Genomic DNA, 71593 nt, shown 5'->3' with positions numbered 1-71593 from the left:
TACCCACTACTTTAGGCTGATAGAAATCTTAATGACTGAGTACACATACTAGGGAACGGTATCAAACTGATATAAGCTATATGAGGACATGATCCTTTAAAGAAAAATAAGAAATCAATGTTTTTCTGCACATGTAATTGATTTTTGTTTATGTGGGTGTTTGTTTGCCTTCTGATGATCACTGGCAGGAGGTCATAGTTTTACTCACCTTTTTATTTGCCACTACATCACTGTTACAGGTAAGGTTACAGAGTTCAACGGATCCTAGCAACTTAAGCTAACACAACCCAACATAACATTACCTGTCGTGTCTCTCTTTGACATTAGCTAGTGAGCAAGCTAACCAGATAAATTAGCTACTGTACTTAGCTTTTGATTCCACCCACCGTCGAGCTAGTTTTCACAGATGGGAAACCAACTGACAGCTGCAAGAAGAGCCACCAACAGCACCAAAGTTCTCATGTTAACAGCACGTCGTTGGCTAACTGCTAACGAGACAACTACAATTAGCGTGACAGGGTGGAGGCTAACAAGTGTTTAGCTAGCTACCTGGCTAGCAATCACACGTTAGCTGGCCGGCAACTTACTGTTGGTCATCTTCTAAGAGTCCGGGCGCTTGTTCGGGATTCTCAACTTGCACGTCGTCCGGCAGCGATTTGACATTTGTCCCGCTGTTCTTGTTTTTCAGGATGCCTTTTATCGGCCGGGGAGCTGCCATTCCACACGCTGTCAGACCGGCGGCTCCAACTGGGCAATTTAACTCTCTCACCTGTTTCTAAAGCAAGAACCGTGCGTCCTGCGTCTTCCTGCTACTCACTCAGCAAAGGTAGGTTAGGTTTCAAAGACGCCCGCCGTCATAACTCTATGCTGTTCTATAAACTCAAGCGAAACCTGGTATCCTACGTGCTCTGACAGCTCGGCATGTCCTCTTCTGCCTGCTACCGACTGGCGGTAAAGCAAGGCGGCGGCAGCAGCGGCAGAATGTACTGCGTTCAAAGCATCGCGAGATGTGAAACGCGTTTTCATATCGGCCTGAAAGCGTCGCCATGCTTGATGAGGCAAATGCTGCTTTCATGTGCTTTTCTGAGCTCGGAAGAACGTAAATACGACGTGTTGTCCATTCAAGTGTTTTTGGCGAGAAGTAATAAGGGTGTAGATCCTGTAACAGAAGTGTTTTTTTTTAGTGGATGTTGTTTTACTTTAGAATTTTTTAGAAAATCTTTAGACAATAGGCAGAATAAGAAGAAGAAGAGAGAACATGTGAGTCAGGTAGGGCTGAACGATTTTGAAAAAATATCTAATTGCGATTATTCTGACTGATATTGCAATTGCGATATGATTTTCCGATATTAGACGGAATTATAATTTTTACGTCATTATTCTCATTTTCATTGAAAAACGTATTAAAATGATTATGGTGTGATTTTTGCGGGGATCTGTACCAAACAAAGATGTTTTCTGAAGTCTGTAGAATATGATGTGTAGGCCAGGACATCTCTGCAGCACGACAATATTTAATTTAAAAAGGTATTTTGACACGCATTTCGTCTTTAACAAATATTGCGCCTCCTGCGATTTGAAAATTGCAGTAGGTCATATTGCGATTTCGATAAAATTTTGATTAATTGTTCAGCCCTAGAGTCAGGCATGTAATTAATGTTTTAATTCATTTATTTAAAACAGATAGGCCTATGTATGACAACAAACAGTTAAACAAAGAGTGGAAATAGAAACGCAAAAGAATACTATTTATTTAGGCCTATATAGCCTATAGCCTAATGCCAAACAATAACAAAATGATAAAAGTCATCACTTTTACCATCATCTTACATGCTCGCCATCTTCTAAAGTTTCTAAACGTCATATCTCCACACCTCGAGAATTATAGAAAATTCTCACTTTCCCAGTCAAATTTACCACTTTATCGGGTCCTTCATCTGCACTTTAGCTTGTATTTATATTTCCGACAGCACTTGAAGACAGCATGAAACTGAATGAGACACTTATCTTTGATGAGTCAGGTTAGGCTTAGTTGCACATGAACTCGTACCAACCTTTGGCCTGTGCCTTTAGGCTAGAAATACTTCCTGGAGATAAAGAGATAAAGGTGATGTCTCGTGATGAGCCTCGCCTTAAGGGCTTCTCTAATCTTTAGGCTACCACCACCCCGTTGCTTTGCTCAAGGGCACGTTAGTGGAAATTATTGCAGGAGAGGAGAGCATCGTTTAACCTTTTCAACACCCTCTGAAATCATTCATTCCTGCAGTATCTAATCAATCACTGAGAGTCTGCTCTACTGCTTTCTGGTTATTAATATTTGTATGCATATATTTACATTTTTAGCATTTAGCTGATGCTCTTACCCATAGTGACCTAAGGCGAGTGATGCAGTAGAAATCAGTAGAATCACCAACATTACAAGCAACCAAGACTGCAATTGTCAGAGCCACAGCGCTCTGACAATAGATGAAACAAAAACGCTCCTGTAACTGAAGACTGAACATGTGTGATGAGGAATTAAGAGCCGAGGAGAAAGATACACAGGATTTGTTTTTACTTCTAGACAAGCACACATTAGAGCAAGGAGAGGAGGAAGGTATAGGAGAGAGGGGGATGTGATTCAGGGAGTGGTGGTTGATGGTGGAAAAAATTGCACTTTTGCCTGAACATTTTTGATTTAGACAAAAATAACATGTCAGACAATTGTAGACAGGAGGCCTATATTTATTTATTTTTGCTCTTAATCATTGATATAATACAGTCAACTATTTCTCAAATTACCAACACAACTGTAATGAACAAAAGTCTGAGAAAGTTTTGACAACAAGTCATTCTTAAACATACAGTGTGTTACTGTTGTTAGCCCTGAATTAAAACCAAAGGCAAGTCATTTCAACTACAAGGCAGGTCCTTAAATTAACCACTGTCAAACTGCCTTCTTGAATCAGAAAAAATGTGTTTATGTCCTAATTTAAATCATTAAAACAATAAAAAATAAAAATAAATAAATAAAAATGTTGCCCATAACTGGGTAGATGCTAAACATGGTGTAAGCTTCTTAAGTCAACACCTGGTCAATATCGTCTATATACTGTATCTCTATAATGTCTATAAAGTCTATAATGTCTATGATGTCTCCAAGTCTAACCCTATCTCTCTCTATCTATAAAGAAAGATAAAGAGAGAGAGAGATGCCCACACATAACGAGGAGTGTCATGTTGAAGTAAGTCTAAGCCTGAGATACAACACTCAGTTGTCACTCTGAAGGATTCTTCTTCGTCCGCAGTGTTTCAGGCAGTAAATGGGTCAGGTTGGTGGAGCTGGATGTTATCGTCTGCAGCTCAGACTCTGGGGGTCTTCAGGTCACAGTCTGGATACTCTTCCTCAACAGGGTCCGTGCGATGTCCAGCTGCTTTAGCCAGGGTCTCTCTGTGAAGGTGCTATATCAAGGAGAAACATAGACACAATAAATTAAAGCTGCTATGTGTAGCATTTTTACACATCAATATGTCACTGTCAAATTACTGTAAACAAATGAGACCATGGCTGAGTCGATTGGTAGCCTCCATTTTACACCAGTGGTATTGTTACCTCTGCCAAGGAGGTTATGTTTTCGGTTTGTTTGTTTGTCTGTCAGCAGGATTACGGAAAAACTACTGGCCCAATTTTCATGAAACTTTGTGGAAGGGTGTAGCATGGGCCAAGGAAGAACCCATTAAATTTTGGAGCGGATCCGGATCCGACTCACGAACAAGCAATAATAACACGAACCTTGGCAGAGGTCTGCGCTCTCCGAGTGACCTTCTAGTTAGTGCTGGTATTTCTCCAAATTAAGACCACATTTCCCATAAACCCTGTTGCTTCCTATCACCAAGAGGATGTTGCTACTTGTTCCCCTCCTCGTTCTGGCCTTTCACTTTACTAAAGAGGATAAACATGTTGGAAGTGATTTTTCCATTGATCTTTCACTCCTTCTACCATATACCATTGCGATGAACTCTGTAAGCTTTATTTCCGTTTGCTCTGGAAGAACAGGGCCCTCTTCCTGTTTTGTGCCATAAAGCAATCCAGCAGATTTCCCTCCAAACCCAACCCGGTGGCTCACAATACAAAATGCAGAGTAGAGGATGCCAATCTTCTCAATAGGGACTCAGAGATGGTGTCTTTGTTTACAGCAGTTATCCAAATGTCTTGATGTTAAGATTCAACATGTAGCACATTTAACTTCATTTTTGTAAAATGTGCTTCACTTTCAGAAAAGTAAAAGTAAATACTTAGCAAAAGCAATGAATACGCCTATAAATAAAATGACTTGAAATAAAAGGCTAGCAAAAGGCTATAAAATAACAGTAATGGATAGAATAGCAGAGAAAAAAGCTGTTATGTGTGGAGTGAACAATGTGAGGACAAGTCAAATTAATTTTGCCTCCTTGATATGTTACTTAAACTTAAACTTCCCTTTGCTGTGAATACCTCACAACTACTAGGATTTCCATCAATATTCCTTGTTTGTTTTACTTGAGACAGAAATATTAAATGAGAAAGTGACTGTGTTTTTATGTTGCACTGAACAGGAACATAGAGTGTAGAGACCTGGCCATAGCCAAGCAGTATATGGCGTTTTCTCTGGGGGTGCGGCCACAGCGGCGAGAGAAGGACTCCAGAGAGGACGTCAGAATATGGGAGGAGTTTGGCGATGCGTTGACAAACAGCGGCCTGTGATTGGTTTCTCTGGGGATGGACGGGAGCGGAACTCTGCTCCTCCATTGGCTGCTGTCCTCATGCTTGGTGTCACCCAGTAAGCCATCCTCTCTGCTGTTTCCACCATGTTTTTGCTTTTTCCACGTCTCTTTGGAGTCACCAGAGCTTGCAGAACGCACGCTGGGCAGTTGCAGTGATGCCTGCTGGGATGGCGATTTGGAGGGTAGATGGGATGCCCAAGGTGAGCGGCTGATGGAGGGTAAAGGTCGCAAGGCTTTGGCTCTGATCCTTCTATTTGATTTGGTCTCATCTCTCCTGGATTTGGAAGTCATCTTTGGTTGGGTGAAGCCGTCCACCAGCACCGTATCGCCCACCCTGGATCTGAACGGAGCACTGCTGCATCGCCTGGAGCCCGCCCTCCTCTGCCCCAACCTCACCCAGCGCTTCACCTGGAGGTAGGTACGCATGGGCAGGGAAATATTTGTCAGGGATACGACTGAGCACAGCTTGGTGGCTAAGTAGCGCGCGCACTCCCTGTGACCGTGCTGAACGGCAATCCTCAAAGGGTCCCGACCTCCAGGGTCCCGACAGGCCAAGGCCAAAAGGTTCTTGGTGATGAAGAGTTTGAGGATGAGGAGTTGGCCGTTCTCAGCGGCTACGTGGATGGGACACTTGCCGGCGTCTGGGTGGGCGGTTTGGTGGCACCACAGACGGTACGGGTGAACCCCCACAGGCTCCTCAGCGTGCACTCCTCTCTCCAGCAGCCAGTCTGCCAGGTCCAGGTGGCCTAGGAAGGCTGCGAGGTAGAGCGCCACCCGCAGCTGAAACCTGGAACAGTAGGAAAAGAAAGTTTCACATGATGTATTCAGTAACTAAAGCACTACTTAAAGTGCTTTTGAGAAAGAATGAACACTGGGGGGTTCACTCAGCATGACAATATATTATGTTAACATGCTTAATGCTTAACATCTTTTGTGTATACTGTAAGATTGCACATGAACTAAATATGGAAAAGCTAACAAACCATTTCAGGCAAAAAAAAATAATTCTGACCTCATAAGTGGCTTCTCCTCTGATAGGTGGCTCTGGACTGTCAGTCTGTGACCCAGGAAGCAGCCATGCAGGAACTCCACCCACCCATCCCACGTGTCCAAACGGAGAGTAGTGCCTGGGTTCAGAAACAAAAACTGCTGCATTCATTTCAAGAGAAAAGCAGCTCTGACTTCTTCTTCTTCTTCTTCTTTTTCTTCTTCTTCTTCTAGTTTTACGGCGGTTGGCATCCAGTTTATTGGTGCATTACCGCCACCTTCTAGCAGTTCTGTCACTCTTTGCCATTCAAATTTTCTGTTAGCTAACTTGCACTCAGAAAAACTGTGGTTCCTTGGCTCCACCCAGGTTTAATTGAGATTATTGAGATTAATGAGATTATTTCTGTCTCCAGAGCTGCTCTGGCTCTGAGAAATGTTCTCACTTCTGAAACTATTGAAATTCCTGAAGCAGGAATTGAAAGAGTTTGTTACTCAACACTCACTATGAAGCTACACACACACCAACCACAGAGGAGCAGCACAGAAAGAGAGCAGGCCATACCCACTTCGATGGCGTAGTCGTGCACTTGGTTGCAGTCGTAGAGTGTCACTCCACTGGGCGTGCTCAGTCTGAAGCTGCTGACAGGGAGGCCACACTGCAGCGACACCATGGTCTTCAGTCTGGCCACGGACGCAGTCAGGAGAAACACACTTCCCATGATGGGTACGGTCTCTCTCGTCACAACATTGAACACATGCATCACCGGCTTCTGTACATTCTGGAAAAGTAGATTCAAGGGTGTTTATAGCAATGGGGAGCACATTTTTTTGTTAGTGTATGGCCAAAATAAAATTATTAAATTAAAAACAAAAACTTTTGTCTTTGTTTAATGTTAAATACTATTATAAAATTGTTGTAAATGTTGTATTAAAGCAGTGACATAAGAACGGGGGTGCTATATCGTGGTTATTGGCATCTGTGTGCTTTGGTCGTAGGAACTGCATCATTTGTTATAATTTATTATTTGCTGTATACATGCTATATACAGCATTATATGTTCTATTTTTAGATTCCATTCTTTAAATTAAATTGAATTCTTTAAATAGTTTACATCCCTAGATTCTGCATTCTACAGTTAAGTGCTGTATGGGGATTCCCCTCTTCCAAATCATTGGTATCACCTAATCAGCTTAGAGTTTGCTGCCACTCTGTGGTTAAGGTAATGTATGATCATTTAAAATGAAGGGCCTCCTAATATCATTTAGTTTGAATACTGCAAGACTAGACTCCAAATAGGTTCACTTCACTTTTTGGCTGAGAACAATCTAGACTCTGTCTGCGCTGGTCATCTGTATGTATGTGCTGTATTGGGATAATAAATCATCAAGATCACCTCCGCTTTCCATGAAGTAGACTGACTGCATGAATCCAAGTGAAAGCTATGATCCTGCATTGATTTCACCTATTGAATCTACTTCAATCATGAAGGGGGGAATGTAGATAATGGGGAAGAGATGGCTTGTACCAAAGTGGGGTTAACTGAACATTAGGAGGGCATGCACCCATGCACCCACCCCACCCTGACACATATACATTCAAACACACACATTTTACATGTATTTGCATTTATGCGCTTTGCTTAAACTCTTACCAAGAGCATGTTGCAATGAGGGCAACAGTAGAATAAGCTTCAACTCTAGGATCACTCACATTACAAGCAGCCAATAGTAAGAAGTGCAACAGTCAGAGTCATAAATAAGTCAAAAATAAGAGCCAAGCAGAGAGGTAGAAGGCAGGGATGTGGTCACAACAAGCTAGTCCAAGTCCAAGACCAAGTCCAGTCGAATCTGAGTCAAGACCAGGTGCAAAGGGGGATGAGACCAAGTCAAGAATGAGACCAGGGCAAATCAAGTCCTATTTATAGTATTCTGTTACATCACCACACAACCATCTTGGTAAATAACAAGTGACTGTAATAAATTAACAGGTGATTATAATCAAATGGCAGCCACAGCCAATAAGCTGTGTATATTGTAAAGCACCATATTAGTAGGAATTGCTGACATCATGGGGGAATACTACGAATTCAAGACCAAGAACAAAACAGGCAATAAACAGAGTGCATGTCTGTCCAAAAGGAGTTTCTTAAGGATCATCAGAGATGTAGATCTACCTGCAGGACCTCTTTACAACATCCAACAAATGATTTTGAGTAATAAATGCATAGAAGTTTGAGGACCATTACATACGCAGGTGTAATCTCTAAAATTGACTGAAGTGCTGTGGGAGAAAATAAATGAAGGTGGAACAGGTGGAGAAAAACATCTTTGAAACGGTTTAGATAGGAGGGAAAAAGTCGAGGCAACATCCAATATTGTCCAAGACCAAAACAAGTCTGGAGACCGGATTCAAGACCAAAACCGGACTCAAAGACTACAGCCCTAGAAGGCAATTGTTTTTTTATGAGAGGATGTTAGATGATGACTAGGACAGCACAGGAACACACACACACACAAACACACACATACACTCACACACACACCCAGGCACTATCAACTTTTATTCACGGTTGCCTGGTGATGGGCCTGGAATGTGTCCCGATGGTAAAAGCAGGGTCTTTTTTGTCTTGGATTGACAGTTACAGCGTGTGTCGTCAACAGGACAAACTAAAGATCCCGGAGAGTCATAAAGCCGTTCCCCACCAAGCTGCCTCTCACACGGGAACACGCTGTCCCGTCTCAGTGCACCACTCTCACATCCGAAGAGGCTAAGAACTCATCTCACTGCAACAAGGGAGTCTTTGATAACAAATTGCCCCCCAGGCTGTTTCATGTTCAAGTTGACTTTTAGGACACATAACTATCTCGTATGCAGTAAGATTCTAATTTTAGCAGCCGTAGAGTGAGAGGGATAGTGTGTTATTGAAGTGAATTTAATAGAGTAGAGAGACTGCAGGTCCTTTAACTGAAAGGCCCGGGTGCAAGCTCCTGTGACAGCAAGCATCCGCCCTGCTGAGGTGTCCTTGAGCAAGACGCTGAATCCCTATGAGCTTGTTCTGTAGCTGACCTTTGACCTCCCTGGAGGCGGGTACAAGCAAAAATGATATTTTCTCCTTGGGGTTAGGATGTCACAAAAAAACAAAAACAAGATGAGTCTGTAACAGATCTAAAGATAGCAGTCTATTATCTCTCCCTGTACAGTATAGACAGCTCTACAATTCAATACTAAGTCAACAATTAAACATTATTAGCTATTTTGAGCCCTTTACATTTTAGAGATTGTACTAATCTTTGTTTTTAAAATATTGAGCATCACATATTTCCCCCAAAATAGATAAAAAGCGTTTTTGAATGACAGTATGTATGATTTGCTATACTTATATTCTCATATGAAGGCCTGACCAATCAACCAGCTGCACTGGTTGTTCTGGTTTACATAGTGACATCACTCGCTAACTCCAAATATGGATGGTTAATACACACAGTCCAGGGAAGCATGGTAGCTTACACAGCTTCACAGTTAAACCTTTTGAAAAATAGAAATTAACCAAAATAAAATAGTCTTTTAAGTAGTTTTATACAGAATTAAACAAAGTCACCCTTTTGCTTGCAAAAGTTAGAAAGCCTTGCAATGGCTAGCTGACATAGCACTACTGAATAAAATGGGTAGCCATAGCAATAAGGATTTTACAATTTTTGCACATAAAAAAAGTTCCTTCACTTCCTTCTGTTTAAAACAGACTGTACTTAGTACTTAGTAGTGTTTTATCATTTTTGTGCAAATAAAGTAAACCTAAACCCAAACCATTGATTCCAAACAGCACTTTTATTTGCAAGCAATTTTAAAAATAGCTTCTGCAGCATAAAGCAAGGACTCATTTCGGTATCCACTCTCAACCTGCGTCATTGTAAGTAGATTGAATTTATTGCAAATCCAAATATAGCTTCAAATCTCTAAATCCTCACTTGATACCTTTATGAGGCACGGGATGGCACTGCCAGGGGCGATGCCCACATCGCACAGTGCCCAGCCGTCCTGCAGAGCTGCGCCGGCGTAGCTCAGCTCCAGACAGTGATGGACCTGCTTGTCGTCTGACAGTTGCACATGGAAGTAATCCTAAAGAAAGGACAGGATCGGAAATGAAGGGAGACATAATGGAGTTTATCACTGAGCAAGACACAAAACACCAATGCAATATCTCTTAGCTGCACTTAAGATGGAGAAAGACTGACTGAGAAAGAGATTTTGCTTTTCCTTGTCATATAAGGAAAAGTGTTGTGTCAAGGCTATTTCCAATGCATACACACACAAACACAGACCTGCACACACACAAATACACAATTTCCAGCATAGTCCTGCACTCAAAACAAGCAACATTTTCCCAAATACTTGATAAATCAATCTGACAATCCCCCTTTCTCTCTAGCAATCATTTCAAATTACCATGGAGAATTTCAAAAAACAGTCAAGGGAAGGAATCCTGTTTTGTCAAAACTAGTCATCAGTCCATAACAGTGAAGTGAAAGGCACTGGGGCCCCGGCTGCAGCTTTTATTACCTTCACCATCTGCTTCATGGCCCCCACGGTCTGATCTGGAGGGACGTCAAAAGGCTCCCAGGAGCCCTCGAAGCAGATGAAGACCCTCATGGTGGGGAAGCATCCGTCCGTCCGGCTGTCCGGCTCCTCTGCCCCTCTGCCCCTCTGTGACACTCTGACAGGACAGAGGAGTGTGTGTGGGGTGTTTGTCAGAGGCAGAGTCACTGTAGGGAGGGCAGGGAGGGGGACAGGAGTAGGAGGGCATCTCTGGGTGTGTGTGTGTGTGTGTGTGTGTGTGTGTGTGTGTCTGCAAAAGGAGGAGGTGTGACCGAGTCAAGTCAAGATGAGATGAAGCTTTGACATCAAGTCTAGTCAAAATTATTTAGTAAGTGCTTGTTGGGTCTAAATCCTGTGTGTCCAAAATGTCAACTTTTCAGCAACTAAGAAAAACAGCCTTGTTTTTAGGTTGGTGACAATTCATTTTGGAGTTTTTCCACTGAGTTTTGAAAGTGTTTCATCAGCCCAAGAGGTCGGAGAGTTTTCTCAACCCACAGAGGAACAGATAAACCTTTTCACGTGACAACAGCAAAATGCTTTCGAATTAAATGCAATGGGAAATCCTGCATTATAGAAACACAAGGTTAAAGTCTGCACTGTCTCTCTTTCTCTCTGTCTTGGATATACAGTGAACAACAGAGAAGGCCCCACACAGAGGTTTGTTTTTTTAGACGACCCATATGATTGACATGTTTATCTCCTTTTTTCAAGTTCAAGTTCAAGACTTTGTTGTCTCTGACAGGTAATTCAGCTTACAGCAAGTGACAGCTACATAAAAATACAAGAATACTAGACAAGATACAGATAGTAAATACAACAAGGAAACACTTTCTTATATTGGGAAGAGGGGAGAGAGGGACTGAATTGACAAACATGACAGCTGCCACTGACAGAGTCACAATACCTGAATTTTATATCATCTGTACACCTGAACAGCCTCTTTTTTTTTTTTTTTACAGCAGCAATAGGACTGTAGCTCACGTGTCTGCAATCTCAGTCATAAAGTTCAGGTGACATTATAATACTTGTTTAAGCAACATCACACAAGAAGGAGTGCTGTTATACTGTAAATCAGCATGACTCATTCGGTTGAAGATTTTGTTTATAGAGCAGCAAAAGATTATGATTTTTTTTATTATGAACAGCTATAAAGCGGAGGGATGCATATAGTAAAACGTTCCAGTTCTGTTATACTGTATATCAGCACTCATGGAATGCCTCCTGTCCAATCAAATTGCTCAACCGGCATTAACCAGATGTGTCTTGTTCACATGCACACACACACACACACACACACACACAATTGAAGTTTGATTGACAATTGAAACTATTGCCTGTTTAAACTATCATCATCCCCCATTCAGTGATTAGATACAAGGTTTTATCTAAAGCCTGAGATAAAGAGTCAGAAGCAGAGTAAAAGCAAGCAGAGCTGATTGATCATAATATCATCAATCGGTTCTATCAAGTCAATTCAATTTTATCTAAAGAGTGCTTCTGAGAAACAGGTTTGGCCTACATTTCTCTGTAGTGACACAAAAATAAATAAAACCAAGGATAGTAAAAAGCAAGAGACAGATCAAGTGTGTCATAAACTACATGTTACATACAGGCCTGTTTGTGTGTGTGTGGGTGGGTGTGTGTGTATGTGTGTGTGTGTGTGTGTGTGGGCAGTCTCCAGGAGAAGTAAGACAATGGTAGGCAGGCTGTAGGCTGCGCTGAATAAAACGGTCTTGAGTCTGAACTGAAATACTGCAACTGTCTGCTTTGTTTGCTTCATATTATCTATTACATTATAAATAGAATAAATTCTAATATGAGTACTGTACATATAATTTGGCAGACGTTTTGATTCAAGGTATCGCAGCATTAGTACATAATATGGCTGGATGCAGCAGGAAATTAAGCTAATCCTGGTGTTTCCATCAGTGGACTATAAAGTTTCTATTCTATTCTATTCTATTCTATTCTATTCTACTCTAGTCTATAGTGTGTTTGCTGGCTCTAGGCACTTTGCGTTACACTCTTGTATGAAAGGTAATTTATGATTCTATTCTATTCTATTCTACATTACCTTCATATTCATTGAAAATACATGGACATTTTTTGCAAAGACGACTACAACAAGATAAAAGTTTGCATAATAAATTCATATACAATGGAGTACAAAAAACAAACAAACAAAAAAAAACCTAAAATCTTAAATATCCTATTCGGAAGAGCTTTTAACCAGTTTAGTTAATCTAACCCCCTGGCAGTGTTAGACAGATCACTGAGCTACAGAAAGGCCTAACCACTGATCCCATATTGTGGCGAGGGAACGTCACAGTCGTTTAAGATGTTATTGATAGACTTTTACAGTTCTGCTATAAAGTTTTACAGTGGACTGCTAATTTGCATTTGACCTTCTAAAGGCTTCAGCCGTCCCGGGGTTTCTGTGTGAGTGTTGGCTGGGAGCAAACAGCGACTTGGTTTCTCAAGGTCTTTTAACTGTTCATGATCTCTTGTGGGTTTGTGCTCATTTCTGCTCTTTGTGTTTTCTGAATCTGACAAATCTGAACACAACTAAATGGGTTTTGAATGTGGATATAGATATGGATATTGTATAATAAAAGGGGAAAGAAATAACAGAACTGGTGTGTGAATCACAACCTTGAATGTTGGTCACACACAAAGCATCAATAGGTAATAATATAATATAATAATATAATATAATAATTAATTTCTAGGTATTTTTCTTATCGGGTTATTTCTTTATAAATATAGCTCCCTTAAGGAAAAGAGGAGGCTTCAAATTCACTATGGAGGGCGCTAGAGATTAAAAAGTGTTCTCAAAACCTTTTTTTGAAAGTAACTATATTATTTTTTCCATTTAAAACATATCTATTTTCTTATTATTCTCCCCTTCTGCTGATAACCTAACAAGTGATCCGGCGCAGCCGTAATTAAGGTGTAAATATAGGCTAGCTGATCAGTCGAGGGAGTTCATGTGACTGTAAAAGGCAGTAAATGGTTGTTTGTACCGTCACGTGGATATGTTTACGTCTGGAACCACTTCCGGAATAGGATGATTGACTCGCAGCCCGTCCAATCACAAGCAAAGCGCTTGACTCGGGGGGCGCGTGCAGGTGGCGGAAGTTTGCGCTTTCACATGAAGAAGAAGCTAGCGAGAGGATTAATGTTGACACTCTGTCGCACTGAACCGCCGTCCAAACGGAATGAAGTCCTCCCAAATCTTCGCCGTTGCACACATCCCGTCACACACACAGTGAAAGAGAGTGATGTCCATGCCAGTAGCTAAATTCCCAGTCAAGACAAAACTTCTGACACATTTAAAGGTAAGAAATCCACGATGAAAGCAGCTAGCTAGCCTAGCATCATGCTAACTTGGGTACAGGGCGCTCCGTTTCTGAAGCTACCCACCTCAGGGTGTCCATACCAGACGACAGATCTACTAAGGTATGGCATACAGAAGCATTTTCTAGTTGATAACCATCAAAGTGTATCTCAAATTAATTGACATCAATGCTGTCTTCTAGATTTGTGGGCATCTAACTAACTAGGCTACGTTTGTCACGTAACCTACTTAGATTTAACGATTTTTTTCCATTTTCGGAGTCATGGTAACTAAGTGTAACGTATTAGCTCATACTGTAATTTTCTTTTCAATGTGACTCGTGGCAGTAAGTGGTGGTCATAGGATAAGTTAGTCAGCATCTTTGTGCAGCTGTCATGAGTGATGTTGCTTTCACTTCCCCTTTTAGTGCACGTTATATTCCTATTATAAAGAAGCCCCCCCTGTCCCCATTTTCAATGTGATGTCTAGGGCCGGGTCAGTTATTATCAACCCTCCACACTACACACCTGTAATGGCACATGATGATGACTCTGTTAGGTTTTTTAGGAGTCAGTACATAAATAATGCAATTCCTTCCTGGGTACATTTTAAAAAATCATCATGACACTTGCATTAAACCTGGACAGGGCGTGTCTTGAAGATCTCATAGATGTTTTCTTTTCAGGGGAACACACTGATAGACACCTCTCCAAATCCTCCTGATGATTTTGCAACTCATAGGCTGGTTCCTTACACTTGAAGAAGGCAGACATTGAGAAAAAAAAATGTACCGGGTCCTCCAGTGAAAGAAGTTAGCAGTTCAGAGCTATTTTTTGATCTGACCGAGAAATTAGGCTACGCCCCTTACAATGCAACCATGCTATATTAGAGGAGCTCAGTCTCTTAAGGCTTGTGTTGTGGGATAGGGCTGCAGTGGCATTAGTAGGACAGTAGGGATGGAGAGTTATGTAACAAGCCCTCCTTTTAGGCAGATGTGAGGCGTTGCTCAGTGATGACAGAGAGATAGAGAGAGAGCGCACAAGGCTACAGCAGTGCTTTGAACTTGCATATTCGATGTGAAACGCTCTGGATGGTTGCTAACGTGGATCTTGAAGTGGTTGGCAGTAACATCAGAGTGGGAAATCCATATAAGCTATGAGACAAATGCTTTTAGACGTTTGCTACAGTGGTCAAAGTCTGTCTACTCTACCAGCCACTGTTTGGAGGTTCCTTTGTCTTCCAAAAATAGTTTTGGCTGGTAAAATAGATAAAGTAGCAAATGTTTTAGTGTTTTTTGGGGGGGGAATCCGCAGTCTGGTCCACACCTTTTTTTTTTTTAAGGGAATAAGCCACACACAGTTTATTGTAAACCAATAAAAATGTTCAGCCACAATGCTGAAATACCTAAACCAGTTCCTCTACCTGGGTAGTACCCAACCTCATCTGAGGCTGATTAACATCTTAATTGGTACATGCTGACAGGGAAGTTGTCCTTTCCTACCAATCCTATCATCTCAACCATAATACTAAATTTGTACTGGACCTGAAGCAACCTAAATGGTGAGCCGGTATAGCAGGAACAGTGGCATCTAGGGGTCATAAATCAGAGCTAGTGGTCAGAGATCACATATATTATGGAATATAAGAGGAACAACTTCAATGACTCATTAATAACCATCACCATATTCACTGAGAATGCATTGCATTTTATGAAGAAGCAATACACCCAAGGCCCAGCTTCATACTACTTGTCAAACACTGAGAACTGATATTGTACAGCGGTCACTGGAGCGGGATTGGTGGGGTTTTGGGGGGGGTCTGTGGGTGGGTTTTGACCATTGATGCGGATTCCTCATGTCTTAATCATTAGGAAGACATTTGGTACAAATCGAATGTTGGGCGTTATATTTACACTATACTATATAAATACTACCAGATTAAATTGTCCAATTTGGGTGAAGTAATTTCTCATTAGTCAAATTTCTACAGAATAATGTTAGAGGTCTGCTAACCTTATCCATTTCTAACTATAGAATAGAATATCCTTTCAGAACAATCTGAGACAGTGGTTGTCGAAATCTCTGTGTGATTTGCCATGGAATGACCCAGGTATCCAAACATCTTGAAAATCAGTGTAATGTATAATGACAAAATACTCAGTTTCCTTGCCCTGTTGTGTTCCTTGCCAGTGACATGTGGTGAATTTGCCCTGGCATAGAGGACAGATGAAGCAGATGTGAATCCAGTAATAGAAGTAAAATTTAATTTGTAGATAGAATAGTTTAGATTCATGAGATGTCAGACCCACTGACATTCATAGTCACTAATAACCTTGAAAAAGACTGGTGATCTTGGTTTGCCTCTCAGATGATCAGGCCCAGACACCCCCCCCCCCCACCCCCACCTCACCCGACCCCCACCCTCCATGGTTATATTTGGGTTTACATTCCAGTCTTATGCTCATTTTCCCCATGAAAGAGAAGAAAAGACATTAGAATGCAAAGCACATGTACAGATCTGCACTAGAACTGGGTCATCCCGTCGTTCTGTCTTCCCACAACCGCAGCATGCGTATCAAGAGGTAAAACAGTTAAAGAAAAATTGTGAGAAATGGCAGGAGGCTTAATTTAATTCCACCCAAGAGACTGTCGTAGTGACCTGTTCTGCAGACACGGCACATATATATTAGGCGCCTCAGCTTGAACGTAAGCAAAGACATCACATCACCTGATTTTGTTTTTCTGACTTCTGACGTTCTTGTCCGAATAATGCTGTCTTTGTCCCTTTAGGCGAGGCTGCGGACTGTATTGCTGCGTTCCATAATGGAAATATTAGCTTAATAAGATTTGAGCTCGGCTGTCTGAGCTGTGTTTCATTGTAAATCGCATAAGGCTGGCGTGTAGCCTAAAACCTCAGCACAACCTATAGCCTTTTGACACATAAAATATGGATTTGGAAACCACTTCCTACCAACACACGACAAAACAAGCTCATCTCAACCTCAAACTCCATTTCCTTACCTTGCAGCTTGACAACATAGCTTAATGATCAGCAGGCTTAACTTACAGCCAAGCAAGCCTATAGCTCCTGGTTTTCCCTTGACCTGATCACATGCTCCCCTTACATCTGGAGGCCTTTGTGTGACGTGACATTCAGCCTGCAGCCCACTTCAGTTTCAGTCTGTACAAAGCTGTTGGCTGGCGAAGAAGCAGAACACATACTGTGAACATGCAGCCTCCCTGGAGCCAGTGGATCACGTAGCAGCCAGACAGGCTTCATGATGGGCCGAGGTAGCAGCCTAATGTAAATGGTTAGCGAAGGCACAAACCATCACTCACTCCTGCGCTTTCCTTTTCCTTTTTCATTTCCCAAAGGAGTGTGCGTTCCACTCCTAGCAAGTTTTCCCCTTTTTATTGAGAGAGTAGGAAGAGTGAGAGAAGCAGAATCCAGGAGAGAATGTTCTGGTACTCAGTCCAAGATATATATGTCTTTTATACATACTGTACATCCCACAGCACTTCGCATGTAGTCTGCATCAAATAGGGCCCATGAACAATGAAAAGAAAGCGTGGGCAGGCGTCGAAGGCAGTTTCTTTTTCCGTTGATGTCTGAGTATGCAGGCCTCTCTCGAGACACACAGGATGTACGGTGCACACTAGTGTTGTCATGATAACTGGAATTTCACTTCTACTTCTTTGACACCGTTGCAGAAAATTGAATTCAGTAAACATTCAAAGTAATCTCCAGAGGGTGTAAACATGTGGATTGGAATAGTTAAAAGAAGAAGAAGAAGAAGAAGAAGGAGGAGGATTGGAGTAGACAGAGGTGGCACGTCTGGCTCTTGACAGCGGACTGCAGCAGTCAGCGCAAAATACAACCGAGTCAAACAGCTGAAAACATGGCAGCAGCGTCGAACACTCGAACACGTCTTGAACTGAATCCCGGTCCACCTAAACTGCTTGACAGCTCCTTGAGAATTTAAATTTGAGGGAAATTTATAGAGACTTCATATTTTATTACTATTTCATCTGTGTAAATCTGCTTTTACTTGAGGAACACTGCTGTACATAATGTTTGTGTGATATATGTGTCTCCTGTAGGTGTGACAGCAGCAGGCAGGCGGTGTACAGGGGTCTCTCTGCGGGCCGGTGTGTGTGTGTGTGTGTGTGTGGTCGTGTGTGAGAGAGTGTGTGTGTGTGTGTGTGTGTGAGTGTGTGGCATAGCGGCTGAGCATCGTAACGTGATGCCAAGATGCTGCTGTCCCTGGGCATGCTGATGCTGTCGGCCACGCAGATCTACACCATCTTCACCGTGCAGCTCTTCGCCTTCCTCAACCTGCTGCCGGTGGAGGCCGACATCGCCGCCGTGAGTAATTCATACACACACATATATAAAGACATTCATAACGATAATAATAAAACAGTATGACTAATTATATATATTGACATACATACAGTGCTTTCAAAAAGTAATCAGCCGACTTGATTTTTCCGCATTTTGTGATATTGCTGCTTGAATTTTCTGTCAACAATATACAAAATAGCCCACAAATGTCAAGTGAAAACATGTTTTTAGAATCTTTTGCAAATCTATTAGAAAAATGAAAAAGAAAGAAAGCTTCAAGTCTTATTGATACATCTGAATCAGCTTGGCACATCTGGATTTTGTGTCTATGTTGGAAGTTAATTGGTCGTCTGACTGTACAGTGGGACAAGTATAGTGTTTTTTTTATCCCTTGTGTTTTTTATTAGCTTCACTCTCTAGCATTTTGTTATGTTTTTTATTGTTTCGAGTTTGTTTTGTTGGTGTGACAATTGATTTTCCCACCTGGATAAATTAAGTCCCTGTCCATCTATCTTGAGTCAATCATCCAGTCACCCACATAAAAAAAAATCCTAAATGGAAAGTAACAAAATTGTATTTATTTCCCATCTTTCAGTACTCCTTCGACAACAAAACAGGGAACTTCGATGACCTGCCTGCACGGTTCGGCTACCGGCTGCCCAGCGATGGACTGAAGGTGAGTGCGGAGAGGTCAGAGGTCATTCACAGACTAATTAGCAGCCTTAATGACAAGTCCCCACAAATCATTACAAATGTGATATCTGCTGACTGACTGTTTACCAAACACGTGTCCACTTTACAGCTCCGTTGAGTTAAAGAGTAACACCATGAAAACAAGAGAGCGAGAGCAGGCTAAGAGGGTTTGGTTTTTGTGGAAATGAGTATGAATTAAGAAACGAAAAAATAAATATTTAACTAAAAGTAGGTGTAGTTTTGAAATGTCAAAGAGTTTTCTCGCACAGTTATCATTTAATAGGTAAAAGGATGAAAAAGTGCAATCTTATTCTCTTATAGTAAAAAGTCTCAAAATGATAATTTAGTTGAATTTAGTGGAACTATTTACCAACATTGCTGCTCTGTGCTGGGTTTTCTGACCACTGAGGCTTTGTAATCCGTCCCAGTGTTGTCAGGTTTCCTCCACCCCCTGGTTGACCCACACAGCTCACAAACAGTGGGGATGATTCATGTCTGCTATCTAAGCTGGCCATTGTGGCGCTCCCCCCAGTCAAGAGCCAGCTTGTTGTTCTGTGAAGGCTTTTGGCACACACAAGCTAGTGGCTAGCAAAATACTTTGGTGTATTGTACTGTGTGTTTGTGTACGTGTGCGTTTGTGTGTGTGTTGGGTCAAGTAGAGTTTGCAATTAAACATGCAATGTGTAGTGTTTTTAAGCATCAGTGTGTCGTCAAATTATTGTGATACCTTTACCCTAAACAACTGAGACCATGGTCAAGATGATTGGTAGCCTCTGTCTGTCGTGAATGGTAATATTAGTCCTTGTTTCTCAAAATTATGACCACATTTCCCATAAACCTTGTGGCCGTTATTACATTATCAGTTGCTACATGGCCTACTTTCTGTGCGGCGGTAGGTCGTCTGAATTCTATTATACAACGTGAGAAAAAAGGTCAGTGGGGGAAGAAGCTATAACGTTACCATCTTTCATTTTGTCGTCACTCCTCCAACATGGTGGCATGTCCCACACTGGTGACTCCTCTCCAAGCGTTATGTGACCGCCCTGTATTATAATATAACAGGTTAGACCAGTTGGCAGGAGGGCGAGCTGAGACCAGAGGGCCAGTACGGTTCACAGGCCTTACAGGCACAATTAGGGCATGTTTCCTGAAAAGTGCCAAGTCTCGGTCCTCTTCCAAGTGAACTGAGGTGCGGTTTGATAGGAGTGAGAAAATAAACCAAACCAATTACAGGAAACGACCCCAAAACACCAGGTTTTATGGGTATAAAGAGATGCACATATTCATCTACAGTATATCTTCATGTGTTGATAACTGGTATGAACACCATAGAAGATAAGTCATGGCAAAGAGTGCAGACAAGTCCATCATGCTTAGCCAAAGTTACAGGAACTGGCATCAGATTGAATTTGCTATGTACGCCATGTATCCTCTTTGGAAACAAAATTCACTAGAGAAGTTTATCATTCACCATCTCTAAATTATGCAGGATCTAATCTGTAAAAATCATATTATCACCCAAAGATTTAAGTTGCCTACTATCTTTTATTTTCAGCTATCATTGTAGTTTGTAACAGGGTGTCCCATTTATCAAAAGGTAGAAGTCTCATTTTGGGATGAAACTGCACACATTCAGCGTTCAATCACCTTCAGGCAGCAGGATGTCAGCGGCACTGATGCTACTGCTGCTGCCACCTGCTGTGGTGAACAAAATGTTCTGTGTGTGTGTGTGTGTGTGTGTGTGTGTTCTTGTACTTCTCTTTTTGGGAGAACTAGTCTTCTTGTGAGAACTAGTTTGAGTTTTTGAGAACATTTTTTTCTAAGCGAGGGTGGCAGATCCTCACTTTTTCAATGAGGTAGTTTAGGGTCAGGGAATGAATTTCGTCAATTGAAGGTCCTCCTAAGTATGGTGAGCTGTGTGTGTGTGTGTGTGTGTGTGTGTGTGTGATTGTATGTCTGTATTACATGTGTGTGTTTGCGTCTGTGTTGGTATGGGTCATGCTAAAGGTTAGGTTGTTGTTTTCTGGGGACTAATGCGTAACCTCAGTCCTGGCAAAGAGCAAGGGGCATGGCACACACGGTCAAGTTGCTCTGTGTGTGTGTGTGTGTGTGTGTGTGTGTGTGTGCACATTCATCTTATATAAGACTCTGGGTTATGAAAGCTGAGCAATGGCTTATTCTCTCCGTCACCCCCTCTCTCCCTCTCTCATATTCTCATCTAATCTCCTGTTCCCTTTTTCCATCTCTGCGTCCCCTGCTGCTTTCTCTGTCTTCTTTTCTCTCTCCCCTCCCCGCCTCTCTTATTTTTTTCCCTTCCCTTTTCCTCTCCATCTGGATCGCAGCCCAGGCGTTTTTCACCCAGTCTTCTGTGTTGGCTGCCAGTGTCTGGCCGGGGCAGCGAGGCCATGTACCGTGCAGACGTGCTGCCCCAGTCCCTAAGGGCTAAACTCAATCCTTCCACTTTAAACGAACCTTTCCTTACCCCACCCATGTCTGCGTCTGTCTGGGGTGAAGCTGGCAGAGAGATTTTTCAAACAGCTACTGTGATTTACAGCTGCACTAAGCAAGACTTTTATGTGAAAATGCGCCCATGTTGTCAGCCTCAATCACAAAGTGGGGCTGCAACAGAGAAGAGTGTCCCATCTTCCTTAATCGAGACGCCGTAGATTTTCCCTGTTTGCCCAAATTATTATTCTTTAGGTGTCAGCTATGGGCACTGGCACAAAATCTTCTCAACGCCCAGATAGTGACAAATCAAAACTGAAGAGCAAAATACAAACTGTCTCCTAATCGGCAGCGAACGAGCGAGGGTTCATTCCACCAGGATAAATTACTTGTCCTTTCCTACAGCAGTGTCCAGTGGAATCCAATGGTGAACAGGGGCAATATGCCAGTCTTTGCACTGCATTCATATTAACTCTCTGAGTGTTGAGCAGTTTCACACATCTTCTATTAAAAAGTGTTACTGTTTACAAATTCCATTACTAACACATGAGAGTTTGGAGCAAATTGTAGGATGTTAAGATCCATTTTTGTTTTCACAATGTGAGACTACCGGATTGAGTACAATGCTGCTGGTCTGTGCATCGCCACATGACAAACATGACGCGATGTCCACATTAGGTGCAGTGTTAAGGAGGGATATAGATACATTTCTATACATTGACCAACTTTTGATTTTGTGGTGGCCGTGGCAATATTGTGGCCATGTGCCACAGATGAGCCTATGTATGGGGAAACTCTGTTTTCATGTAACATTGATACAAATGCAGCGTGTCTGATTTTGATTTGACTGAAGAGAGACAGACAGAAAATGAGTGAGGGAGGTTTGATTCTTCAGACTCTCCATCTCGCTCTCTTCCCTGTTGATTTCATCTGTTTGTTTCTCTCATATCTGATAAGTACTGATGAGAGCAAACAGAAAGAGGAGAGGAAATATTTGGAAGCAAATATAGCACAACCTATTTCTAGGGAATGTTTTTGTTTTGACAAATCTTCCCGGCTTCAGACTAGCAATTGAAGAGTTTGGCTCCCAGATGATAAATCCACCATTTGGGGAAAAGAATGCGATATGTGCTCTTGCAAAATGATTGCTAGTACAAAAATGATACAGATTATGGGAACTTTTTGAAAGACAATAGGTAACTGAAGTGGTTGACAGAATGAAAACTAGGATTAGGCCATGTATTGGTTTACAGTAATGTATCTCAGAGTTTCTCCTAATGAATAGTCAGGCGGGACACTCTGCTTTAAGGAACTACTAACCCACCAAATCCCCATTAAATGCTGTTTCAGAGGCTTTTCCACCCTGCCAAGAATATAAATTTCTGGTGGGAAACTCGTAATACTTTTTTATTTCTGGTATAAATATGGTTAAATTTAAAGATAGTGAATATTTGCATAAGATATCGTCTATCGGTGACTTCAGTCTAAAAATAATATTAGTTGAACCCCAATGACAACACTTTTACAGACTGGATCTTCTAGATTATCAGAGATACTGAAGTTACATAATTAAGCAGATCCAATCATGTAACTTAGCTACTTAATACAGTAATGTATTTCAGTTTGGAATAGAACTAATTTCTATATATAGTCTACACTGTCCCCTTGCACTGTATGTATTGAATGAACAGTGTGTAACATGTTTTTTTCGATTGGGGAGTGAACTCACTTTAATTGTTGCAGCCACACCGCAGCACGGCTGTGTAACCCCTGGAGCAACTTCTGGCATCACAAGACAGCACAGGCCTGTTTGTCTCCGGTGGATTCTCCACAGGGAGCCAGACTTCAAACAGAGCCTTGCCTATTTCAACTGATGCAACCGGGGTGTTTACAGCTGAGTCAGGGCCCCAGCAAGGCTGGGTGCAGCCACAGAACATAACAGTTATGCTTTGTTTTATTGCTTTCATGGACATTTCATTCATTTGATTTAGAGATCGAGATGGAGCTGTGTCTGTTAAAGGTTTTATATGAAGGTATTGCTGTACCAAAACACCTGAGAACTTGCATATTGGAATGTAGCCTACAATCAGAAAATATTCATACACTTGTGTCCCAAATTTGAATTCACAGAAAGCATTTACAGATTTGCAAGTCAATGTTTGAATGAATGGAAAAGAAGCTGCAAACTTGTAAGAGTAACTTTCTTTCTTTCTTGTAAAGAGTAGCTCTCAGATGCCGTGTTGCGTGTCACAAATGGTGAATCTGCACACTCTCTCTTTAGTACAAGTGTGCGTGGCATTTATCTACCGGCTATTCCCCTAATCCTCATCCACCAACATACACCATGGTGGGTGGTAGTGTAGAAGACTAGGGGAACAGCCAGTGAACAAACTAGAGAAGTTGACATTTTATTGAAATTAAGTGCTGCTTGGTAAATCACTTGTATGCTGCATTTCCCAGTGGCTATTTATCGTTTGCTGATAAATAACAACGTTAAAATGTCAGACTTTTAATTCTCTTCATGAGAATTGGACTTATTGGTCTAGTAGCCTGCCAGCTTCTAACAAACCAAATCCAGTATGAATATCTTATGATTAACACTTGAAGATGATAAAACATACCCTACAGAAATTAGGGTTGTATGATGAAAGCTCTATGTTTTTAGCTCGGCAGAAACAAACAGGAAACAGCTGCTTTAAACAGCTCTTATGTTTGATCATGCAATCGCCGTAGGGCCATAACTGTTTCTATTCCATTCATTCAGATATTGACTTGCACATTTGTAAATCCTTTCTGTCAATTCAAATTTAGGACAGAGGTGGGTGAATATTTTCTGTGATTGTAAATTCCAACATGCAAGTTCTCAGGTGTTTTGCCACAGTAATATCTTAGTAGTTTTAAGATTCACATTGATTTGACTCCCAAGCCTGCTGCTCTGCTATTGGTCTAGTGTCCTTTTCAAGCACTTGTGTACGAAATTTTCTATTTTTGATTGTATTTTTGCTTTTGTAGGTTAAACGTTCTGAAGGATTTGCTCTAGATACCACTGTGGACCAGACAAGCATCTCTCAAACAGAAAATTCCTCAAGCATACAATGACTTTCGCACCTGGTGTGCCATCTTAAAAAGTCTCAAGAGTCAAGAATCGATACCAAAGTTAAAATAACCTTGTTCCTTTTTCGCAGCAACACACCATTTAGGTTTCAGGCATTTGTTTCTTTTTTTTTCCTTCTTGTGCCCACTTTCACTTCCACTCCTCTAAGTATAGGTTAGCCTGTAGCCACAGTCTGGGAAGGGATACTTGAGCTTCCTTTGGAAAGTTTTTGTGGTTTGCCTTGCATGGTGCAGCGAAGTTCGGGGTGGACTGTGTTTGACCAGTGCTAAAGGCTCTGAAGTCCACACTCTTACCCTCCCTTCTCTCCATCAAGCTAGTTAAATTACTGAATGATTGGATCTGTAAAAATATAAATGCTCATTTTCCTCTTAACATAAAAGCTTGGTTTCTACATAAGTGCTTATCCAAAATTGCAAAGTAGATGGTTAAAGCCACAGAACTTCAATGGATAGAACGGTCTTCCACTGTTTGCCATGGTAATTTGGCTAGCACAACGTATGGCGACTGTGGAATTTTAAGGGTTAGTTGTTATGGTGACAACGCAAGTCTGGACATTAAGGCCGTAAAGTCTGTCACACTTGTTTGAGAACTGTGCAGATGTGCCTGTTGCACAAGTGCTTAGCAAACTGTCAAAGCTCAACTGAAAGCTAACGTTGACAACAAGGTTGACGTAGCATTATCAAAGACTGCACTTCTCTCACTAGCTCTTCTAGTCAACATTAGCATATTAGCAGTCCATGGCAGCAAGGAGATGGAGAAGCTCCTTTGGTCTTTGCTGCAAAACCTCTTCCCTTAACGACTTGCCGTAAGTCGGTTTATATGGAAGCTGGTCCAATGGTTCACATAAAAATTGAACAGTTGCTCCGACCATCCAGGAACGTTGATTTGAATGGGAATGACCGCTCTATCCATTCAAGAATTGTTTTTCTCCTATTAAGTCGGTAGATCCCAGATTTTTCCCAAAGTTAATTCAAATAGGCTCTACTTGAAGTCCAGATAGGGAAATTCCATTCGAGCAGTCGTAATGTTGTTTGTTGGAAGTGCCGGCAGTGTACAAAGAGGAGACAGGAAACAGTCCAGGACCCAGCCAGACAGCATGACTAAGGAGGCTGTATCCTACAGGCCAGTATTTCTCCAATGTTTTCATGTCACGGACCCCCATGTAGACACACTTTAAGGCCACGGACACCCATTTGATAAGATTTCATCCCGCAGTCCCATATGGGAAGGTTTTTGTTGTTGTAGATTTACTGTTGTATTGTATAACAGTGGAAATAATAGTGGTGAGTGCAAAACTTAGATTAGAATAGTCATTATTATGCATTCTCTGATTGGGATAGTTTCTAGTGATTTCAATTATAGAGAATTTAAACTGCAAACCCTTCAAGGACCTCTGGAGTTACCCAGACCCCACTTTGAGAACCACTGCTGTAGGCCAGGGTTTCGCAATTAGGAGTTTGGGCCCTACCTAAGGTGCCACAAGCTGATTTTCAGTGGTCTCAAGGTGATTTTACAACATGTGACATAAAAAATATTGAAATATCGAATAAGATATACAAGTGGTGCATAAATAAATGCTTTCCTCTTATGAAATAATAAGCATTGTTCAGCCTCTAGACTTCTGCTAATAATCAAGCGAGTGGTCTGCTTAGAAATGCTCATATTCACATCCAGTGTGTACAAATATAAGCAGCGGTGTCATGTTGATATTTAAGGCAGGAAATGTAGGTTTGTCGCAATTTCATTGAGTTGAAGCAATAAAGTGGTTCCCTAATGCACCAGAATGAGTCGCTTGACCTCTGTCTGGTTCTGGTAAACATACTGACATTTTCACGAGTGGTTCTGGAATATTCTTAGCTGGTTTACAGAGAAGAGTGGTGATTCCCGCCAGTGTCCAGACGACTTGCCTACAATGTGATATGAATGTATCTAGATGGTGTAACATTGCTCAGCATTTTCTCTTCTCTTGTTACCTCTTTCTCTGCCTCCCTCTCTCTCTCACTCTCTCTCTCAGCCCCTCTCTTTCTCACAATTTCTCTTTGTGTCCATCTTTCTCTTTACAGCTTGTTCTCTGTTCCTTCAATCTGCCCCCCCCCATCTCTGTTCTCCCTATTTCTCTGTTTTGGATTGCTCAGCATTTTTGCCTCTCAGTCTCTCTCAGATGAACTTGTTTGTTTTCCTCAAAGAAGCATGAGATGTTTTTGGTCTATTAGTCAGTCAGTCAGTCGGTCAGTCAGTCGGTTCCTGGCCCAAGGCCCACTGCTTGATCCTGTGACCAGACACATTTGTGCCCAGTGACCAGAACGATGGCCAGTACTGCTGGAAAATATCACCTCATAGTCCTTTTTATCATGCTCCAGTATTGAAAATTGAACTTTTATTGAGAGTAGACATAGTTTTTTTTACAGTCCACACACCACTTTATTGCTTTTAAATTGGATTTTAGGCATATCGACCTTAATATATCCAGGACAAGTTGACTTGTTCAGTGCTGCTTTGAAATAAGATATGAAACTTTAATGATCCCTTTGGGGAAATTGGGTACTTTCACACATTCACACCTGGGAGCTGCAGAGTACAACCACAATCCTCCTCCACACTTATCTAGAGTGACTTACACTTGGTGCAACAATAGCATAAGCTTCAGTTCCTGGGTCACAACCAATAGTAAGGAGATCAGTAAGGGTCAGACTCATATTGCTCTGATGATAGATGTAGCAAATATTGTGATAATAGAATTAGGGCTGGGCAATATGGTCAAAATCAATATCAAGATAATCATAAGTATTTTTTTTTATAACAATTTGGCTCACATATGCAAAATCACGTTAAATAATCAAATTAATGTTCATCCCACTGAACCGAATGGTTGTTATGTTAAATTCGTAAGTAATATTCCTACCATACCTCAATTTTTGAATACAATTTGCTTGTTATCATCAGTTTAGACAGCATAATTGTGTGCCACAATATCCCAAAATCACCATATCATCACAATGATTCCACTAAAAAGACATAAATGATAATGTCGAACTATCGCCCAGCAAATAGACTATTCTTGTATGATAGAAAAGTGTAGAGTATAGAAACAGTAGCCATGGTAAAAGGTAATGCATCTGTCTATCCATCTGTCTGTAAGCAAGCTTTGTGCCATTTGCTTTTTCATCTCCTTTGCAGTCAATATGTAATCTCTCCGGTGTGCCTGTCAAACCCCAAACTCTTTACCTAGTTCGTGTTGTGGTCATGTATGAGGCAGAAGCAGTGAATTTCAACAGGGCTTTAAACGGGTTGTAATGGGGAACCTTAGCGTCAATGAATCTGCCTGTGGAGTCACACAGGCTTTAATCTGCTTATAGGAAGCCCCAGCCGGACTGGAGCAAGTTAATAATTCCTCTGTTTCTCCCCTTCTAAACCCAGGGCAAAGCCGAAAACAGGCCCTATAGTGAGGTTTTTAATGACAGGATTAAGTGTGATCACCGTGCAATAATGTGGAATAGTCCAACAGAGACGCCCCCCCCCCCCCCCCCCCGTTGAATTCTGCAACAATGGGAAAATCCCAGTGAGCCGCTCTGAGTTTGTTAGCTCAGTTACACACACACACTCTGTCTTTATAGTTGTTTGTTGTTCAAAGGGTAGAGCAAGGCATTAACGATTAGGGTTTCCATTACTATTGGGATCACCCATATTAAAACTATATGCGCTTGTGGTACTGTAGTAATTAAAAGTGTGTGTGACAGGCTTTTATTTCTCTCTCTCTCTCTCTCTCTCTCTCTCTCTCTGTCGCTCTCTCTCTCTCTCTGTCGCTCTCTCTCTCTCTCTCTCTCTCTCTCTCTGTCGCTCTCTCTCTCTCTCTCTCTCTCTCTCTCTCTCTCTCTCTCTCAGAAACTCACCATTGTGTAACTGTACAAAGGGGTTATGACATAATGTGTGAGCTGAAATGCTTCCAATTTCAACATCATAAGCTGGGTGAACGATCTGTCCTCACTTTTGCGCTTTCTCAAACTTGGCACCCTGGAATTTAACTCGGCGTTGTTCTCTTCATTAAAACCAGACGAGCATTTTCAAAGATACGATATTTCAGTTTTTCTTTTCAGAGTCTCTTTCTTTTTCGGAGTGTCTCTCTTTTCGCCATGTACCATCAATTTACATTGTAGGGCTGTGCAAAAAAATCGATATAGCTGAGTATTGCAATATTTTTTTCCATGATACTGTATCGATTTTACAGCCCCTCGTATCGATACATAAAAAAAAATTATTCATGTTTTAAACAGATTTAAAATGTCCTTAAATTTCCCTCAAATCCCTTTGAATTAAATGGTTTTGACTCAATATTTGCAACACATTTAGTGGCATCAATTCATACTGGCACATATGGCACAAGAACAACAGGAACTCACGTTCAGAGCAAGGGGGCAGTGCAGGACATAAACAGGAGAAGACTACACAAATTAGTAGATTTATACAAAAAAGCACTCTGTCACTATGTGCATTTGTGCAGCAGGTTGCAGTCCAGCAGTGCAGCAGTGCAGCAGTGCAAAGGAACAACATAGCATGAGATAGTAGTACTAGTTGGGATGGTAATGGAAGAAATAAGTTCAGAGTCTTGTGGAGAATAGAGACAGTTTGTGAGTTGAAATTAATGCAGTGTACATAGACTTGTGCAGGAAACGCATTACATTCCTATCTCCATCTCCCGTCAGTGTAAATGTCTCTGCAGATTTTCCAGGATCCCCCCCCCGCTCCCCCTCATTCCCCAAAAATATTTCCTGTTTTTTTTTCACCCTGGTCTCGTCCCTGCGTTCTGCAGTGCTGGAGCCCGGTGTTCGGCCAACAGAGGGCGCTCTCGCCGCTGGTTTTGAAGCCCGCTGGAATGTGAGGCAGTGGCACAGTGATGTCATTGGCCGGCAAGGCAGGGCCAACGCTCTGACAAAGGCACCCAGAGGTGCGGGGAGGGGAGGGGGAGTTTTCCACATGTCCGTCTCCTCCCTGACGCGGGATTTACAGAGGGAACTCCCTGCCTGAACTTATGTTTAATTGTTTAATGTTGAAGTATAACACCAAGGAGCACATTCAAGTCAGCAGTTTCACCCCCACCTCCCCCCTAATGAGGAGACATGGTACAATCCGGGGGGTTTATAAGTGAATGTGATGTGTCACTGTGGGCTCCAGTCATTCTCCATGTGGGGCTCAGCTGCTGTTTGGGAGTCACGATAAACGTGGCGACCGGCAAGAGGGGCTTCTTCTTAAACTGCCTCTTCTTCTTTAAGCTCATATACACTCAAAGAAAATCTGTTTGCTGCTACCTGACACCAGCCTTGTGTGTGTGTGTGTGTGTGTGTGTGTGAGAGAAAGAGAGAGAGAGCCAAAAAGTGCTGACTCTCCTTGCTGTGTGGGCTGGGTCTTTTACAGCGCTGGCTTTAAGAGAGATGGAAAGAGAGGGAGACAGAAGAAGAAGAAGAAGAGGGTGAACTCATCACTGCTACAGCTGAGTGAGGCAGTACAGTCCCAGAGTCCCATAGCAGTCCGCACAGACACAGACACACACACACACACACACACACACACACACACACGGTGGTGTTAGTTACATTTGTGTATGAGCAGCGGCTTAGAAGTGTATAATATCACATCCCTCCTTGCCATCTCTCTCTGTCTCCTTTTCTTATTCATCTTTCTCTTCTGCCTGCCTCTTTGCTCTCTCTCTCTCTCTCCTCACTTGCCTTTCTTTGTCTCTGCCTGTCTCTATTTTTGTTTCTCTCCATCTGTCTTTCCATGTTTTTCTGTCTCTTTTGTCTCCGTTTCTGTTTTTTCTCGCTCTCTTTGTCTCCATATTTGTCTCTTTTGTCTGTCTGCTTCCCTGTGTCTGTCGTTCTCTGCCAGTCTCACTATTTTCTACCTCTCTCTCTCTCTCTCTCTCTCTCTCTCTCTCTCTCTCTCTTTCATCAGTCACTTCAATCGCTGTTGGAAACAACTAAGACTAAGTAAGACAGGAAGCATGGGAGGGGGGGGGGGCAGAATTTTTCAGGACGAGTGAGCCTGACAAAGTGAGCGCAACAGCATCCTTGAAATCTGTTGGACCCTGTATTACACACACACACACACACACACACTCTCTCTCATTGTTCTTTGTATCTCAGTATGATCCTCTGTTCCAGTGGAAAGTTCTCAATTCATTATGCATTCGCCACCATGATAAATTTATATTTGATGTGCCAGCGTTACATCTGGGGCCGCAGTAGAATTTCCTTTGAACATCTTGTTTTATTCTCTTTTTAAGTTTGTTTTTTCTTCATCTGTGGCTGTGACGAGGCTGTGTTATTAATCTGGAGGCAGCAGGAAGGTTTCACAAGCTTGGTGCTTTGCTGGCCTGGTTCACTGGTAAACAGGCTTCCTGTGCAGGTCTGGAAAATGTGGAAAATCAGTTTGATCATTTCCAGGTCTTGAAAAACGGGGAATTGGTCACAAAATGTTGGGGAAGCATGGAAAAATCTTGTTCTTGTGCTAGATTTAGTTGTCAGTAATATAATCATGATTATGAGTAAGTGATCCCAATTATTACTCTTGATTTGTTGAAAAAAAAAAACATCTTGACCATTACAGGGTTTCAATATTGCTAATTTATCAGTATTTTACTACTTGTGTGTGTACAACTAATATCGCGATATAAGGTTATACATGATTTACTGTGCTGTCTTACAATAGATAATATTTGAAGAGTTTATTTATGAAACACTAAATATCCATTTTGAAAAAAACAAACAAACAATTTAGCTGAAGTTAATCATTTGTCTGAAATATGTTATGTACGTGTTGCTCTATTCAACTACGATTTCTCGATCGGAAAAATGATCGGGCCAGTCAGCGCCTTTGTGGGCGGGACTAAAATCTGAACCTATTTTTCATTGCTGTTTTTCGGCAGAATAATATTTGCTGGTCATTCCTTAACCAAAATATTGTCTTTGTAAAGACGATAGTTTTGTCAGAAACGGCCAACATTCTTAAAGTTAGTAAAGTTAGTAAATACGCCCAGCATCAGTGTAACTGAAAATAACGTCAGAGCGGGCGGATACATCAGTCACTAGTGATTGGTTGGGGGAAAATCAACCCCCCCACACAGAAAACAGTTAACATGGAGGCAATCTCAGACTGACTAATGGAATGGGAAGGAAATGGCCATTCGGTCTGATTATCAAGCTCTCATTTTATAGGACTAGATGTTGCTTTTTTCAAATGGTGGAATTCTCATTTTGGAACAACACTCTTCATTTGTTTCTCATGTATTTTCCACTATGCCATAAATGTGATGTGGTGGCTAATAATGATGTCGTCTCCACAGGGCTTCCTGATTGGTGCGCGGCCAGAGAATGCGTGCGAGCCCATCGAGCCGCCGCCCCCGAGGGACAACCTGACGGGCGCCTTCATCGTCCTCATCAAACGCTTCGACTGCAACTTCGACATCAAGGTACAGCGGGGGGTTCGTGTTTTCCACATGCTAATTGTCTCTTTCTGGTTTAAGCCAATGATGCTGCCGCAGCATTGCAGCAGCAGCATGACTATTATACTCCAATCTGATTAGCGCTTGTTTGGTGAAGCAAGTACAACACAGAGCTAATTACAAATGGGTCACCTCATCAACACACTGTGCAAGCTGCATTTCAAACTTTACCTCTGTATTCAGTTTGTGTCGGCAGCGTGACTTGGAAGGGTAACGACTGTCTGAGCGACACGATGTGCTGCATCATAGGTGCAATGAATTATGGTCGTTGTAGTTCACTAACAGTCTTTCAGTGCTGGACAGCGTTAAGTCTTTGTAAAAACTACATCACCAGAAACACCAGGTGTCAATATCATCTTAGTGCAGTGGTCCTCAGCGGGGGTCCTTGAGGGGGTTCCCCAGCAAACTGATGAATTGTTAAACTTCAACATTATTTCATTTACAAGAAGTTAACCCAGTTAGAGAATGTAGAAGAATGACCTGTTTTGATCATAGTTTCACTGTTATCTCTCTACCTACAATACAGATAGTCATGGAATTCTGTACAAAATCATATCTAACAATAAAAATATTCTGAGATTTGGGTCCGAGATACAAAATCTCATCAAATGGGGGTCTCTGGCCCTAATGTGGACTAAATTAGGGGTCCTTGATATGAAAAAGGTTGAGAGTCACTGTCTTAATGCATCACAACACCCAACATTGATCTGAAATAGAAACTTACTTCAGCAGCTGTTAATTTATCTGGGCGTGCTGCCAAAATATTACCATTACATGGGAAACACTTCGGTCTGTTACACCACACTGTATCTCCGTCAGTAGATGGCGGTTTAGGGTTAGCTTGACTGAGGCTGTCAGATCAGATGGTTGACACAGGCAAACAGGAAGTGGCCGTTTCCCAAACACAACTTCCTGTATGAGCAGCCGTCCCATTCAGCCCCGCTCTGTTCTCTTCCCTTGTCTTTTCTTTTCTTCTCCATCTGCTGATGCAGTTTTGGGCACATCTGTGTTTATCTGTGTTTGTAAGTGAGCCTGATTGTGTGTGAGAATGCCAGCTTTTGTGTGTGTGTGTGTGTGTGTGTGTGTGTGGTGCTGGAGTTCGCTGAGAAGTTATGAGTTATGTTTGCCTAATAAGTCCCTGAAGCGGATGAGCGAGAAAGAGAGAGAGATTAAGAGGGAGAGAGAGACCTGATCTGCACCATTAGACCATGTGCAACACAGAGAAGATCAGGAGAGAAGGGAAGCAGAGAGGGAGATGAAGGCAAGCACAAGTGTATGTGTATGTGTGTGTGTGTGTGTGTGTGTGTGTGCATGCTGGGAGTGAAGCCATGCACAAGCAGAGGGGCAGAGAGGAAGAGATACAGGCAAACAGATGAAGATGAAGGAGAACAAGAGAAGAAAGACAGATAGTACTGGTGGTTGTGTGTTTAAATGCAAATGAAGGAAGATGGAGAGCAAAATGATTAGATTTGATCCCACACACACTCTCACACACACACACACACCCACACCACGTCTCCTGCCTCTGAAGATCTGACAGCTTTCATTTAAACATCCACACGCCTGAAAAATGCAAGAATAGTGCCGCTTTCACATGATATCGTATTTACCGTAAATACAAGCTTTTTTTTTTTTTTTTTTTACAGTTTGTTATTCAGATCCTCCGTTTTTTTAACGTTGGTGGTAAAGGAAAAGACTTGGGTAGCTGCAAAACCCTGCAGTAGATCTGTTCCTGAACACATCTTAGGCCTTCTATTTTTCATGGAAGCAAGAAGAAAGGAGAATGGAAAGAAAGAGCGAAAGAATTAGCGACAGACTGGAGGAGGTGAGGGAAGAGGGAAAGAAAGAAGGCCAGGATTAAAAGAGGGAGTTAAGGGAGAGAGAGAGAGAGAGGATGAGTAATGGGGTGAAAGAGAGGAAAGCATGCAGCTTCTTGGCCTCTCTTTTTCTCTGTCTTTCCATCTCTCCGTCTCTTACTCTCTCCCTCTGTTTCTGTCTTTTTCAGTCTTGCCTATCCTCTCTGTCTCTTACTCTTTTACTCTTTGTCGCTGTCTCTCACTCATTTACTCTCTCTCCTTCCTCTCGTCTTCTCTTCGTTCCCGTCTCCATCTTTTTAAATCTCTCTCTCTCTCTCTCTCTCTCTCTGGTCCAGCCATGCAGCCTTATAAGGCCTCAATGCATCACATAAACACACACACACACACACACACACACACACACACACACACACACACACACACACACACACACACACACACACACATTGACAGACAGGGCAGTGAGGTGTTCGCTGGGCTGGAGTGTAACCAGACTCCCCTCTACATAGCTGTGCGTTAGCCAGACACACACACACACACACACACACACACACACCCCAGTCACTCTGATCTACAGTCAGATTTGCCATTTAACCTCCTCCTGTGACCCTCCACACCCTGACGTTTTGAATTTTAGTCCCGTTGCTAGGCTCTGGTTTTGTTTTTAAAGGAAACGTTTCAACATGTGTTCTTCCATCTGTCCCATAAAAGGCTCATTAACACCATTGTGCATTTCTCTCCAGCAACCATTTGACTTTTTGACCCAACGACTTTCACTTTTGACATTCATACGCATTTTCACCTGATTTCATTTTTTTTTCAAAATGAGCCACTAACCCACAATAATGCATCCAAATGAGAAGTGACTGGTAGGATAGAGAGACAGGCCTGTGACTAGAAGGCCGTTGGTTTGAATCCCAGACCGGCTGGGGAAAATGAATGCCAAACGCTGTCTCTGCCCTTAACAGCTACCGTCGAGGTTCCCTTTAGCAAGGCACTTAACCATCCATTAGTAGAGGAGAATTTCACCAAGTTAAAGCAGAATTAAGACCGCATTTCCATAAAACCCGTTGGTTCCTGTTGCAAAGATGATGCTGCTGCTGGTCCTCCATCCCCCTCCCTTGTGTCTCTGTGTTTTGGCTTTACCGGAGAGGATAATCACATTGGAAGTGATTTGTTTTCAGTGATGTAATTGACGAAATTTTGATTAGAATCGATCGGCATGAAGGCAAAACCTCTGAAAATATTGCCCAGGTTGAAAATAGCCGGAATTATGCTTTAAGTAGAGGAGTCGGTGTTATGTAATGACAGCTAAGGACAGGAGGGGCGGGGCCACACTGTATAGGAGCCTGGCTGGAAACCAGACCCCAGCTGAAGAGTGTGTGTGTGTGTGTGTGTGTGTGTGTGTTAGTGAGGGTGTCTCTTTTTTTTCTTTCTCCCTCTCTCATTCTGTATCTCTTTCCAAATCTTTCACTTCCCCCCCTCTCTTTCCTCCCTCCTCCACCCTGTCTCAAATTTTCTCTCTCTCTCTCTCTCTCTCTCTCTCTCTCTCTCTCTCTCTCTCTCTCTCTCTCCTCTCTCTCTCTCTCTCTCTCTCTCTCTCTCTCTCTCTCTCTCTCTCTCTGTGGGGTCTTGCTGTCATACCTCAGCCTCTGGCTAAATGATTGCTCATATCTAAACACACACACACACACACATATATATACTGTCACCCCCTCTTTCTCTCTCTCTCTCTCTCTCACACACACACTCACACACAGCTATCCCTCTCTCTGCCTCTCTCCTTTCCCTTTTGCACTCTGCATCTCTCACTCTCACACTTTCTCTCTAGCAGCTGTTTTTCTCTCCTCACTCTTTCTGTCACACACACACACACACGTATCTATCTTTCTCACACACACACACACACCGCTCTCTCTTTCTCCGTCTCCCTCTCTCTCTCTCTGTTGCACACACTCTGTCTCTCACATACAGCTGTCTGCCTTGCCTCTCACACACACTCTCTCTTTTATAGACACACACACACTCACACACGCTCCTTCCCTCCCTCCCAGCCGGGCTCAGTTCCCTCCAGAAGCTGCAGGGGAAACAAAGGGATAATAGATTCCATCTTGACTGGAGCGAGGGGTGCAACCTCACCCCCCCACCCCCCCACCCCCACCCCCCCCCCCCACACACACACACACATACACCCCCATCACCCCCAACATGGCCGCCGATCATTCCATTCCATTCCACCGCAGCTTAGCTTAGCATTAGCGTTAGCATCTAGTGAATGAGAGTGGAGCATTTTAATGGATCCACGGCCGTAATGGGCAATAAAACAGGCAGTCTCCCACTTAACCCTCCGTCAAGTGTTAGCGTCTGCACTCATGGGTGAGTGGAGGGGCGGAGTGTGTGTGTGTGTGTGTGTGTTAGAGAGAGAGAGAGAGAGGGAGAGAAAGAGAGAGAGTGTATATGTGTGTGTGTGTGCGCGGTGAGATATGACATGACAAAGAGGAGGTTGAATGTCGGGAGAGAGCGCTTGAGGTGGGGAGGGGGGTGAAGGGATCAAGTGAAGGGGGTGTTAATGGACACTCGCGCTCTCACTCTGTGTGTGTGTGTGTGTGTGTGTGTGAGAGAGAGAGAGAGGAAAGCATTCCAGCACGGCTGCTCTTTTCAGAACAGAAGCGTCCCATGAGAGAAAGAGAGAGAGATGTGGTGAGGGAGTGAGAGAGGAAATAGAGAGAGGTAGAGTGAGAGAGAGAGAGAGAGAAATGGGGGGGGTTGCACATCCTGTATACTTGGACTCTTTGAGGTGGGTGGTGGGGGGGGGGGGGTCTCATTGGTAACCCTTCTGACCCCAGCAGTGGGGAGGAAGGAGGGAGGGGAGGGTATCGGTGGAGGGATGTGTGTGTGCGTGTGTGTGGTGGGGGGGGGGGGGGGGGGCAGGAAACTCAACACCCCCCTCCTCCCTTCACCTCCCCATCCCTCCCTCCCTTCTTCCTTCTGCAAAATGGAGAGAGAGAGAGGAAAAGCAGGCGGATCATTGGTTTTCCTGCTCCCTCCCTCCCCCCACACACACATACATACACACACACACACACACACACACACACACACAGGGTCTATATACATTGACACATAGTCATAATGGCCTGGTTATGTAACACATGTACTGAGATGTATAGAGGTTCTGTGGAGCCACAATGGTCCTCTCTTCTCTTTCTCTCTCTCTCTCTTTCTCCCTCTTTCTAGCGTCCTCTATCTGTCATTTTTTCTTCCCCTCATTCTAGTTTTCTTTTTGATCCTCTCTCACTCTCTATCTTTACACCCGGTCCATTCTTTATGCTATTGAAGTAAAAGGGCTTTACCTGTAGCTAAGATTTGCTCCATGAATCAGTCGCTCTATTTTCTCTCTTTATATACAGTTTGTTGAGTGAAAATGGGACTTTTAACATTCAGCTTTGAAGAGAGGTTTTAAAAGAAAGGTATTAGGGTGCTGGTGAAACGGGTAGACTCTCAGAAATGATGTAAGCCGGAGTTATTGGGGGGGGGATAAATGCTGTAATGGAACTTTAATCACCTTATTCAGTTTATTCACAGTAACTACAGCATCGTGTGCATGTGAATGAACCCAGTGGCCGGTAGAGATGACATACTCACCGGCCGCCGCCAAAATTGTCCAACATTTATTTGTCTGGTGATAATTTCCCATCTTAAGCCTAGGTCAGACTACAAGATGGTTCAAATTTTGCCCGACAAGTGCAGCTCAGACTAAACGAGCGGTCTTGCTAGCCGTCCCGTCGGGAAGCTGTGCTCACAATTTCCCCTTAATTGTAAATACATTTATGAAATAGACGTTCTGTTACTTCTTGCTTGGAGTGACATTATTACAATCAATTAACAAATACTTTTTTTGGCTGCTGGTCATTGTTTTGGGTTCTCATAATTTGTCATGGTCATTTGTCATTATTTTTGTCAGTTTTATAGACTAATTAATTGATAATGAAAATAATTGTTAGTTGCAGCCCTAGTTCACACTACAGGATAATCAGTCAGAAGAGTCCAGTCGGGCTAGTTTGAATCGGCGTAAAAATCGTCTAGTGTGACCTAGCTTTTGCCAACCGCAGCCAAAATTTTCCGGCATTTGTCTGGTGGTTGGTGGTAATTTCCCAGCTAACCTTGCTTCCTACTGCTGACTCACAGTAAGCAGAGCGACCACACAGCACCTGGGTTACTGACATGGGGCTTTAGTCTCCGGTTCAAACAATGATCAAGGCTTTGCCCAGCTTCCTGCCCTCGCTCACTCAGTCTTATGACAGGGCATGACTGTGGGTGACTGGATGTATGACTAGCCCTAGTGTGTGTGTGTGAGTGTGTGTGTGAGTGTGTGTGTGTGTGTGTGTGTGTGTGTCAGGAAAAGCCATATCTCCTGTGGCAGTGTGGTTCTCTTTCCTTCTGTTGTCATGTCTTTTGCATGCTGTTGTGGCAACAAACAGCTTTGCCCGCTCCCCTTGGCCTGAAGGACACACACACACACACATACTCACACACACACTCACACACACACGTACATATATGCACGCAAACACACACTGAGAAACACACACAGTACACTTAGAGCCACAGATCAGACTCTGTCTCTATTCCTCGCTCTCGCTCTCTCTCTCTCTCTCTCTCTCTCTCTCTCTCTCTCCCACACACACACACTTGCAGGCATTGCTCTGACCTCTAATTCATTTCTGAACACTGAACATTAATCTTAACTGCAAAACACCTCACCATATTCACCCAATTACTTGTGAGGACAAAAATGTCAAAAATGTCCTCACAAGTAGGCAGTTTTGAATCACATGATAGAAGTACAACAACACACACATACAAACATGCACACACACACACACAAATAGACACACACACAAACACACACACAGCACTGATGCAGCCACATGTACTCCGGTAATTGGCTTTGTCTCCCTTTTAACACATTCACAGTTGTCTCTTTAACACCACCCCCTGCAAATATGAAGACACACACACACACACACACACACACAGCAGTGCATTGCAGCTGTGCAGTGTTATCAGTGGACTCGGCCCCTCCCTGGAGTTTCAATAAACTCTTATCTAATCAGCTGTCTGGACCTTGAAACTAAACCTCACTCTACTCCGAACAACATTCCTCTGAAACACCAAGGAGAGAGCGAGAGAGAGAGAGAAGGAGGGAGAATGAAGGAGGGAGGGAGAAAATGAAGGAGGGAGGGAGGGAATATGAGAGGAGGGACTGGGCATACGTCTGGAGGAGTTGGCAGTCAAGGCGAGATATAATGAGGGTAATGAGGGCAGAGAGAGGAGAGGAGGATATAAGAGGAGGGGAAGGAAGAGGAGGATCAAAATGGAGGAGAGGAGGGAGAGGACAGGAAAGAAGGGGAGAGATGGAGAGGGGAGATGAGAGGAAGAGGGAAGGAGGGGAGAGGGGGAGAAAAGGTGAGAGGAGGAGAAATGGTTAGAGAAGGGGGAATGAGAGGAGGAGAAAATGTGAGAGGAGGAGAAATGGTTAGAGAAGGGAATGAGAGGGGGAGAAAAGGTGAGAGGAGGAGAAATAGTTAGAGAAGGGGGAATGAGAGGAGGAGAAAAGGTGAGAGGAAGAGAAATGGTTAGAGAAGGGGGAATGAGAGGAGGAGAATTGGTAGGAGAAGGGGGAATGAGAGGAGGGGAAAAAGTGAGAGGAGGAGAAATGGTTAGAGAAGGGGGAATGAGAGGAGGGGAAAAAGTGAGAGGAGGAGAAATGGTTAGAGAACGGGAGAGGGGAGGAAAGGAAAGAAGGAGAAATGGGAGGACAAATGAGAAGAGAGGAGAGGTGAAGGGGAGAGAAAAAGGAGAATAGTGGATGAAAAAGGTTAGGGGAGGAGAGGAGGAGGGCCTGATTAGGAGCTGCTGTCAAAACAGCAGAGGGGGGGAAAGGAGCAGACCGGGGCTTATGTGTATCTGATGGGTTCAGGGAAATCTGAACCAGTGGAGGTGCGCCTGATTAGTCTTTCCAGACCTCCAAACAGCCTCGAAACTGAACACAACTTTTAGACCGTACGCCAAATCAAGCGCTCCTCACGTTTTTTTATGTTTTTCAGAAGGTGTTTACATTTTTGTTTTGTCCAGGTTTGGAAAATATGTAGAGGAGAGTTGGAGAGGAGGATGGAGGAGAGGGTGGAGGGTGGAAGGACAAGGGATAGGAGAGGAGAGACAGATGGAGGAGAGGTAGATGGAGGAAGAAGAGGAAGGAGGAGAGAAGAGGGGATGGGTTAAAGGAAGAAGGAGAAAGAGAGAGGGGTGGAGGAGAGAGGGATGAAAGAGGGAGGAGAAGGAGATGAAAGGTGGAGTGGCAGGGAAGACAAGTCAACAAGTTTTGGCTGCAGCAACCCTTGAGAAGATTCTGCAGCGCTGGCAACACACGCACACACACACACACACACACTCACACACACACAGGTGATGATGCAGTAATTACTGACACACACACACACGCAGTGGTGATGCAGCAATAATTACTGATGCTATCAGCGGTCTCTATCAACACCACTAGCGTTATAGATCCTAGTATGGGAGGGTAAGGACAGAGGTAGTCTACTGTGTGTGTGTGTGTGTGTGTGTGTGTGTGTGTGTGTGTGTGTGTGTGTGTGTGTGTGGTTTGTGTGTATGTGCAGAATGGGTTCATCACAAAATGCTTTACAGTAGGGCTGCAACTAACGATTATTTTCATTGTCGATCAATCTGTCGATTATTTTCTCGATTAATCGATTAGTTGTTTGGTCTATAAAATGTCAGAAAATTGTGAAAAATGTCGATCAGTGTTTCCCAAAGCCCAAGATGACGTCCTCAAATGTCTTGTTTTGTCCACAACCCAAAGATATTCAGTTTACTGTCTTAATAAATTACTCAAACCGATTAATCGATTATCAAAATAGTTGCCGATTAATTTAATAGTTGACAACTAATCGATTAATCGATTAATCGTTGCAGCTCTACTTTACAGAGCAATAGAATGTAAATACAGAGAATGGAAACCATACATTTTTAAGTAGGAGACCTGTGTGTGTGTGTATGTGTGTGTGTAAATGCCTAGCATGAATGGTTCTGGATTCACTGTACTCTGTGTCTATGCGCCCTGTGGCATCCGAAGGGTTAAGCCTAGTACTAGTGAGTCAGGCGACTCCAGGTGGCACCGTTTACACGCCTCCAGTCATCCGTGACCAATGGGACTCAGGCCTGACACACACACACACACACACACCCACATCGATACTGCAGTGACCTGTGCTGGAAAACTACCACCTCGAACTTCAACATACATCGTCGTCTTTCTTTTCTTTCTATAATTGAATAATTGACTGGGAATGCATGCTTTTTTTCCCCAGCAGCACCCTCCTTCACATTCGTCCAGTTTCACACCTGCAAGCGGCCCATTTCAGCCACGGTCTGCAGCTCCAACCTTCTTGCTCAAAGGCACTTAATCAGTAAATTCCTTGGTATAGTTGCTGCTGAAACACTTTTTCGGCAGGTTTGTACGGACAAAAGGACATGTTTGCGGCAAAAAAATGAAGCACGGGTTTGCACAGGTTCGTTGGTTTAACTAGTTGAATTCGTCGTACTCCATTTCCTTTTCCAGTTCATTGCCTTTGTTTACATCTCCGTGCTAACTTCTCATGGCCAACAATTTCAAAATGAATCGTTTGGATCTCTGCACCTTTATGACCGATCAAACAGCTTCTAAATCCTCATATTCCCTCAGCCGTCTTTGTCGTTCTTTCACTGCAGCTGTTATTGTTGTTGTGCTCTGAGTTCTTGTCACTGCTATTCCTGGTTTCCCTAGGTGACGGTTACCTCTTTGACCGTCATGCGCCCTCACTGGTGTGGACTGTAATAAATAAACCATGTGAAGCCATAGCGAGTATACATGCACCGTATTCAGCTGTGTTTCTATTTCGGGCAAGTTTGATTTTGTTGTTAACATCCCGCCGCCTTAATTGATTATTGAGGTGAGAGTGCTTCTCGTTCACCTTCCCTACATGTTTTTCCCAGCTGGTCCAGGGATTCAAAACATCTGTGTGTCTAGTCACAAGCCCACTGATCACTGACCTGTAGGCTGCCACCTTTTTCAGGCATTCCTGCTTAATCAGATAGCATGCTGTGCAAATTGACATGGAAAGATGGGAGAGAGATGACATCTGTATCACAAGCTGGATTTGAATCCGTGACAACACGAGTACATGGTTTGCACATTGGCCCACTGAGTCTCCAGGACGTCCCATAATGCCTCTCTTAGCCGAACTACTTCTGTCAAAATGCTCCCGTTATTCCTCTGTCTTTGGGAACTTAAAACAAAGCGCTTCCTTCTTTTATAACCTTTCACTTTTCCTGCTTCCCTTCCATTCAAAGATGCTGATTGGCACTCAAACAACGTCTAGAAATAGCCCAAGTTCATCTGATATATGGGTTAAAGTGGGATCACAAGGAGAGCTTTATTTTCTTGAGGAATTTAGAGCATTTCAAACTTCATATTACAAAGTTTTATCAGGAATTTGTTTCTGCACATATTTTGTTGAGATATACACATGCTGGCGTTTCAGAGCGACACCCTGAAGCAGGTCAGGGTTCAGCGTCTTGCTCAAGGACACCTCGACAGGGACGAACACTTTGTGGCCTTTGCAGGGATTGAACCTGTGACCTTCCATTTATGGGGCTGTCTCTCTAACCTCTAACATATTTGCATCATTGGTTATCCTTCCTGGTGTAGGTCAGATCTTACTGTTAGTGTTCATGGGAACAATAAAAATTACAGCTCCATTCCTTCTTTTGCCAACTTCCGTATTCTGCGCTGGCTTTCCTTTTTTATACACTTGGACCCTGAAGCTTGAACTCGTGTTCGCACAAAGCGGAAGCGTGATAAGCAAATGTTTTCTAAAAGTTTCCCATCATGGCACCCTGTGGTGCGCTGACCACATTTTACAAATCTTGGCCTGCGTGCTTGGCCTGCAACACAGACACTGTTTATACTAGAGAGTGACCAATTATGGATTTTTGATGACAATAAATGATTGTCGTTTTTGTTGTTTTTTGTGTTTTTTGGAGTCCTGCAAATGAACTTAACGACCTCTCTGTAATGGGGGTTAGAAACACTATTTGAAGAATGTTTTCGTTAAAGGTAGAAATATGCTTAGGCTAATTCTAATCATGATTGGACAGATAGAATTACTAACAGATTTATCACAATCATGATATAATAATCAGTATAATTGGTGTAATTTATTAATGGATCGTAGAAATGTCATGACACCAAAACGTACATGTAGAATGAGGAACCAAATTAGTGTTTGTAAGGAGGCACTTTGAACTTTAACTCCCAGTCGAAACTGACAGGTGCTGACACTGCAAAAATAGTTACTGAGAGACAAGACTCATGATATGATACGATATGATACAATACACTTTATTAATCTTCAAGAGGGAAGACTGGATTGTCACCATACATAAAAAGACATATACAACAGGCAGGACAATGCAAAAATACACCCAAACATACTATTTAATACAAGATCATAGTGGGGAGAGCACAGAGCCTCACAAGAATATAATAATCATATCGCTTCATCAAAACAAACACATTTCCTAGCGCAGCAAGTTTACAACATCAATAAATCCTATTCATCTGTCAAATGATGATCGAAATCAATATCATCACCAACAGCAGCGACATGAACATTGTTGGTGAAAGCTGTTATTTATTTTCAACACCGTAGAGCAGGATTGGCACTCACATCCACGATTATTATTGTAAGGAACAGCTCTAATTGGCCCAATAAAAAAAAATCTGTTGACCTGTAGATTGTACTGAGTTGTGCACAGTTTAATAACCGGATAAACTCACACACTACTGACAATTGAGGATGAGAGTTTTTTTTATACAAGATGCGTGTTACCTGAAGATGTGACGCTTCACTTTTGCTGCACGGCACTTTTACACTTTTTGCACTTTGGCGTAAAACAGGCCGATATCTCACATAAGAAACCTCATGTGTCTGCTTACAGAAAGACTGAGCCTGGAGATAAAATAAGGACGTCATTCTACACATAACTGGAGTTTAATTTAACAGAGACTTGCAAATTCATAATGAAAGGATCCTGTGACTAACCTCAGGCTTCAAATATTTCGAAACTCATTCAGACATTTCAAAAAGGCCTTTGGGATTGTCCAGAGGAGAATTTCAGATATTAAACACTTTGCTCCCCTACGCTCTCCCCTCCCTCAGCAACTAATGCCCTTGGGCAAGGCACTTAACCCCCAGTGTCTCCCATTAAATAAGCTAGGTGTGAATGTGTAGAACTGTATGAATGTGAAGAAGGATGTTGCTGAGAAAGATGATGGTGCTCAGTCAACTTTCCTTGGACAAATACAGGTTAAAAAAAATGTAGACCTGGATTTTGTCCAGTAGTTTTGCTGTGAAAATGACTTAAAACGTGGCAGTGTTTTGACTTTTTTTCTACTTTTGTGTTTGCAGCAACATCATAGTGAAGTTGAGTGTGTGCAGCGTCAAGTGCTGTTAAAGGAGAAAGGTTTTTGATGTGTAGCCTCGCAGGGATAACAGTAATTAAGTAGCTTAATGAAGGCGGTTAAATTGGCAGCAAGGATGGTGCTATTGCTCAGCACGATGGTCTGCAGACGAGACAGGAGCAGCCCAGAAATCTCCCATAATGATGTGTGTGTGTGTGTGTGTGTGTGTGTGCGCTTGCGGGCGTGTTTTTTGGCCACATGCTTGTGCTCTATTGATTTCTTTTTCTGTGGGGTTCACATCTCATTTGCCCTCTCTTTCATTCTCCGTCTCTCTCTCTTTCTTTCTTCCTCTCTCTCCTCCGGTCTCCCCCTCTCCCTCCCTCCCTCCCTCTCTGCAGTCTCAGGAATGCTCTGAATGTCCTTATCTTTGCCCATGCAAACACAGGGTGAGCCAGCAGCAGAGGTTGAATTCCTCTCCAGATCCGAGGTAGACAGACCACACGCTGGCATCTAGACAGCCCACAGCCAAAACGGCTCCTTACATTAAAAATCCCCCTCCAACAGCACTTGACCAGAGACCCGCCAGTTTGTTGAGACGTAATACCAAGGTTGGAAACTTTTTTTGGTCCACCAACCACAGTGACTGGCAAATCCCAAACTTCATTGCCTACTTTGACTATTTCACCAACCAACTAGATTTTTAGAAAAGAATATGACCTCCAAATTGGTTGCAAGCCAAAGTGGCTAGTAGAATAGGGAACCCAAACTTGCCCAAATTTGGCTAGCAGCTACAGTTGGTTTCCCATTGTGGCCTTAGAAGGAATGTGTGCATGACTTGATTGTCAACAATGTGGCTAACCAGCATGTTGAGGCCTAATATGTGAAGTGTGATCCAACACACACACACACCACATCTGTGCCAAATAGTATTTGCAAATCATCTTTAGTGTTTGTTTTAACCTGCTTGGAGTACCAGATGGGTTGGATTTTGCAATATTGCAATACTGCAATACTAAAAAATGCAGTGCGTGCCACAAGGTATTTTAGACTGTTTGAAAGTTAAACTAGTAGACTGTTTTAGACTTTTCTGTGATTGACAACTTACCTGGCTCTGTGTGTGAACTGTCCAGGCAACACCACCCATCTGGTACTCCAAGTAGGATAAAACAAACAAAGAGAATTATTTACTGTTTCTGCTTGGCCCAGCTTTGACATATACCCATACGCGCGCACACACACACACACACACACACACACACACACACACACACACACACACACTCACTATGCTGGGTGTAAGTTCTAGGCGATGAGATGTTATTCTCACAGGAGACCTGCGGTGGTGGTGGGGTGTGTGTGTGTGGTGGGGAGCGTGGGGGGGGGTTGTCACAGGCCTGTCAGACTTAACAAGAATCATCTGCCAGCTAGCTCACTGTGTCTTACACACACACACACACACACACACACATGCACACATAGTGGTCAATGCTAACATACACAATCAGACGCAGCAGTTTGTGTGTCTGTCTGTAGTGTGTGTGTGTGTGTGTGTGTGTGCACGTCCAGACAGACAGCCCATAGACACACACTGTAGCCATTGATACCTCCACACAATACATTCTCACAGACAAACACATGGAATCACAATGCTGCGGCTGCTATACACCCTGCCTCACGTATGCCTGTGCATAAAATTACAGTGACAAGGCACAGACAAAAGACAGTCCTGTTCTGTGTTAGCGTCCGCGCAGGCCTCAATACACACACACACACACACACACACACACACACACACACACACACACACACGGTTCACCCCTGTTAGGTCTGAATGGATTTCCTTACAATGTGCTTATAAAGTGGTCTAGCCTAGCCAGTGATTGCTCAGGTTAGTGTGAGCACTCCTCCATCTATTATTTAGCAGAGCAGATGACATTCACGCCTTTCCGACTGTGACCTGAGCTCAACTGATTTTTTTTTTTTTTTTTCACCCCCTATTCTTTACGTGGTACAGCCCGCCCGCGCATCACTGTCTCACTTTCACTGTCTGGCGTTTGGCTGGGTGTTAATTTACCACAGGAGGGTGGCACATCCTCTGACTAATAATTGATGACAGCGTTTCCTCTGCGGCTTAAGGTAGCAGCGGTGTCGTTTTGGCTTAGTATGGCTGAAAGGACAAATCAACGCTCGGATTCTCTGTTATATATAATTAATCTGTGATGTTCCACGAATTCCAGGACTTATTTTATGGTGATATTTTGTTGTAATTTACTTTTTTGGTGAACCCACTTTCCCTCAACCTGCCTTTACTACTTCTACTTCAGCTAGTGATTTCCTACATTTCCCAGAATGCCTTTCGACAACCCCCAGAGAACAGGCCTGAACTTTTTTGCGTTCAGTGCATGTGGGTGGAGTGAGCAACAGCGATAGCATCGTAAGAGCAAGGGAGCAAGAATTTTTCACGTTAAGAAAAAGCGCAAGTTGTGCTCTTTACTCGGCGTGCAACATGTTGTAGCTGCATTGCATTCTGGTCCGGTCGAGGCTACTGTTGGTGAAGAAATGTATATTTTTGCCTCTTCTACGATGGATTTGTCCGTTTGACTTACGTAGCGAATCTAGAAAGAAGCCCATGCTCTTTTATTCTGTGGGACTGACAACAAAACCTGAAGTTTACCGCTGATGTTTTAGATCGCTGAAAGAGTTTCTGCTGTTAAACTTCATTGTAGCTGCTGGAAATATCTCAACCTGACTTCAAATCATCTATGTTTGGCCAGTTATACAGAGAAATAAGAAAAATACACCACCAAACAAAAAATGGGTACAAAATTCAAAATACTGTATTTCACCAATGGCTTTTTTTTTTTAACAGTGTGTAAGTGTTAGGGTGGATTTTTCCTTTAATTCGGCTTACCTCTGGTTCCACATCCGCCTCTGTTTCGGTCAAAGTTAAGCATCTATTGCAGGTTGGAGTTTAAAAACATTGTTCTCTGGATGCCAAAACAGACCTAATCCGTTAATTCTAAACAATAGGACTTCTCTTTGTTTTAAATTTGGCTAAATTATACTGTTGCAATGTCTTGTTTTCTCTAGCAGTGGTGGTAGTGTTCTTTCTGTGGTGAAGCTGAACGAACACAGGGGAAAGAAGGCAAGATGGACGCCTTCCTTCTGTATTTTATTTCATTGGATTTTGAGTGGCATTGACATGTCTGATAAAGAAAGAGGAAAAGTGCACTATGCCAAGTTTATTTCTGTCTTTGTAGGAACGCGTATTATGATTCATTCGAGGATTATATTGTCACATCCTATTTCCTCCACCACATCTGCTGAAAGCTCTCAGCCACAACAATGGCTGTGCAGGATGTGTAGCCTCTATACTGTGTCATAGCCATAAAAACAGCCCCACAGATGGAGGATCCTCATTATATCAGTTTCCCATGCATCCATTCAGCGGCGCCCGTGGCCCTCCACTGCTGGGAAGTTTCCCTAAAAAAAAACAACTACATTTACATTTTCAGTGCAACTTGGCTTTGAAAGTGTAACCCCTATGAAATTGGAGGTTGAGGTGAAAATAGTTAACAGAAACCCTGAAAGCCTCTAGCCTACTGCAGTGGTCTTTAAAAGGGTTTTTTGGACACTGTATCCACATTCATGAAATTAGAGATGATATTTTACAGGATTTCAGGGTATTTGGACATTTAACTTACAGTTTTCTTGCTTTTATGTGTTCCTGATCACATCCATGTACACATTTTCTGTTTATGTGTAGGATTGTCTAACAAAATTGACTCTTTAGGTTACTAACCTACTAGCCTCCAGTATTTTACCCACTTAACTGCGCATTGTGTGTAGATATGGCAAGACTTTTGCAACATAATATAGTTTCTTCATAGCCATAGAAACAGCCTCACAAATGGAAGATCCTGCATTTGGACACATAACATTTGTCCATTTCTGATGGCAGATTACTGTTTTTCTGCTTTTATGTAATCATGGTCACATTCACAATACACAGTTTTCTTTCAAAACTGATTTTGTAAGCTATTGTGTTATGTAACATTCAATTTACATTTTTAGGCTACCAGCCTACAAAGCTACAGTGTTTTATTTATTTGACCTTACATCACAGACTTTTGCAACCTGATGTAGACCATATCTTTTGACACCAGTTTCTCCAGAATAATTTGAGGACTGACTTTAATCTTTTTGTGACCCACTGTTCAACCTCGACCCAGACTTTGAACAACTCTGACCTACTGGATACGCTGTAATGAGAGTAAGGGGGTGATCTCGGATTTAAAAAGAAACTAAATTGCCTTTAGAGAGTAACAGCTGCACTGGCACTGAGACACCACACACACACGCACGCACACACACACACCATTCTGGTCACACTCCGGTGCAAGCTGTAGCATCTGTTTTTATGCAGCAGTGAGAGGCTTAAATCTCTCTGAGGAGGAGAGGAGGGGCATATCTATGATTAATGATAGTGTGGACATGGTAGCATGTTTATGCAATAGTTTGGCTCAAAACACACAAGTGCACACACACACACACACACACACACACACACACACACACACAAACAGCTACACACCTTGCCAATCTGGGATAGTGAATACTGTCTGTGCCATGCTAGCAAAAGCCGCTGCAGGATAAGGCCACAGATTCCAAAACAAAATGGCTGCCAAACAGGAAATACTTCAACTTGAAATATGGGAATGGGAATCTTTTTGTTTTCTGAGGTAGTGCATAAATATGGAGGAATGCTATAAAAGCTTAGGCTACTTCCTTTTACATTTTAAGCATTCTTAGCTGATACTTTCGACTTGCAGTGAGCGAGCAGGTCGGGGTTCAGTGTCTTGGTCAAGGACACATGGCTTTTGTGGGGATCAAACCTGTGACCTTTCTCTAATAGAACAGCCTCTCTAACCATTAGGACACCCTGCCGCTTACTCCAGCCATGCGGTTTTGTTCTTACCCCCTGGTTTCCCCTTCCGATCATCAAATGTTTCCTGTTTTGGATCTTCAGTTTCAGCACAGTCAGCAATGGCAACTTAGACAAGTGGCCAGTGTTTATCGGGGAGGTGGGAGCTGGCTGGGCGTTAAACGCAAACATCTTGTCTCCTGCAAGCACTTTCTGGGAAACGAGTCGTAAACAGATGAGTTGTTGGCGGAGATGTCGAATACTAACATGGAGCTGTAGCGCTCATCTGTGGTCTCTACTGTACTTACTGACTCTTGTTGTAAATTATGATCTGTGATGCCAAAAAAAAAAAAAAAAAAAGAATACAGTGCAATTTATTGTCCCGGGGGAATTACAGTTTGCAAGGCCAGCACAGAAATTGGTTCAAATCAACAGTGGACAATATTCACTTACATAACCACATTCACAGTTAAATCATCAGTCCGGTCTTTCTAGTAATATCAACTCTGAAAAGAACAACATACTCCGCACTCAACCGCTGATCTCATCCTATCTCCTCCCCCTGTTTTGGCTTGTTCAAATATCTGAACATAGTGGAAAATGGCAGGAGAAACAGAGTATCATCACTCTATAGAGTCTGGTGCATTACTGGAACATAATGTAACACACCACTAATACAAAATGGTGTGGTCACACAGGACAACCTTGTGGTATACCTCAACAAATGCATTAGCTTTAGGACTTAAGAGATACACACACAGAGGCAGGGATAAGTGAATAAAATATAGGGGGGAAAATCACACTAGCTGCAGATTGCCATACAAGCCACATATTTTTAGATTGTTGGTGAATTTTCAAAATCTCTTTTATTTTTGTTTTGTATGTCATAATTGTGGCAGTATCGACCTTTACATACTTGGCTGTCTCTATCAGACTCAAAATTGATAAAACTAAGTCTGTAACAGGTATATTATCAGTATGTTATCAGACGGTATCATTGTTTTTAAGTCTTCTTATCATAGCGTAGTAGCAGCTAACATCAGACCCCAAAACATCACTTTTAGCACTCTACAACAGATGCATGCGTCCACTACAGGACATGTGTTTGATAATAGAGGCACATTAGCTATGAGTTCTTGACTGACAATGCTGAGCACAAACGTTTTGTCTCCCGACAGGTCCTCAATGCCCAGAAAGCCGGCTACAAGGCCGCCATTGTTCACAATGTGGACTCTGATGACTTAATCAGCATGGGATCCAACGATCGTAAGTAACCTCGACTTTCTCTTCTGTACATCAACACACAAACATAAAGCACACAGTCGCCTCCTCATATGTCTCTTTGTTGACAGAGGATATGGCTTTGTTTTTCTCTTTAGCCCAGGCCGGATGGAGCCAGGATAGCTAGTCAGATCATCTGCAGTCAGAAACCCATCCCCAGCCCCTGATGTTGTTGAGGAGGAATTTGATGCCCCGCAGCACCTTAGCACTATCCGAAGGGATTACCCCGGCCATGAATTCACATTGCCCCTGCTCTAGACTAGATTTATTAGCTACTGTCGTATGAGGGTGTCAGGAAACGTCTGGGTTTTCTTTCACTCCTGTCTCACCTTTGTCAGGCCCCCCGTCCTGACTTGGGTGGGGGGGTGTGGCAGAGTCATGAATTATCCAGAAGGCTTCTTGTCCTGGTTAGTGTTTTTCAGTAGAGCACATCTCCCAATCTGATGTTTTATACATTTGTTATTGCCAGTTGTCAGACAGATTTCCCCTGCCACCTCGAATCTCTTAGCCTAAAAGCTGCTAATACGTCCACACAGATGGACATGAGTAGCATCACAAATTCAGTCCTAAGTGTTTGGGCGCCATAGACACACAAAACATAACCTTTTTAGAATGCTAAATGTTTGTGGTTGGTCAAATTTGCAACTGTTCTGTGAGCCCTTTTGAATAACTCATTTCAGACTCCAAAGCAAAGTCGATAGATATTTAAACAGTGGTTCCTTAGTGTGCAACAAACAAATCCTATTTTTGTATTCCTCTGATGGCTGGATTTTCATTTTCATTTCCAGCCTGAAATGTAATGTTTCATGATCGCTCGAGGGAGCAGGGCATCGATACACAGTCACATAATGTATTAATAGCACTTTCCTCCTTTCTCCCTTTTTAGTGGATGTTATGAAGCAGATAGACATTCCATCTGTGTTTGTGAGTGAGGAGACTGCCAACTCTCTGAAAGAAGACTACACATATGACAAGGGGTAAGTCTAGACCCAAATCTCGCTTTCCTGCCAGTCAATATCGCGTCTAAATGGAGCCCATGGCAGTAGAGGCACTCAGAAGCAGTTCCCCCTTCAGAGTGCTCTCTTAACAATTCTGTCAGTATAATAATTTTGTTAAGAGGTGACTACTTTTATTCAGCAGCTTCACTCAAAATCGCCAGGCCATTCTTCTCTGCTCTCCAGCTCTGGGATACGAGTTTGATGTTATATTGTTACTTGATAATACCTACAACGTGCGCAGTGCTATTTCAAGGCAGAGGATTGGTCTTGTGATGTGTTGTCACTTTCTTAGCGCGCTGCTGCTGAGGTGATAATCTGGTAACGAAATGTCTGGGTCTGTCAAAAATAGCCCAAAGCGCATGCAGTCAGAGCATGAAAGCCCCGTTTCTCCACTTTGATATCAGCTGGTGTGTATGCTGCTTGTTAGACAGATACCTTACAAGTACAATCGGGTCATTCCCAAGTCATCTGCGCAGGAATGAATACCGAGCGTGGTATGTGCAGTGTTTCGTGGACCAAATTAGCCGTAAAAATGTGCGTTGTGAAGAACGTTTTGTTGTAAAAGCAGGGTTGTAAATCGGTGTTACAGCCCCGTAACCCATTATTTAACAGTGTGAAATCTCATTAGGCAGATAGAGGGGCTTTATTGTGACTTTGCAGCTTGTTTAACATGAATGACGCTAAAATGAATCTCCTCATTGCGGCAGCTGACAACGATGAGCCGTAACGAAACGCTGCCATCATCATACGGCCTCTGTGTAGGTCACTGTCATTCAGTGTGCGTCTAATGTCTGCCAACACTAAAGATTTATGTTCTTATTCTTTTCCTCACCTGACAACAGCTCTGCTTGTTTCGCTAGGGGTCATGTCGTCCTCATGCCAGACTTCAGCCTGCCGCTGGAATACTACCTGATCCCCTTCCTCATCATCGTGGGAATCTGCCTCATCCTCATTGTTGTTTTCATGGTAGGTAAACTTAAGCCAGCCTCATTTTAGCTCAGTGATGCGCTCCCTGTATGGAAGGAAATGACGACAATGATGCTTGAGGTCCTAGCGGTCTCCTAAGGAATTATTAAGCAGTTAGTTTTTAAGGCATACAGCGACATTACTTTCACTTAAATATAGTGCAATCCGTTATGTATATTTTAGAGAGAGCTTCAGACACAATTTAGATTGGGTCTCTTTTTTTCCATTGTGCCTAGATCACCAAGTTTGTCCAGGATCGACACAGGGCTCGGAGGAGCCGCCTGCGCAAAGACCAGCTGAAGAAACTTCCCATCCACAAGTACAAGAAAGGTATGGAAACATCTCAAACACCTCAGCTCACAGTGGCCATTGCTTTGGATTCAGAACAGATGGCACACTCATTGAAATCTTTGTTTTAAGTAATTAATTACATTAAGCAGGAATAAACCTAATGCAATCGACTTTGAATGTGTGGACTGTTTTCTAGTTTAGAGGTTTAAAGTTCAGTTGCCACATTTTCAATGTATTGTATATGTGGGTGTGTCAGTGTGATGACAAACTATAAAAAGTTCACTTCATTTTGTTTACCAAGCTTTGTTTATCTCACACTCTGCTTCAACAAGATTGTAAAGCTTCCCTGAAACTATAGATTGAAAATCATCTCTATCAACCTTATCCTGACCGTAACCTTTGACCTCAGGGTTGGTAGAGATTATGTAAGCTGTCTTTGGTCCTCTGCCGTGCTGCTCTTCGTCACATGATTTGGTCCAGGAGAGGGATGTCATGAATGCGTTATGACACATTAGTCCTCCCTGGAGCTCTGCACCTTCGAGCTAATCGGATTAATACGGACTTGATTTTTCCACAAAGCCCTCCCCGGCAGATTAGAGTTCCTCTCTGTTGAGACGGGACACATGGCTGACGCTGTGGAATGTAGCCTTGTTCGTGCCCCTGGCTGGACTAGGTGGAAAAGTGTAGTCTAGTTTATCTCAAACCTGTTGTGCAGGTGTACTGTATGTACCACTTGTTTGTAAAAACAGTGGGAGGAGTGGGAAGGAGGAGAGGAAAATTGGAAAGGTAAATATCTGTGTGTGTGGCTGAATGTGTGAGTGGTTCAAGAGGTGAGGGGTTTGTCTGCTACACCTCTGTCTGGACTTTAGCATTTGACTACATAGTTCTGGGGCCTTCTAAGTTTTCCATCTCTGGCTTCCCCCTCTCTCGGTACAAGGGTCATTCTGGATATAGCATTGTTTTGCAATGCAAATCCCTTTTCTGCTATGGTCAAGCTTTGTCTGTGTACAATGTACTCTGTGCATTGTGTACTTTTTTATTTATTTTTTGGTGCACTGAAAGGCATTAGTGGTAGTTACAGGCCGTCTTCCCTCTGGCAGTTGTATTTTGTCGAGGCCCCTGCCGGCTTGGACTGGAAAGCCCCTGACTAGAATCAGCTGTGCAGGGAACACCGGGGAGCTTTATAAAGAATGGGTGGCGCATACTAAGTAGCCCCCTCGCAAAGCCGCTAATTGGGGGGTTTATGAGCCGAGCTCCTCCTCCCTGCCTGGCAGTAACAGATGCACGTGCAACAGCATGGAGAGGCAAGCTGAGCAAAACATTACTGAAAGCAGTGTGTGCTGCTCAGATAGCCATTTTCGTCATGTCAGGCTATGTGGTTTGTGCACAACACTGTGTATCTGCAAGCGACAGCCAATCTGACTCATGGTTTCCACTAGATTCTGGTATAGTCGACCTTGGCTGCTGCAGGGGGTTCAGATGTCCAGGAAACGGCGTCCAGGGCGGCGTCTACGCTCCTGTTAGCTGAGTCAGAGGGTTTGGCGACACGAGCAGGGGACACCAAATCTCTACCTAATCACCTTTTAAGCCCTGCACTCTGGAGCAATGCTAGCTTGGCAAGGAACCGAGTGCCCTGTTTTTGATCATGGGGGGCTGTAACAAGAGGCCCTGCAAGCAATGGGACAGCCCATCTGTTGTCTAACGGGGTTATAGGCTGAGTGTATTCCAGGTAAGAGGAAGACCTTTAAATAACAGGAATGGAATGGAATGGAGTTTGTAATGATGTCTTGTCGTAGGGATGAGAACGATTACATCACTAGTCTGTTAATCGCTGATGTAATAGTCGGCAATAGAAATAATAGCATGTTAAACTAAATTTGCCATAGATAAAACTGCTAAAGCAAAACTGCTTCCCTGGCGTATGAAAAAAGCTTAACTCACATATTTTAGATGTCTTCAACTTCCAGGGGAAAAACTCACCAGGGTTTTATAAAGCTTGGCTTTTTTAGACACAGACGAGAGCTGTCAATTACCTCTCTTTTTTTGACATCTTTGTATTTTTAGACTAGTGGGTTCCATAACTTTATTATTTGCCAAAATTAGTCAAAATTCCCATCCCTGTTCTGTCAAGGCCTGCCATAGGTGAAGGAGTACATCAGCCTCCCCCAGTGATTCCTCGCTGTCTCAGCTAACACTGGGTAAGCTGGCACGGCCCTCCCGGATGGAAAGGCATCCCACTTAACTGGTGGCAGACAAAACACCACAGGAGTTAGGAGTTAGGCCTTAGTATTCCCTAAGGAACATAGGCCATCAACGAAAACCCTCCATCCTCTCCGGTCTTGTGCCCTTCGGTCAAGGTGTTGCCATGACAGCCCCTCAGCCTTCATCTCCTGTTCTGTGCTTCTTCTCCAGGTGCTTCTATGTCTTCCTCTATTTCTCCTGCCTTGTGGGTTCCATGTTAGTGCCTGTTTAGTGATTGATTTACTGTGTCTTCTGAGTGTGTGGCCTATCCAGCTCCACTTCCTTCTCCTGATTTGTAGTTCTAATGGTTCTTGCTTGGTGAGTTCCCACAGGTTGGGAACTCACCACAGCACAAACACCACAGCCTCACCGTATATCCACGTATACAGGAGCAACAAGCAAGAAACAGAGCAGCTGTTCGGTCGCTCAGCTGACCACCGGTGGCCATTGTTTACAGCGCGCCGATATGAACGCACCATCTTTTATATTCATTTCACGAAACGTCAGGTATTTTTAGCCGTCTGTAGCACCGCTCTGTGACAGCTCAGTGCCACACACAGCCGAGTCCCTCTGATGCTCAAGTCTCACTGCTGCCACTGCTGCTTCGCTTCTTCCCATCCTGAAGTTTTCGGGCAGCGTGCCCAACCTGCGCGTTGGTGTGTGTGCAGTACAGTGTGGGAAGGATGCCTAATGGCGCCCTTGGCCTCAGCTAAAACAGATAATGCTGAGCTTGGACTCTGGGGGCTTTGAACAGATCCAGCCATAGTGAACGGGAACATTGTGATGCTGTGTTAGTTTTGCTTTTAAGTACTGGCTTATGTTGAGGGAGCAATTGATTCAATCATGATCCATGATGTCTGATTCTGTACTGTAAGGGTGGCGTTATATTTACCGCAGAGGAAGATCCACAAGCAACATCCTTTTACTTTGGACTGAAGGCAGTAAGTGTCATCTTAGTCAGGACAGGACACAAACTTGATGTTTACCAGCCAGCTAAAGTTTTTTTTCTCTTTGTCCTCTCTCCCGCTTTTCTGAGCATCTTTTTGAGGCCTCGTCACATCAGCCACAGTGCGAGGTAACTTCCTGGCACTGGCAAGATGTTCTGATGCGTCTCACTCCGCTGGTGTGAATCAGAGACTTTAAGACGTTATAATTCCAACAAATGTGCGATACGGGTCTTTTCTGAGTGGGTGAAGACATTTGGGGAAGATGTTAGCTAGCTGATTAGCCGTGGCCTTGGCTGCTGCTGCGCTGGCGGGATGCCATTCTGCTGATGTGTGCATCTCCCCCCCCACCTACTTTACCCGGCTGAGGAGCTCAGGCTGGCAAAATCAGTCATCTGTCAAATCACTTCTGCTAACACTTTCTCAGACAGGCTTTTATGTAGTTCTGTTTGTTTTGTTTTTTCTTTTGCCTGTTTCTAATTTATGCCTGACTTTTTTTTGTTTTTGGCTTTCTTTTTTATTTGTTTTATTGTCTGTGAAGCACTTCGTAACTCTGTGTTGAAAGGTGTTTTACAAATATAGTTTATTGTTATTACTACTTACTACCAAAAATCAAACAATATACACTGAGCTCAAGACTTAAAAGGACTGTTCCACCAAAAATACAGCAAATTCATATATAGGACCCAGGTGATGAAAGCTTGATGCTGAAACATCTGTTTGTTGGAAACGGAGATGGAAGGCGTCGGATGATGTCAGACTCACATGTATGGAGACGGGAGTCCACAGACAGAAATACATACAAGCGTACAAAAGGAGTCTCTATGGATGGTGCACAATGGTTGTTGATGAAAAGTACAATACCCGTGTAATTGGCACACAATACCAGTCTGAGCAGCACGCACCATAAGATCTGTGTCAATGTACAGGATTATGTAATACCAGCTGCCACAGCTGTCAGCGTACAGCGCCGCTCTGCCGTTATCTTGACTCGCGGGCTGACTTTATTGCACGGCCTTGCGTCATCCCCGGTTAGGCTGTAAACTTGACGTTTGACGGTGCTCTTTGGGGGTGGAGAGTTTCACCAGCAGACGACCGGCTAGCAGACGTGGAAACCTCAAACCCCGCACCAACACACGCCGAGTGACGGCGACGCAAGAAGAGAGACAAATGAACCGACTGAGGAAACGAAGGGGGGGATTGTTTTTCCCCCTTCTCGAGCGTTCAAACCGAGCCGGTGCCCCTTCGCTCAGTCTGGGAGAGGCTGGGCTCTCCCTCTGACCCCTGACCTCCAGTCTGGTCCCTCCCTGAGTATGATGAGTCACTCCACCCCTCCCCTCGGCTCTGTGCTCAGTCCAAGCCGACACACACGCACACACACACACACAGAGCAGCTGCAGTGGCTCAGCCGTCGGTGTGTGAGGCATGTTGATGTCGATACAGAGGAGCTCTCTCTTCCTCTTAGTCACAGCACACTGGCCTCAGCGCCAGTTGCCACTGTCTGGTTGGCTCAAGCAGTGGCAAGCTGTGCAGAAGCTTTTTTTTTTTTTTTTTTTTTGTAACTCAGTTTTTCTCTCGCTCTCTCTCTCTCTCTTTCAGTCGTTCTCTCTCGCTCATACACACATTCACTCCTCATCTGAAGTTCAGTAGGACAGCGTGGTTCCTCTGAGAGCCAGGAATGCTGGCAGGCTGGCTGACTAATGCAAAATGGAGGGGAGAGGACAGCGCCGGCTTTTAACTTGTTTTAAGTTGTGCTACTGGCCCCGAAACTCAGATGTAAGGGATTCCCAACATTTAAGCAGTATGCAAACTGGCAAAACATTAACTGGCTGTTATTGATTGCCCAGGAAAAATACCTTCCATTACCCAACTTCAGAGCTGACTGAACTTAACACATGTCTAACCGAAGCACTTCATATAAGGGCTTGGTAGGACAGGGGTAATTGTCCATAAAGACAGTCTTCATATTAAAAACCCCAGTGGTGGGATGACTGCATCTCCCAAGAGCCGACTGCAACCATTCATTTTCTATTTTAACGCACAGTGCTCTTTAATTATGAAGAAGACAAGCTTGACGCGTCTTGTCAGGTGTCAAAAGCCCGGAGCCTGTTTTCGTACTTACCTTTTCAGACTCCTGAAACCAAATCCTCGGCTCACATGCGAGGTTCATCGTAATGACATTACTGAGCTGACCCTCGGTGGAAGACTCCAGAGATGTGGAGTGAGTAATGTCCACAGCAGCCTCTTTGATCTGCAGCAGTGGTATAATCCGTTCCGTGAGAAGGGATGACCGGACCAGACTGTGAATTTTACTCTGCTGCAGAATGCTGCACTGCCCGGGTTTCTCACTGGACAAAATACTGGGCTGGCTTGTTTGGAAGAAGTTTTTTCGGCTATATGCTCTAGACCAGTGGTTCTCAAACTTTTTCACGTCAAGGACCCCTAAACTGACACAAATTTGACCACGGACCCCCATTTGATAAGATTTTGTCCCAGGGTCCCCCATCTGATAAGATTTTTGCTTTCAGATGTTTTATTACAGAAAGTGTATGAAACCCATGACCAAAATAGTCATACATTCTGTCATTGTGTTACTTATGGATGGAATTATAGTGAAAATAAATTATTCTCCTTTTTGCTGGGGACCCCCTGGAACCCCCTCAAGGACCCCTGGGGGTCCCCGGACCCCACTTTGAGAACCACTGCTCTAGACAATTTAACAAGCGTGTTTTATCGCTTTTGAAATATCTCGTAGAGGTGTCAGTCTTCCGGTGTCTGCGTCTTTTGAAGGTGCTACCTTTGGAAGTTAGGGTGCAAATTAAAAAATTCACACTCGCGCTATCAGGGTCAGAGTCACTTTATTTGCAAAGTACAGGGAAAGTACAGGTTTTTGTATTGGTGGCATTGGAGCAGAGGCATACTGACAACTTGCATAATATCTATCAGTAGTACAGACTGTCGAACAATAGGACCTCACAGACCGTGCAAAGCAACAGTGTAACACATAACGACAGACGCTAGACTATACATATACACGCCACATTCAGTATCTTTCATGATCTATCTTCCCAGAGCCGAGTCTCTGAGTTCAGCAGGGCACTGAACTCTTTTTCTCAGCTTCACTCAGAATAGCGCAGTCAGTGCCACAGTTCAGCATTTCCTGAGTGTACGCTGGATCCATGCCTGCATAAACGTTCCCTTTCTCTCACCCCTGTGTCCACTGGGTTAAAGGCCTGGGACAGAGAGAGAGGGGGAGAGGGAAGCTGGGTTGGACTGACGGAAAGAGAAGAGAGTAAGGAAGAGTGTTGGACAAAAGATGGGAAAGATAGTGATAGGGATGGTAGGAGAAAGAGAAGACTGAAAGTGAGAAAGGAGGAGGAGGAGGGAGAGGTCGAGTTGAAAACATCGCCTCCAGATTTAAGCTGCTGACGCTCGGAGAGAAAAGGAAGGAGGAGGAGGACGAGGAGGAGGGAGGGGGCTTTCGGCGATGTGACTCCCCATCCTTATACGGTCACATGCAGCCCTGGCACCGACACACAGAGAGCCCGGTCGGGGGGAAAACATGCTCATTTAGAGCTTACATAAACACACCGGCCCACAGCCCTGCGCCTCCCTCCCTCCTCTTCCTCCCCCCCTTCCAGCCGAGGCAGAGGAAGGGAAAGGAAGGGAAGGGAGAAGAACGCTGTGGAATTTGAAAGGGAGTGCGTTGTGAAATTCCTGGGCTTTTAGAGCACCGAGCGTCTTTCCACCTCTTGTAACGTCAGGACTCAAAAAGGAAATGCAGCGCCGGCTTGTTTGGCAGACGCTCTACCTGCTGCCTGTGGATTGGATGGGTGGAAGCGGGGGAGGAAGGGGGGGCATTTTGGGAAATGTGACGCAAAGAGTGTAAGGGAATGACACTCATGAAGCAGTGGGGTTTGTAATTACTTGGCATGTCATGGATGAGCCTGACGTCACTGATATTAAAACAACCAGTTCCTGAAGTTGCAGTTTCCTGACTGTAACTCAACATTGCTGTGCTTTACCAGTGTGGTCACTGTTCTGCCCTGGTGTTGGCCCGGCCGTCCTCTATACACTCATAAAAACCCCACACACAAGCTCAGGCTTCATATCTTAAAATTGTGATGTTTGTCTTCTTATGTTTCCCAATACAGTATGTGTGTCCTTAATTGCTCTGTAAAGCGCTGTGTGATGAACCTGTGTTGTTAAAAGCACTTAATGGATAAATTTGACTTGTGTTTTTGACCCAGGGGACGCCTACGATGTATGCGCCATCTGCCTGGACGAGTACGAAGAGGGAGACAAACTCCGAGTCCTGCCATGTTCTCATGGTGAGTCTGACCGGTTCAGCGCTACACTCGTGTCCCAGAGATCAGATGTGTCCTTAAATCCGTTCCTGTCTGCTGTATAACTTCATCTTCTCGATATCTTACAATCTATAGGCAAACAAAAGTGAACATGTGCATGTGATGTAGAGCTCAGTGGCAGGCTGTAAAAGGTTTGATCACACTCCCAGGTTATTGCTTAAACTGTGACTATACATGCCATCTGTCCTCCGTGGTTCAGCCCCTTTAAGATTAGCTCCAGGGTCCGGGATGTACGTGCGGTGACATAAATCGAGTGAAAGCATCTGTTTGTAAAGCATATAGACTGGCATGAGTTACATCTTCACCTTTGATTATTTAGTAGCCAGAATGTGGTGAGGTTTTATTGCTGTATGTGCATACACATGCTGCATAGAAATGCCTTAATGCAGTGGTTTTCAATCCTGGTACTTGGGATCCAGACTGCTGCTGGTTTTCTAACATACCAGCTAGATCATTGTAGGTAATTCACCTGGCATCCCTGATTAGATGGTTAGAATGAAAACCAGCAGGTCTCTGGGTCCAGGATTTAAACACTCAGTCTCAACACACAGAGCAGCATCCTTCTGTAAAAAATCGAACTGTAATTTCCCTTGAGCATGTTATGAAGGTTTAGGTTTGCAGGTGGTAAAATGTTTGGTCTTCTTCCTCGAACTGTGCAGACTTCTGAGAACAAGAGAACAAGTCCATTCGGCTCTACTGACTGACTGCAGCAGTGATATCTGCTCGCCTGTTAGATGATTTCTTAGAAAGCTGCCCCAGTTCTTTGATGCCAGGCGCTGGTTCGCTCTTGTGGTATTTCTAAGCAAGCAATTCAGAGGCACATATCTGCACTTAAATAAAGAAGTAAAATCTGATTTAAAATGTTTAACGGTTATGTAAATTGCACAAAGATTCATTGCAAACCTGCTAATCCAGACATTTGTCACAAATCAGAATGTCAACATGAAATGGTTAGCTTTGGGTTAAGATCTACTTAATTTATTAATAGTATGGTGATAAACAAAGCAACTTCTTAGCTGCTCTCAGTAGCATATATGAACGGATTAACGTGCCTCTCTTGATGTTGTGGAACAGCTATACGGTATTTCTGCACAAAATCCTACAATCCCCTCTTTATAAGACTATTTCGTTTAAATCCTGTTTGGCTTATAGAATTTATAGGGTCCATTTCCCCACTCATGACACATTTCTTGCATATTGTACCTTTTCTATGTAAGATACAGAAGTCCTCCATTTAGTAGAGATCAGTATCCAGTAGATTACCCTGTTCTCGTACCTTGGCCTTTGCTCTGTAAGTTACAACCACATCTAGGGACGTCAAGGGAAACGCCTTTGTCATGGATGTGCACTCTGACCTACAAGTTGGCTGCTTATCAGGCGTAATAACCTTTTTCCCCCTGATTCTGTCTTTCTTGCCTTCAGCCTACCACAGCAAGTGTGTGGACCCCTGGCTGACCAAGACTAAGAAGACGTGTCCGGTGTGCAAGCAGAAGGTCGTCCCATCGCAGGGCGACTCGGACTCCGACTCGGAGGAGGGCGAGAGCGGCCCGGAAGAGAACGAGGAGGTGTCGGAGAGCACCCCCCTGCTGCGCTCGCTGGCCTCCACCAGCGCCCACTCCTTCGGCACCATGTCGGGAGCGTCGCGCTCCGAGCAAGAGCAGGAGTCCTCCGAGTACGAGGACGACGAGCTGGACAGCAGCGACAGCGAGGAAGAGGTGACCGTGGAGACCGTGGTGGTCCAGCTGCAGCAGCCCTGCTCCGAAGGCCACGGCCACGACCACGACCTGCCCCGCGCTTGACTCACGTTATCGGACTGACTGGTCTCTAGGCCCCGCCCCCTCCCCGACCTCATCCACAAGCTCACGGCAGCAGAGACTCTCGTTGGGGGCTCGAATAAAACAGATTCATCGTTCAAGTTTTTCTGTCACTGCTTACAATATATTTTAATGTATCCTCCCCAAAAGTTAAAATACAAATCACAGTAATTGTTTTATTTTTAACCTGATTACAGGGGACTGGGTAAAGTGCTGACTTCCAGTGTGTGTCTGGAAGACAGCAAGGCAGTCAGCATGCCTTAGGGGCTAATTGGCAGATTTGACAGGACTGTTGACACTGCGATGTACAGTAGACAGTTATACTGTACTCCGGTTAGTCACTATCGGGTGATGCACAGATGTCCTCCATGGTTCATCCACTGTAAGAGGGTCCCAAGGTCCTGGACACAAGATTGGGCTTGACACAAACTGAGTAAAACATTTGTGTATATAAAATGTATAGATCACCGTAAGTTTCATCCTTACCTTTGATTATCTTGTAGCCTACGTGTCAGACGGTGAGGAGGTCTCATTATTGTACATACATACTCATGCTGCATAGACTGATCTCAATAAAAGCGCTATGCAGCATCCTTTTTTGTAAAATCAAACTGAAATTTTCCATGTGAGTATAGGAACATTTAAAAACCACCGGACTGTGGTTTTGCCAATTTATTTCTAGCCTGATATCCAGGAGCCTAGGTGCTCCTCTCAGCGGGTTTTGTGCCACGATCTGTTACATTGACACGCACTGACAAAAACACAAGCCAAACCAGCTCTAGAGGTGCATTCGGCCAAAGGATGTGCTCTACATACGTTGTTCAGTCACGTTATGTTGTGGTTATACTAGGTGAAAGGGTGGAAACACTTCATTTCAATGGTAGCTGTGTCCACACTGCCTGTGGTAAACTTCATTTGGCTGCTCCAGACTTTTCACTTCCTTGTAACACGAGCTGTTATCGGTTCTTAGGTCTCGCAAAATGCATTTGGCTGACCTAATCTCATTTTAATACTGTAAGTAGTAAATACTCTACATGTGATTTTTTTTTTTTTCTAACATGGCTTGAACTGTTTTATGTTGACAAGTCCCGTTGCCTTTCTTTTGCAGTCGATGTATTTTGTCTTGTAAATGTTTTATGCTCACCTATGTCTGTACTCGATATAATTTCACTTCAATAAAGGAAAATGACACTCCAGTTTGTCTTCTTTATGTCTTTGCCCTTGCAAAAGAGAGCATTCTTCACTGTCAGTGCTGTACTTGATTTTATGACGTTGAAAACACGTAATATTTAATATAGTGAGCCAAGAATCCATCATAGCTCACAGAGCTCAACTTACCTCTTTGTTCAGACTTGCATGTAAGAGACTGGTGGCCTGTATACCCATATATCCTGATGACATAACAGGACGTTACCTCATTTCTTGGCTCGACATTTACAGCTGCAATGTGCTCAAATTGTACACATTTCAACAGTGAAAGAAACATGTAGGCTACATTAAATAATTTGTATTGTGTGAAGAGTTTGGTTCAGTAACTTGATTATCTGATGCCAACCTGCCTAAACCAAACAACTCAACATTCAACATATGTAGAATTTTATGTCTTTGGCTCATTAGCAAGTGAAAATTTTACCCCGTGTACACAGGAGGGGTTTCTCCAGCCCAGAAATGTGCCGTTCCCTTGATATGGGACTGAACACCACACCAATCTCCATAAAAATATGGCATGGTTTATGGTGCCTTGCTTATCTGAAAATACAGCTGATACAACCTGACTCAAGACATTTTCCAAATCGTTAGGGCCCACTGAAAAACATGGCTTACAAATGATCCACTAAGCTGCTCGTTTTAATAAAATGTCACGTTTTGTAACAGTTCGCCTGTTATTTGAGCACGCCAAGGGTTTTTCCCCCCGTTTTGCCACAGCACAGCTGCACCATACTTTCCACCAGCATCCTCATTCCTGCCAAGCCACTCTTCTTCTCCTGCTACATATTTTTAAGATCCCAACAAAGGGCACTGCAGGTGAACTATTATGCCGAAGGCTGCGACAGGAGCTCCGACCAATTACACAGTCTACTGCCCGGACTCAAACAATTATCACCTGTGCTGCTGTACAAAGCCAAAGAGCAGTAATTGCATGAGAAGCGAAACCAAGAAAAATTTACTTAAATTGACTCCGCTTTAAGTCCTGTCCTGACAAAACTACAGCTGGTACAGATGTGCCTGGCATTTTTATAGCATTTATATGTATATTTTTTGTTGATATGAAATCCAAACCCAAGTCATTACCTTTTCGCCTTTAAAAACAAACAAGAACAACTGCTGTTTGCCTTTGTAGGGCAGTGTGTTCAGGGGGGAAAAAAAATCAGGAGGGCACACACACACTATCTGGTTGGAATAAATTTATTTGATCTGTCTGTAAACAAGGTGATAAATCAATTTATGGCATTTCTTGGTTTTATGCATATGAAATCAGATGCGTTAAAGAGACTGTATCCCAGATGTAAGAAAAAAAAGTGGTGGGGAAAAGAAATGAACAGAAATCAGCAAACAGGATTTTTTTATGAGTACACATATCCCACAAGGCCTGAACAGTGGAGCTGATGCTAAAAACATCCCTAAGAAAAAAAGTGCCAATGAAATGACTCCTTAGTGGACAGCGGGTAAAATCCATCTCACAACAGCAACAGATCTCTCTACATTATGGCACAGGATACACAGGTTCTGTAGTTAAGTTTCAACAAGACAACCAAAAGCGTCCTTATTCCAACCAATCCCATCTCCCATTAAATTGAGTGTCATTTCTACTTGTTCTTTTTGAAGGTCTTTTCAGTTGGACGTTACAGTTAGCAGTACCGAGCATGGACAGACCGTTTGATACCACAACTCAGTTGATGACTATAGAGTACAAGGCAATTTATTCCACAGTTTTGTATTCGCCACACAGCATGGGTTTGTACAAATGCAGTAATTCATTTTCCTCTTCACAAAAAAAAACAAAAACACAACAACAGCAGTTCAAATGATGACACTGCAAATTTCCTTCATAGACAAATCCCCCCCTTCTGCCCTGTAGTTTTGTGTTTTTTGTCAGTCATGATAAGTAGCCTATACTGTCTGGTTAGTGTTTTGCCTTCAGCAGAAAAAAAATGAGGTTAGCAGTCATCCTTCACAATGATTTAGAGCAATTGTATAAACACCCGAGCTGCGACTAAAATTGGTCCTATGAAAAACAATTCAAACTGGACACACTCCAGATGGTTATATGCTGGGATATCTACTGTCCGAAAATGGCAGCCTTTCAAAAAAAACAAAAACAAAAAAATAACAAACAAAAAAAAAAAAGGAAATATATTACAGGAGCTGGCAAACAATAGTATTAAGTGCCTGAGCCGTTGTTACGATGGAATGTCCATGGGTTTGGTGATGCCGGGGCGGTCGCGATGAGGGCGTGGTGGGAGGAGACTCTACCTGCATCTGGACGACGCCGGCTCTTTGCAATGCGACTCGTGATCAATAACCGAGCCGATTCCAAGCACACACACTCACACACCCCACCCCTGAATTTATTCAGTATAAAAACAGTGAGTGTGTGAAGGGAGAGGGGGGTTAGAGAGGACTTAAAAAGGGGGATGTAGTGGTTGATTAATGAAGAAGACGGTCTCCTGTGTACTTATGGAGTGTTAACCTACTATGAGCAAAAAAGTAGATGGGGAAGCAGGGAGGGGGAGGAGGCGGACGATTTTGGCAGGAGTGAATGGGGGCGTTTGGGGTTGGGAAGAGTGGAGGAGGAGGAGAAGGAGGAGGAGGTGGGGTTGGGGGGCAGTAGGCTCAAAGATATGCATGCAGTCTCCCCTCCCAGACATGATGAAAAGGAAGACATGATGAGCTTGGTTACCGCTCAAGTGCTCCAAAGGCATCGGCTGCTCAGAGGGGGGGAGTGGGGGATTGAACTACCGGGCACCATCATACAAAAAAACAAAAAACAAAAATCTACTTCAAATTGTTTAAGAATTCCTTCACTTTTAATGTTAGCATTTATTCACTGAGCATTTGGCCAGAATGTTGCTGGTCTTAGGAAGTACAGATTTGTCATGATGTCCTGTTAACAACATGCGCATCTTACCTACGGTGCAACGACAGTGCCAGAATGGGGGATAAGAGTACACAGCGTGAATGCGTCAAAATTACTTAAGAAATGAGAGAAGGGAGAAGGAAGGCAGAAGGAAAGGAGGGAGGGAGGAAGGGGGGGGGGAGATGAGACAGAAAAGGGAAACAACAAAAAAGTAGAGGGGAGAGGGTGGGTGTGGGAGGGGGGGGGAGAAACAAAACAAAAGCAACTACCAACTAGAGAACTGGAAGTAGTGTGAAACGCAACAGGGTGGTAAGGGTGAGCTGCTAGGTGGCTGGGTACAGGCTGCTTTAGTATCCAGACTTCCTCAGGTATTCAGCCATTTGAAACGCTTTCTTGTTGAGCTGCCCTCCATGGACACCTTCCTTCGCCATGACTAAAACCAATGCTGGAGCACACAAAGGAAAAACAAACAAAAACAAAATGAACAGACATGGTGGTGGCGGGGTTGGAAAAAAAACAACAAAAGGACAACTTTTTTCCCCCGCTAAATGTGGGGCTACATTGTTGAGGACAGGACCGGGGCCCGGGGAACCCCGCTCTGTCTGCTAGTAACGCTCCCGGGACGTTGCCCGATGGGACTGCTCGAAAAGAGAGAGGGGGGGAAGGGGGGGGGGGGTCTTGACAGCAATTGTGTTTTTTGTTTTTATGAGTTTTGTATTTTTTGTGTTTTTTCTTTTCGTTTGTTTTTTTTTCTCTCTCCCTCAACTACACCACATAGGCTAAGTCAAGACTAAACTAGAACCCTGAATCCCTCAAGTATTTTGCCATCGAGTATGCCTTCTTATTCAATCCGCCTCCATGGACCCCTTCTTTGCCCATTACAAAGACCAAGACTGAAAGAAAAGAGACAGAAAAGGGACATTTAGAGAAGGTGTGAAGTTAGATCACAGGTGAAAAGAAAAAAAAAAGCGCACAGAGCCAAAACCAGCAGGCGGACAGGACAGGTACGAGGGAGGACGACACAGGAAGCAAAGCGGCGCTCTGGCCTGCAGGCTACAGCAAGCCTAAACATTCATTTTCTTATCAGTGCTGCTGGCGCTGGAACAGCAAGACATTTGACATTACATTTAGCTGACGCTCTCACCCAGAAAGACCCACAGAGAGTGCAACAGGAGAAGAAACAAAGAAAGCATGCAAAGCCATTTCTGAGTTTGCGCGTTTGTGATGTGAGGACTTCAAATAAACGTTCATGTAGGCTCTACTGCTCTGAGGGCCTGTTGGTGGCAGGTTGACACCACTTTCAATATAATCTGCTAACTTCCACTAAGGGTAAACGCAAAGTGTGGTACTTCTTCAATTAATTACGCAAGAAGCTGCCATACCAGCTAACTTTTCAAAATCAGCTCATTCTGAAAAGTTAGGAATAACTATAAATTGGTTTTATCCTGATCTCCTAATTTCATGTCAGACACTAATTGGGACCAAATCAAAACCAAGATTTAGGCCTAATTAGTTTGTGCCACATGATTTTAGAAGATCAGGCTTTGTTAATTAATACTGCCTCTAACTCTCAGAGCATCCCAATTCTTGGAAGTTTGGCTCAAACTACAACTTGCTGCTTTTTAATTGGCTGAAAAACAATCATGTAGGGAGTCCGCCATGGCAGCGCATTCATCCCTTCAATAAATACAGTATTTACACTCAGAATAGAAAATAAACTTCAGTTCACTGGCCACAGTAGCTGGGGAATCCCAAAATTTACTAGCCACTTTCACTACTTTACAAGCCAGTTTCATTTTGTTACTTATCCAACATGGCTGGTAGTGTAGACCAATGTACCAGCTACAGCAAGTATTAACCAGCATATGGCTGGTTTTTACTACCATCTGAGTTTATTTTATAGCTTTTCCGCTCCAAGAGTCTCGTCCTTTACTCGTTTCATCTGTAAACATTATGCACCATGCCAGCAGCGAAGAATAGGAAAGTGAATGCTTCTACTCACTACTAACCACCATCACTAATGTAGTACACATGCGGATACAGCAGCATGCTTGTGGTACCTCTCCTCAATACATGTAAGAACCCGTAAGTGCCACCATGTGAGTATTAATACCCATCTTCACAGGAACAGAGTCGCAATATGTGAGCAGGGGAACGGTTTCACACTTTGAAGAGCTTGGTGAGAGGGAAGGAAGGTGTATTAACCAGGAAGGAGGAAGATGCATGCGGTTCAGGGAGTATTTGGGAAATTCAGGCCAGAAGAGTCAGCCCTGTGTGGAGAGTGGGAACCAGTCTGCCCCGTTACAGTCTCACCTGTATGTTTTAGTAGCAGCAGGGAAAGTGGAGGAGGACGGGGTGTCGGGGCCCATACAGGCGACATGAAAACTGGCACAACTCTCAGGCAAGTCCCTCCATGGGACTTTGAACTTCAATTGGCTACATTGGCATCAATTATGTATGGATAATTTGGCATTTTGCACATTTCAATATCATTGCTAATGTCAATCAAGTCGTGAAAGGGGAGGTTCCATCCAAAATATTGAACATTATCATTCCCTTAACAGCAGAGTTACATGCTTACTTAAAACTCTAAGGGTTCATTGAAAAAATATGCCACCATAATCAGATTCATAAAACATTCCTTCCCTCTGGGCAGCAGATTTATAAGAAAGATACCACAGAGGGGAACAGCTAAAACATTAAATCGGTCTGTTTCAGATTGAGTTATGTTACATTTGCAATATGGATGCTAACCTAACAAACTGTAAAGCATCCAAGTTAAAGGAAATAAGCACATAGCTACAACTGAGGAAAGCTATTGGCAAAGAAGAGATTAAGAATATGTAAAGAGGAATTACCCCTTACCCTGACAGAATTAAGTTTTGACACGAACTTGCCCTTCAACTAAATCAACCTGACTGAGGATCATGCATTCCTATACACCAATTATATTTGCCTATGATGCACTTGTTCCCCTTCATAATGGGCTGACATTCAATAGCATTATCCTAAGACTCACCTGCACTGTAACATCTGAAACGTGTCATATATTGAGGAAAGGTGCATTCCAGGTCTAATCACGCATGCACAGACTACAGACAAGTCGAAAATAGCTAATCTAATGCACTACATCAAAAGTAGGCTATGGTGTCGCTGTAGCACTACTAAAACGCGAGCGGGTTAACAGCAACGTTGAACATGAACATGGCGCTCACCTTTGCCGGCTCTGCCTACGGAAACATTGTATGTTGGCTCTCCCCCTTGACTCTTCGTCCGGATGTCCATTGTCCAGTCGCCGTCGATTTGGAGGCTGTCTCTGATGACGGAGCACTTCTTATTGCCTAAGGTCAGCCCGCTGGTGAAGAATCCCTCCCGGTCCTTTCCTACTAAGACGTCAATTTCTTCACTCTGGGGGCAACACACAGTCAGAAGTTAGGCACATGTGTATATCTCTGCTAAGGTTTTATCTTGAAGGAAGATGCCTGACCATCCCGGTGGAGTGATCCCGCAATGTGAGGCCCTTCCCAGCGTTTCGTCCATCCCCGTCCAAGGTGGGCATTGTGAAGCCCTTATGGGATATTCAAATAAACTCAAAGTAAAGTAAATCTAAAGTAAATCCACTACCTCTCTTCTTGGCTCCTAACTTACCAATTTATTTCCCAAGCACTCTATTATGCTACTCATTCCTGTTGAAGGCTTAGGCCTAGCTCATGAAGACTGTGATATATGGTCGGTTTGACTACTGTTGACAAAATGTACTTAATGCAAGTCATTTTGGACAAAAGCGTCTGCTAAATGACAATGTAATGTAATCTTACGTGATCATTCCAGGAAAAAGATCTGCATGTTGTGGCTCTGACCCTTGTGCTCCTTACTACTGTTATTTTGGAGATCTAGGATTTGAAGCATGTTCTACTGCTGCACTCACTTTAGGTCACTCTGGATGTGAGCTAAATGTCCCACATGTAAAATACACATTTTACATACATTTTAACTTGAACATCAAAGGGAGTCTGCGCTTAGATAAGACAGTATCAGGGATGTAATTAGGAACCCAAAGCAGCAGGAGGAACTACAGGAAATCTAATCCAGTTAGAAATTAACTTAAGCAGTGTCCGAAAAGTTTTATCCTCAAAACTCTCATTCCTTAAACATGTATGATTAAGATGATTTAAAGCTTGAATTACTTAATTAATGTAGGCTAAACTCTTGCACACATCAACTACAACCATCATACAATGGAGGCAGGAAGGATGTTCACATGCTCTGGTTACGTAGGGTATTTGTGAGTCAAATGCAGCCTGGGACTGCTTCTGCAATTTACTAAGATGATGAGCATGATGAATCTCAGTTAAGTAACAGCTTTGCACTTTCACTGACCCATCTCGGGCAAAATAAGATCATGCCAGACAAAAGAAATGCATTGTCTTTTTTTAAAGGCACAGCAGACTATTATGCCATTATATTATGCCACAAGGCCTGAAATCCTACAGAGGCCTACTTCAGCTGACAATAACATATTATGTTGAGAAAATGTGATCCATTAGCACAAGTTGCCTCACACCTCCGGCCACTGAGAACTTTTAGTTACTGCTTCACCAGACTGAGTATAGAATCTGTTTCACGTCATTGATATTATTAAATTTAAAAAAAAAAAGGGTTTATTCTGTGAACCAATCTGCAGGGTCGAGAACAAAAGGCGTCGTCCCTCAACTACAGAACTGCACAGTCATACACGAAACCCTTCCCTTCCGGAAGAATTTTTAAAAAAAAAAAAGGGAAATCAAAGGATTTGTGCTAGCTCATATAACATTTAGCATGACGGCTAACATGCCGGGGCCCAGTCAATGTATTAGCGCTCTTCCCCAAGGAATCAAATTACCCGCATGTGTACCGCAGTTTCACACATTCTGTGCGTATTGCATGCCATGCACAGCTGATTCCGTTTGGCAAATCTAATCACGGGAGGTTTGGGAAAGCCGCGGCTAACGTTAACGTTGTTAGTTGGCTGGCTAGCCTCCTTGTCGGAACATCAAAACGGAACGAGAATCCCCTTATCAGCTTGTATTAGCTCAGGCCTAACATCAGCGTTTGACACGGACGAGAACACAACCGGTTTCCATTTATTCAGCTTGTTTTTATAAAGTTGTGTAGGATACTCTGGCTCCACAGACCAGAGCGGACACTCCCTGGTCTCAACGGCATACTCGTTCATAGTTCAGTTCTCTGTCCCGTTAGTTATCAGTTCCCAGCAGGCTCGTTTAACGGGCGAGACGTTAACGTTCTGCATCGCCTTGCTTTCAACACACAAGATGTTCTAGCTCGTAGTTTATTTACACGCTTGTTAACCGACAAAATGGAGGCTCCGCCAAGCACCGGGGGTAGATGTTAGATAAAAAGAAATTCGGGGAACGTTTCGTGTTTACATGTATGGTGAGCGTTAAACTGCAATGAAAATAGCTGAATGCACAGAGTTGGAGCATTGCTAGAAACGTATTCGTGACCAGGCGTCTCGATTAGCTTCAGTAAATAAAATGAATAAGAAATGGGAGTGGATGCGCCATCTTGGAAAATAAGGGGCGGTAGCGGTG

General features: G+C 43.3%; 4 protein-coding genes across 5 annotated transcripts in view; 1 reads left to right on the top strand and 3 right to left on the bottom strand.

Annotated features, from left to right (window-relative positions):
* ppp1r2 (protein phosphatase 1, regulatory (inhibitor) subunit 2) overlaps window positions 1-930 on the bottom strand; it is a 25816-nt gene extending 24886 nt beyond the window's left edge. The window contains exon 1 of the mRNA XM_071525865.1: window positions 588-930. Within this exon, the coding sequence (XP_071381966.1) occupies window positions 588-718 (131 nt within the window). The 5' untranslated portion in view covers window positions 719-930. The remainder of the gene's footprint in view (window positions 1-587) is intronic.
* A 2429-nt stretch (window positions 931-3359) lies between these two features.
* On the bottom strand, window positions 3360-10378 carry LOC139649452 (protein ANKUB1-like). The gene is made up of 6 exons (XM_071525862.1): window positions 10289-10378; window positions 9704-9847; window positions 6293-6509; window positions 5756-5870; window positions 4595-5530; window positions 3360-3441 (listed from the first exon to the last, which is right to left on the bottom strand). The coding sequence occupies exons 1-6, from the start codon at window positions 10376-10378 to the stop codon at window positions 3360-3362; spliced, it is 1584 nt and encodes a 527-aa protein (XP_071381963.1).
* A 3110-nt stretch (window positions 10379-13488) lies between these two features.
* Window positions 13489-63110, top strand: LOC139649455 (E3 ubiquitin-protein ligase RNF13-like). Its single transcript, XM_071525867.1, has 10 exons — window positions 13489-13662; window positions 17762-18026; window positions 18601-18681; window positions 31595-31720; window positions 50201-50288; window positions 51190-51280; window positions 52162-52267; window positions 52504-52597; window positions 59994-60074; window positions 61533-63110. Exons 2-10 carry the CDS (start codon window positions 17913-17915, stop codon window positions 61907-61909), a joined length of 1158 nt encoding a protein of 385 aa, XP_071381968.1. The 5' UTR covers window positions 13489-13662; window positions 17762-17912; the 3' UTR covers window positions 61910-63110.
* A 1210-nt stretch (window positions 63111-64320) lies between these two features.
* LOC139649453 (profilin-2-like) overlaps window positions 64321-71593 on the bottom strand; it is an 8321-nt gene continuing 1048 nt past the window's right edge. Inside the window, exons 2-3 of one of the 2 annotated variants that reach the window (XM_071525863.1) lie at window positions 69218-69410; window positions 64321-66447 (exon numbers count right to left, since the gene is read on the bottom strand). In XM_071525863.1, coding sequence (XP_071381964.1) covers window positions 66350-66447; window positions 69218-69410 — 291 coding nt within the window. In that variant the 3' untranslated portion in view covers window positions 64321-66349. Of the gene's footprint in view, window positions 66448-66467; window positions 66896-69217; window positions 69411-71593 lie in introns of those variants that run through there. The other variant, XM_071525864.1, reaches the window with a different exon arrangement.

The sequence above is a fragment of the Centroberyx affinis genome, unplaced genomic scaffold (genome assembly GCF_046629955.1).
Source record: "Centroberyx affinis isolate AG114_WGS23_722 - 3 ecotype Tasmania unplaced genomic scaffold, CSIRO-AGI_Caff_v1 ptg001346l_1, whole genome shotgun sequence".
NCBI classification, from domain to species: Eukaryota; Metazoa; Chordata; class Actinopteri; order Beryciformes; family Berycidae; genus Centroberyx; species Centroberyx affinis.
This window is presented reverse-complemented; position numbering and strand designations above follow the sequence as displayed.

What these genes read in the sequence shown, in the direction of transcription:
- LOC139649455 (XM_071525867.1), top strand. Translation starts at nt 17,913, where the DNA reads ATGCTGCTGTCCCTGGGCATGCTGATGCTGTCGGCCACGCAGATCTAC. An exon ending in CATCCACAAGTACAAGAAAG is followed by an intron (nt 52,598 to 59,993) that starts GTATGGAAACAT and finishes TTTTTGACCCAG; the next exon opens with GGGACGCCTACGATGTATGC. An exon ending in AGTCCTGCCATGTTCTCATG is followed by an intron (nt 60,075 to 61,532) that starts GTGAGTCTGACC and finishes TCTTGCCTTCAG; the next exon opens with CCTACCACAGCAAGTGTGTG.
- LOC139649452 (XM_071525862.1), bottom strand. Translation starts at nt 10,378, where the DNA reads ATGAGGGTCTTCATCTGCTTCGAGGGCTCCTGGGAGCCTTTTGACGTC. An exon ending in CGACTACGCCATCGAAGTGG is followed by an intron (nt 5,871 to 6,292) that starts GTATGGCCTGCT and finishes TTCTGAACCCAG; the next exon opens with GCACTACTCTCCGTTTGGAC. An exon ending in TACTGCTTGGCTATGGCCAG is followed by an intron (nt 3,442 to 4,594) that starts GTCTCTACACTC and finishes TCCTTGATATAG; the next exon opens with CACCTTCACAGAGAGACCCT.